The sequence below is a fragment of the Bubalus bubalis genome, chromosome 6, assembly GCF_019923935.1.
Source record: "Bubalus bubalis isolate 160015118507 breed Murrah chromosome 6, NDDB_SH_1, whole genome shotgun sequence".
Taxonomy (NCBI): Eukaryota; Metazoa; Chordata; class Mammalia; order Artiodactyla; family Bovidae; genus Bubalus; species Bubalus bubalis.
This window is the reverse complement of record NC_059162.1, coordinates 118,608,860-118,680,948: the sequence shown is the minus strand read 5'-3', so window position 1 is coordinate 118,680,948 and position 72,089 is coordinate 118,608,860. Positions and strand designations below refer to the sequence as shown.

Genomic DNA, 72,089 nt, shown 5'->3' with positions numbered 1-72,089 from the left:
AATGAGAATGAGACAGTCCTTGCTGCAGCCCCATGTACCCTGGACAGGAATGCTGGCCCCCTGGAAGGCATAGAGGCTGGGCACCGGAGTTTAGGGATTGTGGTGCAATCCCAGGGTGAGAGCCACTGTTGACGATAGAGAGACTGATTGAGGGCATGTGAGGGAGGAGATTGTGGGGGGAAATGCCTGTAGAGGAAGCCAGGCAGCCATGACTGCTGAGTCACGCGAAGTGGGTGGAGCCATCAGCATAGCCTCTCCCTATATGCCACCATGGCAGGTGAACAATAGAGAGGCTGGCCCATCAAACGCCTGAGGCACTGAATTAGAGAGTAGGACCCCACCTAGTTCAGTTCAGTTCAGTCGCTCAGTCATGTCCGAATCTTTGCGACCCCATGAATCGCAGCACGCCAGGCCTCCCTGTCCATCACCAACACCTAGAGTTCAATCAGACTCACGTCCATCGAGTCAGTGATGCCATCCAGCCATCTCATCCTTTGTCATCCCCTTCTCCTCCTGCCCCCAATCCCTCCTAGCATCAGAGTCTTTTCCAATGAGTCAACTCTTCCCATGAGGTGGCCAAAGTATTGGAGTTTCAGCTTTAGCAGCATTTTTTCCAAAGAAATCCCAGGGCTGATCTCCTTTAGAATGAACTGGTTGGTTGTCTTTGCAGTCCAAGGGACTCCCAAGAGTCTTCTCCAACACCACAGTTCAAAAGCATCAATTCTTCTGCGCTCAGCTTTCTTCACAGTCCAACTCTCACATCCATACATGACCACTGGAAAAACCGTAGCCTTGACTAGATGGACCTTTGTTGACAAAGTAATGTCTCTGCTTTTGAATATGCTATTCAGGTTGGTCATAACTTTTCTTCCAAGGAGTAAGCGTCTTTTAATTTCATGGCTGCAGTCACCATCTGCAGTGATTTTGGAGCCCAAAAAAATAAAGTCTGACACTGTTTCCACTGTTTCCCCATCGATTCCCCATGAAGTGATAGGACCAGATGCCATGATCTTCGTTTTCTGAATGTTGAGCTTTAAGCCAACTTTCTCACTCACCACCTTCACCTTCATCAAGAGACTATTTAGTTCCTCTTCACTTTCTGCCACAAAGGTGGTGTCATCAGCATATCTGAGGTTATTGATATTTCTTCTGGCAATCTTAATTTCAGCTTGTGTTTCTTCCAGCCCAGCATTTCTCATGATATACTCGGCATATACGTTAAATAAGCAGGATGACAATATACAGCTTTGACGTACTCCTTTTCCTATTTGGAACCAGTCTGTTGTTCCATGTCAAGTTCTAACTGCTGCTTCCTGACCTGCATATAGGTTTCTCAAGAGGCAGTTCAGGTGGTCTGGTATTCCCATCTCTTTCAGAATTTTCCACAGATTATTGTGATCCCACAGTCAAAGGCTTTGGCATAGTCAATAAAGCAGAAATAGATGTTTTTCTGGAACTCTCTTGCTTTTTCCATGATACAGTGGATGTTGGCAATTTGATCTCTGGTTCATCTGCCTTTTCTAAAACCAGCTTGAACATCTGGAAGTTCACAGTTCACGTATTGCTGAAGCCTGGCTTGGAGAATTTTGAGCACTACTTTACTAGAGTGTGAGATGAGTGCAATTGTGTGGTAGTTTGAGCATTCTTTGGCATTGCCTTTCTTTGAAATTGGAAAGAAAACTGACCTTTTCCAGTCCTGTGGCCACTGCTGAGTTTTCCAAATTTGCTGGCATATTGAGTGCAGCACTTTCACAGCATCATCTTTCAGGATTTGAAATAGTTCAAGTGGAAATCCATCACCTCCACTAGCTTTGCTCGTAGTGATGCTTTCTAAGGCCCACTTGACTTCACATTCCAGGATGTCTGGCTCTAGGTGAGTGATTACACCATCGTGATTATCTTGGTCTTGAAGACCTTTTTTTGTACAGTTCTTCTGTGTACTCTTGCCACCACTTTTTAATATCTTCTGCTTCTGTTAGGTCCATTACCATTTCTGTCCTTTATCAAGCCCATCTTTGCATGAAATGTCCCCTTGGTATCTCTAATTTTCTTGCAGAGATTTCTAGTGTTTCCTATTTTGTTTTTTGCCTCTATTTCTTTGCATTGATCACTGAGGAAGGCTTTCTTATCTCTTCTTGCTATTCTTTGGAACTCTGCATTCAGATGCTTATATCTTTTCTTTTATCCTTTGCTTTTCACTTCTCTTCTTTTCACAGTTATTTGTAAGGCCTCCCCAGATAGCCATTTTGGTTTTTTGCATTTCTTTTCCATGGGAATGGTCTGATCCCTGTCTCTTGTACAATGTTATGAACCTCATTCCATAGTTCATCAGGCACTCTTTTCCCTACTTTCTTCAATTTAAGTCTGAATTTGGTAATAAGGAGTTCATGATCTGAGCCACAGTCAGCTCCTGGTCTTGTTTTTATTGACTGTATAGAGCTTCTCCATCTTTGGCTGCAAAGAATATAATCAATCTGATTTCGGTGTTGACCATCTGGTGATGTCCATGTGTAGAGTCTTCTCTTGTGTTGTTGGAAGAGGGTGTTTGTTCTGACCAGTGCATTTTCTTGGCAAAACTCTATTAGTCTTTGCCCTGCTTCATTCCGTATTCCAAGGCCAAATTTGCCTGTTACTCCAGGTGTTTCTTGACTTCCTACTTTTGGCATTCCAGTTCCCTATAATGAAAAGGACATCTTTTTTGGATGTTAGTTCTAAAAGGTCTTGTAGGTCTTCATAGAACCATTCAACTTCAGCTTCTTCAGTGTTACTAGTTGGGGTATAGACTTGGATTACTCTGATATTGAATGGTTTGCCTTGGAAATGAACAGAGGTCATTCTGTCGTTTTTGAGATTGCATCCAAGTATTGCATTTCAGACTCTTTTGTTGACCATGATGGCTACTCCATTTCTTCTAAGGGATTCCTGCCCACAGTATTAGATATAATGGTCATCTGAGTTAAATTCACCCATTCCAGTCCATTTGAGTTAGCTGCTTCCTAGAATGTCAATGTTTACTCTTGCCATCTCTTGTTTGACCACTTCCAATTTGCCTTGATTCATGGACCTGGCATTCCAGGTTCCTATGCAATATTGCTCTTTACAGCAATATTGCTTCTATCACCAGTCGGACCTTGCTTCTATCACCAGTCACATCCACAACTGGGTATTGTTTTTGCTTTGGCTCCATCCCTACATTCTTTCTGAAATTATTTCTCCACTGATCTCCAGTAGCATATCGGGCACCTACTGACCTGGGGAGTTCCTCTTACAGTATCCTATCAGTTTGCCTTTTCATACTGTTAATGGGGTTCTCAAGGCAAGAGCCCCACCTAGGGTGTCCCTTTAAGTGTCTGATGCGCCATTCTACAGAATAGGACCCCAGCCAGGAGGGGCCCTCTATGTTCCTGATGCGCCAAACAACTGAGAAGGACCCCAGGCAAGGGAGCCATCTAAGTTCCTAAATGGGCGGATCTATAGAAAAAGACTGGCTGAAGAGGCCTCCTGATCACCAGCTACAAGAGGCCAAAACAAGACTCTGATAGGGCCATAACTCCTACACTGGAGGCCGTCTGTGTCCCTGCACACTTGGTGCAGCCAGGGTCCCTGCAAGCCAAGCAGCTAAGCACCTTCATGCCAGCCCTCACTGGGGCAGAGCTGCCACAGGCAAAAAAAAAAAAAAAAAAAGCCTTGTGTCTATGCTTGCAGGGTCGCTTCTGCCATTTCTGGCTCTTTGTTACCCTGTGGACTGTAGCCTGCCAAGCTTCTCTGTCTGAGGAGTTCTTCAGGCTAGAATACTGAAGTGTATAGGCCAATACTCATTGCCATACCCTTGTAGAACACTATATTTCCTGCTGCCCTAGCTGACCACTCCCCTGAGTATCTGGTGCTGCCAGAACCCCTGCAAACCAAGCAGCTGCACCACCTCCACACCTGGCCTTTACTGGGGCAGATCCAAGTCCTCCAGGGCAGCCTCAGGAGCAAATCCAAGTGGATGGACGACCCACATGCAGAGGTGGAAATAAAACCACAATTGAAACTCAGGGGCAGTGTGGTTAAGAAAGAAGACCCAAAACCTTCTCACCAGCTGTACAAGCTGCACATTAAATCTATGTGGTCAACTGGGCAGACTCTGTGTCTATGGAATATATACAAGGACATTGAGATCTCCCACAAAAGAAAACGCACTAGTTCTGATAGCTGTGGACATTGAAGGCAAGAACACAGAAGATTAGCACCAGATTATAATCTGAGCTGCCCTCACAGCAGGTCCAGAGACCAGCACAGTGTTGGAGGACATCCTAGGGAGGTGAGGTGGACTGTGACTCGCAGTGAGGGAAAGGACTCTGACAGCAGTGACTCAAGAAAAACATTTATTTTCTTATGCTTAGACTTGTTCTGTAGATTCGTTGGGGTTTTTTCTCCCCCGCCTTTCCCCCCTCCCCCTTCTGTTGCAGTTGTCAATTTTTTGTCACTATGAAATCTAATTAAGCTTTTGAGCTTTTCATTTTTTTCCTCAGTCATACTTTTTACTATTGTTATAAACCTCTGCATCTACATTGGGCTTTTGCAGTTCTGTGGAGTTTTCCTTTTTCTCTCTCTCTTTTTTTAAAGTTTAATTTTTTTTAATTTATTGTTATTTTTTCTACATTTATTCCTTTGTTTGCTTTTCCTACTATTCTTTTCCCCTTGCAGTTAATCTGTAATGTATATAAATCTTCTTCATCTACCTCTATTTAACTTTGCATATCTATTCAGTTTTTTTTCCCCTTTCCTTTCTTCTCAACATATTTGTTAGTTTTGTTTTCATTGCTTTATTCTCCCCTTGGCACCCTGCATTAGTTTTCCTTCCCAGTTTGTGCTATAGTTAGTTTTGTTCTTAACTGGTAAATATAATTTTTGATTACCTTGGTTTGCTGGGTCAATCTGCTGTACTTTATTTTTGTTGGGCTGTTTTGATTTTGCTTATGGGTGGGTATGTATATGTGTATATTCCATTATTTTAATTATTATTTGCCTGATTTTGTAACTTCCATTTGTCAGGGTTCATCTTTGGATACTCGTTTTGGGGTATTTGTTTTAATCTCACTTAATGCGATAACAGGGCTTCCCTGGTGGCTCAGAGGTTAAAGCATCTGCCTCCCATGCCGGACACCTGGGTTCGATCCCTGGGTCGGGAAGATCCCCTGGAGAAGGAAGTGGTAACCCACTCCAGTATTCTTGCCTGGAGAATCCCATGGACAGAGGAAGCCTGGTAGGCTACAGTCCACGGGGTCACAAAGAGTCGGACATGACTGAGTGACTTCACATTAATGCCATAACAAACTACTTGTGGAATCTGACCAGAGATCAAGCCCAGAGCCGTTGGAGTGGGAGCACTGACTCCAAGACCCTAGAATACCAGAGAACTAACCCCAGGGAATATCAAATAGTGAGAACTCACACAAAGGAAACTGCTTGAATACAAGACCCGGCATCACTCAACCACGAGTAGCACCCTATGCAGGACACCTCATCTAAAAAGCAAACGAAGCAAAATTACAGACCCAATCATCAGCAGATAGGACCACCACCTCACTCAGCCTTGCCCATCAGAGGAAAAACAAACAAAAAACAAAATAAAAAACTCAATATACTAACACATATATATAGAATTTAGAAAGATGGTAATGATAACCCTGTATGTGAGGCAGCAAAAGAGACATAGATGTATAGAATAGTCTTTTGGTGGGATGATTTGGGGGAATGTCATGGAAACATGTATAATATCATATAAGAAATGAATCGCCAGTCCAGGTTCGATACAGGATCCTTGGGGCTGGTGCACTGGGATGACGTGGAGTGATGGTATGGGGAGGGAGGAGGGAGGGGGGTTCAGGATGGGGAACACATGTACGGCCGTGGTGGATTCATGATGATGTGTGGCAGAACCAATACAATATTGTAAAGTAATTAGCCTCCGATTAAAATAAATAAATTTAAATTAAAAAAATAAAATCGTGAGATGTTAAAAGAAAAGAAAAGAAAAAACTCAGCACAAAGCTCACCATATACCAATTTTACACAAACCACTGGACTAATCTTAGGAGGACAGAAACTGAAAGGAAGAAAGAATTCAACCTTAAAGCCTGGGAAAAGGAGACCTCAAACACAATAAGCTTTAAAAAATGATGAAAAGACAGATAAATAATACACAAATGAAAGAACAAACTAGAAATACAGAAGCCCAAATAAATGAAGAGGAAATAGGCAAACTACCTGAAAAGAATTCAGAATAATGATAATAAAGGTAATCAAAAACCTTGAAAACAGAGTGGAGAAAATGCAAGAATCAAGAAAGAGCTAGAAGAATTAAAGAATAAATATACAGAGACAAACAACACAGTTCCTGAAATCAAAAATACTCTAAAAGGAATCAATAGCAGAATATCTGAAGCAGAAGAAAGAATCAGTGAGCTGGAAGATAAAATGGTGGAAATAACTTCTGAAGAGCAAAATAAAGTAAAAAGAGTGAAAAGAACTGAGGATAGTCTCAGAGAACTCTTGGACAATATCAAATGCACCAATATTTGAATTATAAGGGTCCCAGAAGAAGAAGAGAAAAAGAAAGAATATGAGAAAATTTTGGAAGAGATTATAGTTGAAAATTTGCCCAACATGGAAAAGGAAATAGTCAATCAAGTTTAAGAGGTGCAAAGAGTTCCATACAGGATAAACCCAAGCAGAAACACACCAAGACACACACTAATCAAACTAAGACTAAACACAAAGAAAGAATATTAAAAGCAGCAAGGGAAAAGCAACAAGTAACATACAAGGGAAATCCCCTTTGCTTAACAGCTGATTTTTCAGCAGAAAACTCTGCAGGCCAGAAGGCAATGACAGGATATATTTAAAGTACAAAAAGGGGGAAAAAAAAAAGTACAACCAAGATTACTGTACCTGGCAAGGATTTCATTCAAAATTGATGGGGAAATAGAAAGCTTTCCAGGCAAGCAAAAGTTAAGAGAATTCAGTACCACCAAACCAGCTTTACAACAAATGTTAAAGGGACTTGTATAGTCAAGAAATACAAGAGAAGAAAATCTACAAAATCAACCCCAAACAATTAAGAAAATGGCAATAGGAGCATAAATATCAATAATTACTCTAAATGTAAACAGATTAAATGCTCCAACCAAAAGACAAAGACTGGCTGAATGGATGCACAAACAAGACCTATATATAAATGCTGTCTACAAGAAACCCATTTCAGACCTAACAGCACATATAGACTGAAAGTGAGAGGATGGAAAAATATATTCCATGCAAATGGGAAGCAAAAGAAAGCCAGAGCAGCAATCCTCATATCAGACAAAATAGACCTTAAAATAAAGAAGATTACAAGAGATAAGGAAGGACTCTATATAATGATCAAGGGATCAGTCCAAGAGGAAGACATGACAATTGTAAATATCTCTGCACCCAACATAAGAGTGCCTCAATACATAAGACAAACACTAACAGACATAAAAGGAGAAATTGACAGTAACACAATAATAGTAGGAGACTTTAACACACCACTCACACCAATAGACAGATCATCAAAACAGAAAATTAATAAGGAAACACAAGTCTTAAAAGATACATTAGATGAGATGGATCTCATTGATGTCTTCAGGACATTCCATCCAAAGGCAGAAGAATACACCTTCTTCTCAAGTGCCCATAGAAAACTCTCCAGAACAGACCATGTCTTGGGTCACAACTCAGTAAATTTAAGAAAACTGAAATCATATCAAGCATCTTCTCTGTCACAATGCCATGAAACTAGATCTCAATTACAAGAAAAAAAAGATGTAAAAAACACAAATACCACAGTACGTTTCTAAATAATCAACAGGTTACTGAAGAAATCAAAAGGGAAATCAAAAAATTCTAGAAACAAATGACAATGAAAACACGACAACTCCAAACCTATGGGAGGCAGCAAAAGCAGTTCTAAGAGGGATCAGATCAGATCAGATCAGTCACTCAGTCATGTCCAACTCTTTGCGACCCCATGAATCGCAGCATGCCAGGCCTCCCTGTCCAACACCAACTCCCGGAGGTCACTCAGACTCACGTCCATCGAGTCAGTGATGCCATCCAGCCATCTCATCCTCTATCGTCCCCTTCTCCTCTTGCCCCCAATCCCTCCCAGCATCAGAGTCTTTTCCAATGAGTCAACTCTTTGCATGAGGTGGCCAAAGTACTGGAGTTTCAGCTTTAGCATCATTCCTTCCAAAGAAATCCCAGGGCTGATCTCCTTCAGAATGGACTGGTTGTAGCTCCTTGCAGTCCAAGAGACTCTCAAGAGTCTTCTCCAACACCACAGTTCAAAAGCATCAATTCTTCGGTGCTCAGCCTTCTTCACAGTCCAACTCTCACATCCATACATGACCACAGGAAAAACCATAGCCTTGACTAGACAGACCTTTGTTGGCAAAGTAATGTCTCTGCTTTTGAATATGCTATCTAGGTTGGTCATCTTTCCTTCCAAGGAGCAAGCGTCTTTTAATTTCATGGCTGCAGTCACCATCTGCAGTGATTTTGGAGCCCAGAACAATAAAGTCTGACACTGTTTCCAGAGGGAAGTTTATAGCAATTACAGTCCTACCTCAAGAAACAAGAAAAACATCGAGCAGACAACCTAACTTTACACCTAAAGTGACTGGAAAAGAAGAACCAAAAAAACAAAAACAAAAAAACAAACAAACAAACAAAAAAACAAGATTAGTAGAAGGAAAGAAATCATACAGATCAGAGTGGAAATAAATGAAAAAGAAATGAAGGAAACAACAGTAAAGATTAATAAAACTAAAAGTTGATTCTTTGAGAAGATAAAGAAAATTAAGAAACTTTAGCCAGACTCAACAAAAAAAAAGAAAGAAAGAAGAATCAAATCAACAAAATTAGAAATGAAAAAGGAGAGATTACAACAGACAGTGCAGAAATGCAAAGGATTATAAGAGACTATTATGAAGAATTATATGGCAATAAAGTGGATAACCTGGAAGAAATGGACAGATTCTTAGAAAAGTTCAATCTTTTAAGATTGAACCAATTAGAAATAGAAATTATGAACAAACCAATTACAAGGGCTGAAATTGAAGCTGTGATAAAACATATCCCAAAAAAACAAGAGCAAAGGACTGGATGACTTCACAGGGGAATTCTATCAAACATTTAGAGAGGAGCTAATGCCTAGCCATCTAAAACTGTTTCCAAAAAATTGCAGAGGAAGGAACATTTCCAAACTCATTCTATGAGTATCATCACCCTGATACCAAACCAGACAAAGACAACGCAAAAAAAAGAAAACTACAGGTCAATATCAGTGATGAGCATAGATGCAAAAATCCTCAACAAAAATTTAGCAAACAGAATTCAGCAACCCATCAAAAAGCTCATACACCATGGTCAAATTGGTTTTTTTCCAGGGATGCAAGGATTCTTCAGTATAAGAAAATCAAACAATGTGATACACCATATTAACAAATTGAAAGATAAAAGCCAAATGATAATCTCAATAGATGCAGAAAAAGCCTTTGACAAAATTCAGCACCAATATATGATTAAAATTCTTCAAAAACTGGGCATAAAAGGAATCTACCTCAATATAGTGAAGGCCATATATGATAAGCCTACAGCAAACATTATTCTCAATGGTGAAAAGCTGAAAGCATTCCCCCTAAGATCAACAAGACAAGGGTGTCCACTTTTACCACAATTATTCAACATAGTTCTGGGAGTCTTAGCTACAGCAGTCAGAGAAGAAAAAGAAATAAAAGGAATCCAGATTGAAAAGAAGAAGTAAAGCTCTCACCGTTTTTCAGATGACATGATACTATACACAGAAAAGCCTAAGGATAATATCAGAAAATTATTAGAGCTAATCAGTGAATTTAGCAAAGTTGCAGGATGCAAAATCAATACAAAGAACTCACTTGCATCTCTATATACTAACAATACAAAATCAGAAAGAGAAATTAAGGAATCAATCCCATTCACCATTGCAACAAAAAGAATTAAATATCTAGGAATAAACTTACCTAAGGAGACAAAAGAACTGTACACAGAAACTTACAAGACACTAATAAAAGAAATCAAAGATGACATAAACAGATGGGGAGATATTCCCTGCTCCTGGGTAGGAAGAATCAATATTGTGAAAATGACTATACCGACAAATGCAACCTACAGATTCAATGTAATCACTATCAAATTTCCGATGGCATTTTTCACAGAACTAGAACAAAAAATTTCACAATTCATATGGAAACACAAAAGGCCCCGAATAGTCAAAGCAGTTTTGAGAAAGAAGGGAGCTGAAGGAATCAACTTTCCTGGCTTCAGATTATACTACAAAGCTACAGTCATCAAGGCAGTATGGTACTGGCACAAAAACAGAAATATATATCAATGGAACAAGATAGGAAGCCCAGAAATAAACCCACGCACCTATGGGTACCTTATTTTTGACAAAGGAGGCAAGAATATACAACGGGGCAAAAACCGCCTCTTCAGTCAATGGTGCTGGAAAAACTAGACAGCTACATGTAAAAGAATTAAATTAGAACACTTCCTAACACCATACACAAACATAAATTCAAAATGGATTAAAGACCTAAATGTAAGACCAGAAGCTATAAAACTCTTCCAAGGAAAACATAGGCAGAACACTCCATGACATAAATCAAGGCAAGATCCTCTCTGACCCACCTCCTAGAGAAATGGAATTTAAAATGAAAGTAAATAAGTGGGACCTGATTAAACTTAAGAGCTTTTGCACAGCAAAGGAAGCTATAAGCAAGGTGAAAAGACAACCCTTAGAATGGGAGTAAATGATAGCAAATGAAACTGACAATGGATTAATTTCCAAAATATGCAAACGGCTCATACAACTCAATACCAGAAAAACAAACAACCCAATCAAAAAGTGGGAAAAAGAGCTAAAGAGACATTTTTCCAAAGAAGACATACAGATGGCTAACAAGCACATGAGAAGATGCTCAACGTCGCTCATTATTAGAGAAAACCAAATCAAAACTACAATGAGATATCAATCACCTCACACCAGTCAGAATGGCCATCATCAAAAAGTCTACAAGCAATAAATGCTGGAGAGGGTGTGTAGAAAAGGGACTGCTCTTGCACTGTTAGTGGGACTGTAAATTGATACAGCCACTATGGAATACGGTATGGAGATTCCTTTAAAAACTAGGAATAAAACCACCATATGACCCAGCAACCCCACCTAGGCATATACCCTGAGGAAACCAAAATTGAAAAAGACACATGTATCCCATGGTTCATTGCAGCACTAGTTACAGTAGTTAGAACATGGAGGCAACCTAGATGTCCATCCACAGATGAATGGATAAAGAAGTTGTGGTACATATGCACAATGGGATATTACTCAGCCATAAACAGGAATGCATTTAAGTCAGTTCTAATGAGGTGGATGAACCTAGAGCCTATTATACAGAGTGAAGTAAGTCAGAAAGAGAAAGGTAAATATTGTAATATAATACATATATACAGACTCTAGGAAAATGGTGCTGAAAAATTTATTTGCAGGGCAACAATGGAGAAACAGTCATAGAGAATAGACTTATGGACATGGAGAGAGGGGAGGAGAGGGTGAGATGTATGGAAAGAGTAACATGGAAACTTACATTACCATATGTGAAATATATAGCCAATGGGAATTTTCTGTATGGCACAGGAAACTCAAACAGGGGCTCTGTATCAACCTAGAGGGGTGGGATGGGGAGGGACATGGGAGAGAGTTTCAAAAGCGAGGGGATATAGTATACCTATGGCTGACTCATTTTGAGGTTTGACAGAAAACAAAATTCTGTAAAGCAATTATTCTTCAATTTAAAAATAAATTAATTAATAGAAACAAACCAAAGAAAAGTAAAAATAGACACAAGGGACTCCATCAAAGTTGAAAATCTATGCATTAAAGTCTTAACAGTGTGAAAAGACAACCTGTGTAATGGTGGAAAATGTTTGCAAATCGTATGTCTGATATATGGTAGTATCCAGAATATATACATAGAGTTCCTACAACTTAAATTAAACATCAAAGCATTAAAGCACATATACGACATTGTGAGAAAGCAACATACAACGTGGAAGAAAACACTGAAATCCTTTAGAAAATGATCTTACTTATATTTGCTGGCTGTGCTGGGTCTTCGTTGCTGTTCTGGCTTTTCTCTAGTCACAGATGGTGGGAGCTACTCTTCACTCTGGTGTGCAGCTGCTCATTTTGCACACTCTCATTGCTGTGGCACACATTCACTGCCCTGGCTTCTCTTTTGTGGAGCACGGGCTCTGGGGCACGCAGGCGTCAGTAGCTGCAGCTCCCCAGGTCTAGAGCACAGGCTCAGTAGTTGCAGTGTGCAGGCTTTGTTGCTCCACAGCATGTGGGATCTTCCTGGATCGGGATCAAACTCATGTCACCTGCATTGGTAAGCAGATTCTTTGACCACAAAGCCACCTGGGAAGCCTAAAAATGTTGAAAAATCTTATCTCTACTAACAAGATAATATTCAGAATATATAAATAATTTCTACAATTAAACAGACCAATAACCAAATTGAAAGTGTTCATACTACTTGACTATTTCTCTAAAGATGACTTATAAATTGCAAGCAAACATATAAGAAAATGCTCAAAAGCACTAATCATTAGGAAAATGAAAAGAAGAAAAACATAACACTTCACAATCATGATGAGGGATACTGTGAGAAAAAACAAATGTTGACTAGGATGTAAAGAAACTGAAATTGTTTCACACTGCTGGTGGGGATATGAAATGGTACAGCCATGATGAAAAGTGCTATATGGGCTTCACAGGTGGCATTCGTGGTAAAGAACACACCTATTAATGCAGGAGATGTAAGAGACTTGGGTTTGATCCCTGGGAAGATGCCCTGGAAGAGGAAATGGTAACCCACTCCAGTATTCTTGCCTGGAGAATTCCACGGACAGAGGATCCTGGCAGGCTATAGTCCATGGGTTGCAAAGAATGGACTGTTGGTGGGAATATGAAATGATACAGTTCAGTTCAGTCACTCAGTCATGTATGAATCTTTGTGACCCCATGGACTGCAGCACGCCCAGCTTCCCTGACCATTACAAACTCTGGGGGCTTGCTCAAACTCATGTCCATCAAGTCAGTGATGCCATCCAACCATCTCATCCTCTGTCATCCCCTTCTCCTCCTGCCTTCAATCTTTCCTAGCATCAGCGTCTTTTCCAATGAGTCAGTTCTTCACATCAGGTGCAGCCATGATGAAATGTCCTATACAGTTCTCCTCAAAATTAAAAAAAAAAATACCATATGATACAATCAAACATCTGATAATATACTTAAAAAGCAGTCTCTTTGAGATATGTGCATGCCTATTTACACAGCACATTCTTCCTCATAGCTAAAAGGTGGAGGCAACCCAAGTGTCCCTTGATGGATGAAGAAATAAACAAAAGTCCATCATATATGCATGTGATGGAATATTAGTCAGGCTTAAAAAGGATAGAAATCCTGTCATTTGCAACATGGGCACACCTTGAGGACACTGGGCTAAGTGAAACAATCAGATGCAAAAAGACAAATGCTGTATGTTTTACTTATTTGGGGCAGCTGAGGAAGTCACATTGGTAGAGACAGAAAGCAGAATGAGGGCTTCCAGTGGTGGAGATAAGGGGGAAACAGGGAGTTATTGACTAGGGGTATGGAGTTCCAGGCTTTTAAGATGAAAACAGTCTGGAGATCTGATTCACACAAGGTGAGTATGCTAAACACTACTGAACTGTACAAGGAAAATTAGTTACAGCAAAAGTTATATTTTACATTAAAAAGTAGACACTCCTGAAGCTTATTATAAAATCAACATCAAAACTACAATATAGTCTTCCAATGTAATGTATTTATTGTTCACCTAAACACAATAAACAAACTAGAGCTGAATTGTGTATATTTTGGAGTTCAATGACAAATTAACACTGAACTCAAATTATAATCAGACAATAGGTGTGAGTTGAGAACCTACTGTGTACCAGCAGCTTGCAAAGTTATAACATGATAAAAAAATAAAAAAGACAAATAAACCACTTCTAACATTGTACAGTGATCTTTACTACAGTCTGACATGTCGGTTTACATAGAGGTAAAGTAAAAGTGCAGAGTTTAAAAATCATTTTCTTCAAGACTGTTGGAGAATTTCTACTATATCTAATATTGAACCAGCTTTCCAGATTTAGTCAAATTCAGAATTAATGATCTTTTACTAAGATTCATTGATTCCTTAATATCTGTACCATTAAATTTTACTATAATAGATGGTGGCAAATCTACCCTTGCATAGAAAAATACTACATTTTCCATTTTCCTTTAGAAATTTTGATTAAGGTAGTAGAAGGAAACTTATGGAATGAAAAAATACAGTGAGGAAGAGGAAGAAGAGGGAAAGAGAAAACAGTGAAGGGAGGAAGCGGGGAAGGAGGGAAAATGAGGAGCAGTGAGATGAAGAGAGAAATAGAGGAGACAAGGGACAGTGGGAGACAGAGTGATGCAACTTGGAAAGAAAAGATATTTTGGAGAAGAACTGGCAAAGGTGAAAGTAATTATGAAGCCGGATATGAGACAGTGGGAATAAGAATTGAGCAGAGACCTTGAAGGATGTCCCATTTGAGTAGTAGTGAGCAGCAATCTGATGGCCTGGGTGTTACAGTCCCTCCCCAGCCCTCCTGAGCAGGAGAGCAGGGAGATGGAGAGCTGTGATCAGAGAGACAGGGCGCGTCCCCACTGAGGATACAGGGAAGAGAGGACAACCTCCTGGTAGTGACCACAGGAGTGATGACTCTACCAAGGGGAGATACGACAAGGAGGCCACTGACTCTCAGTCCAGGCTGTGTGCTGGGTCCATGAAGCACAAGGATGGATCTCTGAACAGGCAGGTGAAGACCAAGGATCCAGTTCCCCCAGGGAGTGTGAGACAGAGGGCCAGGGAACTGTGCTCACCATCAAGAAAGTGCATCTTCTCTCTCCACCCCCTGCTCTCTGCAGCAGCACCAGGACCTCCACCCTTATTCGGAGATGTCTGTGCGACAAGACACCATTTGTTAGGGTCACAAGTAGTCAGGACACTGTCACCGGTTAGGTAGATGGTAAACCCAATATCTTAGCGGTGAACGGTGCTGCTGGATTCGTGGTCTCTGAAGGAAAAGATTTAACTCCAGGACCAAAGCCAGTCTCAGCCACTCAGAGTTCTGTGTAAATTTTACTTAAAGTTAAAGTGACAGAAAAATCTTCTGTCATATAGAAGACATCATAAGGGGGCATAGACATCAGAAGGGGGCAGAAGAGTACCCACCTCACTAGTTTAAGCAGGGCCTTGTATACTTCTCAACTAGCTGCTGGGAACAGATAAAATATACCTCAAGGCTGTGGGAATTTTGTCCAGACCCTTTCCCAGAACATACATCCTGGGATGACATCAGTATGAGATTAGCCAGAAGGAACAGGTTAACCCAGAGCTCTAGGCTATGAAAGTTTTTACCTGGACTGTCTTCCTTAACATACACCCAAAGCTCAAAAAAAAAAAAAAAAAAAAAGGCATGCCTTTGAACAAGAGATACTGCTGCCTACAAGACCTACTTGTCTAAGGCAAAAGAATGTGAAAAAGAAGGAATGTTTACCTCCTCCTTGAAGGGTGTTATTTAGGCTTGGACTCCTTATCAACCTGCCTAAGTTAACTCTCTCAAAGGGTCAGTGGAACTTTGGGTGTCAGGCATCCATGTTGGATCCCTGGGGATCCCAGCTACTGTCTGAGGGAAGAAACCCAGGGCAGGGAGCACTAGGAGTGTCTGAAGCAGGAGCACAGGTGCTCCCTGCTGCCCTGTTGGGTGGCAGCATCAGTGAACAGAAGGGGGAGGGGAGGAACAGCCCCGCTCAGGATTGAGGGAAGCTTGGTCTTCCTAACTCCTCTGGTTGGTTCTGGGTGACCCCATACCATCTCTAAGGAAGGGCCAAGGCTGAGGGTCCCAAGGCCCCTGCTAGGAAGTCCAGGGAGATTGCTGAATGTAGATTTACAAAGATTCAGCCTTAAAGTAGAGAGAGAGATCTCACAATTTCTTAGTCATGTACCTTCACTGGTAGATTTTGAATTGGGGCCCATATCCTGCTTCAAAGACTCCTTGTTCATGACTCTGCCCACTGTGTGTTACCAAACTTCAAGTTTAGGGTCTTATCTGTGGACCATTAGTCTTTTGGTGGCAAAGATACTTTATCCATCTTTGCATCTCACACTTGTGTACGTGTTTCATGATGTGCTTCCCTGAAAGGTTGAATAAGATGTTTAATGAAAGAATGAATTGGGTCATGAGGAATGAATTTGTCAAACCAAATGCAGTGCCTCCCCAAAGCCCTCTTGTCCTCTCCTCAGGACACATTGCCCCCTCTGGTCACCCTCCTTCATGTGACTGTGTCTTTCTGCCCCAGTCTCCACAGGGCATCCTTCACATCCTTGTTTCTCAGACTGTAGATGAGGGGGTTCAGCATCGGGATGACCAGGGTGTAGAAGACAGAGACCACCTTGCCCTGCTCCATGGACTCCACAGCTCCCGGCTGGGCATACATGACAAAGACAGTCCCATAAAGGAGGGACACGGCTGTCATGTGGGAGCCACAGGTGGATAAGAGCTTGTGTCTCCCTCCTCCTGAGCGCATCCTCAGGATGGTGACTGTGATGTAGCTGTAGGAGACGACAATCACAAGTATGGTGCCCACGATGATGAGGCCACAAATGCCAAACAAGAGCGGCTCGTTGATGGTAGTGTCAGCACAGGCCAGCTTGAGCAGAGGCGGCACATCACAGAAGAAGTGGTCGATGTGGTTGGAGCTGCAGAACGGGAGAGTGAATGTGAAGCTGGTCTGCAGAATGGAGTTGAGGCAGCCCCCAGATTAGCAGCCCAGCATCAGGCGAGCACAGACCGAGGGGCACATGGAGATGGGATAGTGCAGGGGGCTGCATATGGCCACAAAGTGGTCATAGGCCATCACGGCCAGGAGGAATCCCTCAGTGGTGACCAGCAGGGAGAAGAAGAAGAACTGGGCGGCACATCCCTCAAAGTAATGACCTTGGAGGAGGATAGGAAGTTGGCCAAGGCCTTAGGTGCAATGACAGATGAGTAACACAGGTCCACAAGTGAGAGGTTCTTGAGGAAGAAGTACATCGGGGAGTGCAGACGGGCATCCAGGGTGATGACCACCATCATGGTGAGGTTCCCCAGGATGGCCACCACGTACAGGGCCAAGAATAGAGCAAAGAGCAGGGCCTGGGCCTGCAGACCACCCTCAAATCCATCCAGCACAAACTCCTGCAGAGGCATCACTGAGAGGTTTCCATTTCTGTGGGGTGACATGGCCCTGAGCTGATGATACCCAGAGTAGACAGCAGAGAGCAGGCCAGGGCACCAAGAGGGAGCAGGTCAAGGTCACAAAGTCATATCTCTTGCAGACCAGAGAGCCTTCAGTGCCTCACTGCCCACTGACTAAGAGACCACAGCTGCCCATTTCTGATGCACTCAGACCAACCTGAAATGCAAAGATTTCCTCCAATTCATGAATCACAAATATGCAGATTCATTCCCTCTGTGGTAAAGTCGGAGCTGCTATTTACTGGGGCAGGGGCTGGGTGCTTCACTGAGACCTTGCAGTGTGAGCAGCATTGCAGCCCCTTGTCCCTCCTCTCAGAGAAAAGCTTTCCACCCCCAAGGAAATGGCCCCTAATGGTGCCATTTCCACACTTTCTCATGTATCTTATCTTAAATTATCTGTGCCTCAGTAACTAATTCATTAATTTTAGAAATGTGAACTGAGGGCTCCCTACCTACCTGCTCTTGAGTTGGTGATGATTCCATCTCCAGGCAGGGAACAGAGCAGGAACCAGCCCCCATGAGGCAAATGTGTGTGTTTTCTGTCTGTTTCTCCTGCAACCCCTGAGCCCCATCTGAGCTTCACTGTCTGGAGCCTGGATCATGGTGTCATGGTGTCAGCAGAGCGCTGTGTATTCTTGAGGACATCAGGGAGCTTCCTGCCAATGTCCCAATGTCCCAATGTTGGAAACAATGGAGAGGGGACAGCCCATCTCCATGGTCTGAGAAGCAGCAGGACAGGGGGTGTGACACTTTCAGGAAATGGGCATGTCCTTCCCTGCCCTGGCTCCTGGGAACACCCTGTGAGGTGACTGCTTGGAGCCATGGGAGCCTCCAACACAGTCACATTTGCTCAATGTCTGTGTCTCCTGCTGGGTGCTGCTTCCTGTCCGTCACAGCCCAGACCTCCCTTGTCTGCACTGCATGGGGCTGACCACCATACTCACGTGGGACATGGGGACCTGCTGTGTGATGGCCAGAGGAATGGTTGAGGAACGGTTAAGTGGGGAAGAATGGCGGGCACAGAGCCACAGTGCCTTTTGGGGATGGAGGGTGGGGACGGACGGTTTGTGAGAGGGTGAAGGCTGATTTCAAAGAGATTCCATGCTTCTTAGAGGTAAGATCTTCAACATCATGGAGCTAGCTGCCTTTGGAGGGAGAGAGTTCCCCAGAAGTGTGGGTGTGCAGGCAGAAGGTGGTGGTGAGTGGTGCCTGTTGAGGAGTAATGGCCCCCATGTTCCCTCCCAGCCTGAAGTTCTTAGAAGGTGATCCATGAGAGGCAAGACTTTCCAGTAGAAGTGCAAGTGAAAGAGTGGATTGACTAGCATTTCTTTCCTGGGCTATTTGACTCCAAACCTCACATGACAGCAGAGGGGACAGTCAGACCAGGGATGCCCAGAATGGCTCCTCTCAAATCAGGTTTTGAGCTGGGTGTTATGGGTGGAGCTGGGGTCTGCCCAACACACCTTGCTCACCCAGCCTGTACATGGACCCCCTCTGTGCACACCCGAGATGGCCATGCCTTTGTTGTCCGTCTCTGCTCACTCCCTGCTCATGCACACAATACAGCCACTTTGACCAGAGTGACCAGCTCTCTCATCCACCATTCTCAGGCAGGCTGTCTTGTTTCTTTGTCCCCTGGGCTTCCCAGTCTCCTGTTTCTGTTCTGTCTCCCAGGACAATTCATCCACCTCAGAAACCTTGGGTCATCACAACAGTGACCCCTAGGATGCCTGGGGAAGCATACGAGGAGAGGTTGATGTTTTCATCCTGAAAGCCAAGTTGTGGTTTGATTTTTGAAAAACAAACTCACATTCCTTTGGCTTGTTGAAATGACCCAGTAGGGCTGTGGTGGTGGCCTAAGTAAACCTGCCTCTGAGTTGATCCTGAGAAATACTTTCCCAGATGAAGCATAAGAATCAGTGTTGTCTGCAAGACTCAATTGTAGTGACTGCATCCTGGGTCCTTTCATTGTGAATCTAGTAACTCGGGTGTGGTCTGAGGTCCTGCAGAAACAGGACTGTGAGCTATTCTGAAATTCAGAGTCTCAGGCACGGAATTAAAACCTACATTTATACAACATTCCCTGATTAAGCTCATATGCGTTGCCCTAAATGACCCTGCCCAGGGCAGTGGGGAGTGGGGGACCATGTTGTCCAGGATCCAGGCTCCCAGGACTCACCTGTCAGTGATGCTGACCACACCCTGCTGAGTGATGACCACACCGCTCCTGTGATGTCAGGAGGGGCATGGCTCACCCAGGACCCTGTGCTCCCGGGGAGGACAGGACTCCTCACCAGGTCTGTGCTGATGATAATGATGTGGCACTGAGAACCCCCTCCATCGTCCACCTCTGGCTTGCTGTGCAGGGAAGTGAGAGTGAGGAAGTGACAGAGGAGGGCAGCAGGCTCTGGCTGCAGGAACTCCTGGGTCTTGATAGAAGCAGAGCAGGGGATGGACTCAGTCACCTGACTCTCCACATTATCTGTCATCTGGGCAACATGTCAGGTTCCTGTACTTTGGGGCCACTCTGCTGGGAAGATGCTCTCTATTTGCAGGTCTGGGACTTGAGGCCTCAAATGGCCAATTAGGTGAGACCTAGGCTTCTGAGTGCACTGGGACTCACAACCCCCTGGGTCCCACGAGCTGCAATCCTGTGGCCAATTGTCCTTTGATACATCTCAGTCCAGTATAGGGGAGGCAGGAAGACTGAAGTCCATTAGGGAGCCCTGAGTGTGGGTGGGGCAAACAGTAGAGAAACGCAGACAACTTATACAGACTCTATGGACGTCCTTGGAAAGATCTCCCTGGGCAGCAGGTAGGACCTCCTGGCCCCCGGCCCTTTTTCCTCCTCTGCTCCATCCTCATCTGTGGTTGTGAGGAAAAGTGACAGGTGGGGAGTCTGTACACAGGGCAACAGCACAGTCCTTTCTATGACACTTCTTACCCTTATGATCCTTTTTCATGCTAAAATTGTCCTGTTTTGGCTATTTGCATTCTCTTCAAGGCAGCCTTACACTCAATGTGCTCAGTAGCTTCAGATGTGTCCAACTCTTTGCAACCCCATAGACTGTAGCCCACCAGGCTCCTCTGTCCATGGGATTCTCCAGGCAAGAATACTGGAGTGGGTTGCCATTTTGTTCTCTGGGGGATCTTCCCGACCCAGGGATCAAACTCACGTTTCTTATGTCTGCTACATTGGCAAGAGAGGTTTTACCACTAGTATCACCTGGGAAGCACTAAATATATCTAATTAAAAAATGGTAATCCTGGCTGGAAAAGGAAAACCAATATACAAATGTGATAAATGTTTAATATTAAAACACAGAAAATATGCTGGGTAAAGTTGTATTGTAAACAGTCTTTTAAAAAAAAACGTAAGACTGGGTGGCTCAATAATTATTTGAAAAAGTAGATTTCAGGACTAAATGTTCATGTGGTGACATTTCATAATGAGAATGTTTTATCCTGGATAATGTGAGCTTCCAACTGGATAATGTGAAATTTTAAATTTGTGTACAATTAATAGAGATTTAAAATATAAAAACTGATAGAATTAAAGTGAAATGCATACATTCAAATTATAGTTGATATGTTAACATACCTCTCAATAATAATGAAACAAGGGAAAATTGTAGTCATTTGTTAGACTGATTCGAAATATTAATTTAATGGACCCACTTGGCATAGATGAGCGCTGTACTCAGCAATTGCAGAATATAAATTCCCTTGAAGCACACTGAACGTCACTTTAGAAAGGTGAATAGTGTCTCCCTCAAAACTGTCAACCCAGACATTCAGAAGGTGATCTTATTTTAATATAGGGTCTTTCCAAATGAATGAGTTAGGATGAGGTCATGCTGGATTAGGCGCACCCTAAATCCAATTATTGGTGTCCTTATAAGAAAAAAGACTGATACAGAGACACAAGACACATGGACGAAAGGCATGTAAAGACTGGGCAGAGGTTGGAATGATGCAGGAACAGGGGAATGAATGCCAAGGATGCCAGGAGCCTCCAGGAAGAGGCAAGGAAGAATGCTTGTCTAGAGCTTTCAAGGGCAGCAGTCCCTGCTGACAAATTGATTTTGGACATCTTTCTCTGGACCTCAAGAGAGTAAATTCCTGTTGCTATAAGTCACCAGTTTGGGGTTAATTAGTTACAATGGCCCTGGTGACTGACCCAGGAGGGCAGGGAGGGAGTTTGCTTTTACCTGGCATGGCCAGCAATACACCTCTACTCTCCTATCTCAGGGGCGGGCCATCTCTCCAGCTCTATGTAAAATGCAGTCTTCAGAGATCTTGATCACCTTTCTTAATTCTTCCTTATTCTAGTTCACTTATTTCTGTTGTTTAAACATGATAACATACTCTAATTGCTTCTGAAATCTTCTTTAGAGAAACGTTTATATTGCTTCCTTTTTGAATTATTCAATAATGTATATTATGTAATGGACATTTCCCCCAAGTGTATATCTACAAAAGAAATGGATTCCTAAGTAGAAAGATGCATTTTCTCAACCTCATTAAGTTTCATATTAATCTTGCATTATGAAGGTTCCCTTCCTTACATCTTTCTTCATTTTTGTCAACCAATTACTCAGTACTCAGGCTAGAGGCCTTCCCTTTTAATGAAGTTCTGTGAAATTGAAGCAGTCTATAAGGTGTCCTAGTGACACAGTCGGAGAAGGCAATGGCACCCCACTCCAGTACTCTTGCCTGGAAAATCCCATGGATGGAGGAGCCTGGTAGGCTGCAGTCCATGGGGTCGCTAAGAGTTGGACACGACTGAGCGCCTTCGCTTTCACTTTTCACTTTCATGCATTGGAGAAGGAAATGGCAACCCACTCCAGTGTTCTTGCCTGGAGAATCCCAGGGACGGGGGAGCCTGGTGGCTGCTGTCTATGGGGTCGCACAGAGTCGGACACGACTGAAGCGACTTAGCATAGCATAGCATAGTGACACGGTATTGACTGAGCGTCAGCAGAAAGGTTACCCATGCCGATCCATCTCTTCTGTTTTAGTTTCTTCCCTAGTCTCTGTGTGTCTGGACTGTCTACATTCATAACTTCCACAAGGACAGGAGGATGAATTGTTCTTGCTGTAAATCATTCTGGCCATTCAGTGTTCTTGGTGAGCAACTGCAGCATATAAAAGTCCTCCTTTCTCTACTCATCTGGCCAATTTTCTTACAAAACTTTTGTAGCAATGTGACACATCCAGCAGTGTAGGAGCCTCTGTTTGTCCAATCCTTGGTCATATTTATGGGCATATCAAATCTATGCCATTTATGGAAAACCACTTCAGTATTCTTGCCTTGGGAACCCCATAAACAGTATGAAAAAGTAAAAGATAGGACACTGAAAGATGAACTCCCCTGGTAGGTAGGTGCCCAAAATGCTACTGGAGAAGAGTGGAGAAATAAATCTAGAAAGAATGAAGAGATGGAGCCAAAGCAAAAACAACACCCGGTTGTGGATGTGACTGGTGATAGAAGTAAAGTCCTATGCTCTAAAGAGCAATATTGCATAGGAACCTGGAATGTTATGTCCATGAATCAAGGCAAATTGGAAGTGGTCAAACAGGAGATGGCAAGAGTGAACGTTGACATTTTAGGAATCAGTGAACTAAAATGGACTGGAATGGTTAATTTAACTCAGATGACCATTATATCTACTACTGTGGGCAAGAATCCCTTAAAAGAAATGGAGTAGCCATCATGGTCAACAAAAGAGTCCGAAATGCAGTACTTGGATGCAATCTCAAAAACGATAGAATGATCTCTGTTCATTTCCAAGGCAAACCATTCAATAACAAAGTAATCCAAGTCGATGCCCCAACCAGTAGTGCTGAAGAAGCTGAAGTTGAATGGTTCTATGAAGACCTACAAGACCTTCTAGAACTAACACCCAAAAAAGATGTCCTTTTCGTTATAGGGAACTGGAATGCAAAAGTAGGAAGTCAAGAAACACCTGGAGTAACAAACAAATTTGGCTATTGAGTACGGAATGAAGCAGGCAAAGGCTAATAGAGTTTTGCCAAGAGAATGCTGAGGAAGGTGTTCTTATCTCTCCTTGCTATTCTTTGGAACCCTGGATTCAAAAGAGCATATCTTTCCTTTTCTCCTTTTCCTTTCACTTCTGTTCTTGTCAAAGCCATTTGTAAGGCCTCTTCAGACAATCCTTTTTGCTTTTTGCATTTCTTTTTCTTGGGGATGGTCTTGATCCTTGCCTCCTGTACAATGTTACAAACCTCTGTCCATATTTCTTCAGGCACTCTGTCTATCAGATCTAATCCTTGAATCTACGTCTCACTTCCACTGTATAATCGTAAGGGATTTGATTTAGGTCATACCTGAATGGCCAATATGGACACAATAAAGGACAGAAATGGTATGGACCTAGCAGAAGCAGAAGATATTAACAAGGGGTGGCAAGAATACACAGAAGAACTATACAAAAAATATCTCATGACCCAGATAATCATGATGGTGTGATCACTCACCTAGAGCCAGGCATCCTGGAATGCAAAGTCAAGTGGGCCTTAGGAAGCATCACTACGAACAAAGCTAGTGGAGGTGATGGAATTCCAGTTGAGCTATTTCAAATCCTAAAAGATGATGCTGTGAAAGTGCTGCAGTCAATATGCCAGCAAATTTTGAAAACTCAACAATGCCAACAGGACTGGCAAAGATCAGTTTTCATTCCAATCCCAAAGAAAGGCAATGCCAGATCATGGCGTCTGGTCCCATCATTTCATAGCAAATAGGTGGGGAAACAATGGAAACACTGACATACTTTATTTTTGAGGGTTCCAAAATCACTGCAGATGGTGACTGCAGCCATGAAATTCAAAGACATTTACTCCTTGGAAGAAAAGCTGTGACCAACCTAAACAACATACTAAAAAGTAGAGACATTACTTTTCCGGCAAAGATCCGTCTAGTCAAAGCTATGGCTTTTCCAGTAGTCATGTATGGATGTGAGAGTTGGACTATAAAGAAAGCTGAGCACTGAGGAATTGATGCTTTTGAAATGTGGTGTTGGAGAGTCCCTTGAACTGCAAGGAGATCCAACCAGTCTATCCTAAAGGCAGTCAGTCCTGAATATTCATTGGAAGGACTGATGCTGAAGCTGAAACTCCCATACTTTGGCCGCCTGATGGGAAGAAATGACTCGTTTGAAAAGACCCTGATGCTGGGAAAGATTGAGGACATGAAGAGAAGGGGATGACAGAGGATGAGATGGTTGGATGTCATTACCGACTCAATAGACATAAGTTTGAGTAAACTCTGGGAGTTGGTGTTGGAAAGGGGGGGCCTGGCATGCTGCAGTCCTTGGGGTCATAAAGAGCTGGACACGACTGAGTGACTAAACGAACTGATAATCACCAAAAGATATGTACTGAGAACTTACCTATGACAGCAGCTTGCAAAGCATTGTATGGGATCTACAAACAAAATAAACCACTTCTAACATTGTGCAGTGATTTCCACTGATATCTCAAATGTAGATAATGTAAACAAAAAGACAATCTGTAGGATTAAAAAAAAATCTTTTCCTTCAGATTATTGGAGAATTTCTCTTTTTTTTTAATTTTATTTTATTTTTAAACTTTAAATAACTGTATTAGTTTTGCCAAATATCGAAATGAATCTGCCACAGGTATACATGTGTTCCCCATCCTGAACCCTCCTCCCTCCTCCCTCCCCATTCCATCCTTCTGGGTCATCCCAGTGCGCCAGCCCCAAGCATCCAGTATCGTGCATCAAACCTGGACTGGCAACTCGTTTCATACATGATATTTTACATGTTTCAATGCCATTCTCCCAAATCTTCCCACCCTCTCCCTCTCTCACAGAGTCCATAAGACTATTCTATACATAAGTGTCTCTTTTGCTGTCTCATACACAGGGTTATTGTTACCATCTTTCTAAATTCCATATATATGTGTTAGTATACTGTATTGGTGTTTTTCTTTCTGGCTTTCTATTCCATTAATATCTGACCAGCTTTCTTGATTTATTCCAAGGTCTTAATTAATGCTTTTCTAAGAACAATAAGTTGTTGTTGTCCAGTCACTAAGTCATGTCCGACTCTTTGCGTCCCCATGGCCTATTGCCTGGCAGGCTCCTCAGTCCATGGGGTTTTCCAGGCAAAAGTAATGGAGTGGACTGCCATTTCCTTCTCCAGGGGACCTTGCTAGACCAGGTATTGAACCCGCATCTCCTGCATCAGCAGGCAGATTCTTTACCACTGAGCCACCAGGGAAGCCTAAGAACAATGGATACTTCACTGTTTGTACATTAAAATTTTACATGTTGATGATAATTGTACTCATGTAAGAAGAAAAGAAGATTGCACTTGCTTTTTTCCATTCCAAATCTGGTTTAAGATTAGGAGTCCAATGCTTTGGAAAACCCATGGAATGGGAGAACGAGTGAGAGACAGGGAGTGAAACAAGATGGAAGAGAAAAGAGGGAAGAGGAGGAGCAGGGAGAGGGTGGGAAAAAGAGGCTGGGGGTGGAACGACACTATCACTTGAGAAGTTAAGAAACCATGTCACTTGTGGAGCAGAAAATTTGGGGATTTTGTTTTAAAAATTGCATTCTCAGATAAATATAGTCAAGTAGGACAGACATAGAATGAATTTTGGAGATCAGTGGGCAAAAGAGTTCGACAAAGACTGTGTCATATATGTCAGATTGAGTAATCGTGAGCTGCAGTCCAATAACTTAGCTGTCAGCCCCTTCAGGCAGTTCTCCTGGGAAGGGAGAGCAGGGAGATGCAGAGCCGTGATCCGACAGACAGGCCACGTTCCTACTGACCCTACAGAGTACAGACCATCTCCATGTGCAGGGGCCTTGGGAGTGACTGTGAGAGTGGATGATTCTACTAAAAGGAGACATGTTAAGGAGGCCACTGGGCTCTGAGTCCAGGCTGTGTGTTGGGTCCATGGAGCACAAGAATGGAGTGCTGAATGGGCAGGTCAAAATTAAGGGTCCCAGGGAGTCCAGGACAGAGAGCAGGGAGCTGTGCTCACCACCAAGAAAGTGTACCTTCCCTCTCCACTGCTTGCTCTCTGTTTCAGCCACCATGAGCTTCATCCTTATTCAGAGGTGTCTGTGCTGACAAGGTCCCATTTCTTATGGTCACAAGTAGTCAGGACAGTGTCACCTGTCAGGTTGGATGGTGAACTTTGGGTGTCAGGCATCCATGTTGGCTCCCTGGGGCTCCCAGCTGCTGTCTAAGGGGAGAAACTCAGGACAGGGAGCACTAGGAGTGTCTGAAGCAGGACCGCAGGTGCTCCCTGCTGCCTTGTTGGGTGGTGGCATCAGTGAACAGAAGGGGGAGGAGGAGGAACAGCCCCGCTGCAGGATTGAGGGGAAGCACAGTCTTCCTAACCCCCCTAATTGGCTATGGTGACCCAGGTATCACCGAGGAAGGGGCCAGGATGAGTGTCATGATGCCCGCCCCTTCTCTGTGCTCCAGGGGAGATTGCTAAGCACACATTTACATTAGATTCATAGATGAAGTGGAGAGAGAGGCCTAAGACTGTTAGTTTCATACCTCCCCTGGAGGACGTTGAACCTGGAATACACATTTTGTTTCAATACTCTGCTCATTACTCTGCCTGCTATGTTATCCAGACTTTGAGATTAGAATCTTGCCCCATCATGGGCCATTATTTTTCCAGTGGCATTATCTATCTCTGCATCTCAGACTTGCATGTGTGGTCCAACATGTGCTTCCACAAAGCACTGAGTGAAATGGGTGAAAAAATGAATTGCATGAAAGAATATATTCCTCAAACAAAGCCCAGTGCCTCCCGTTAAAACCCTCTTGTTATGTTCTCAGGACACTCTCTCTCTGTCCACCCTCCTTCACGTGGCTGTGTGTCTCTGCCCCAGTCTCCACAGGGCATCCTTCACGTCCTTGTTTCTCAGACTGTAGATGAGGGGGTTGAGCATCGGGATGACCAGGGTGTAGAAGACAGAGACCACCTTGCCCTGCTCCATGGACTCCACAGCTCCCGGCTGGGCATACATGACAAAGACAGTCCCATAAAAGAGGGACACAGCTGTCATGTGGGAGCCACAGGTGGAGAAGAGCTTGTGTCTCCCTCCTCCTGAGCACATCCTCAGGATGGTCACTGTGATGTAGCCATAGGAGACGAGGACCACGAGTGTGGTGCCCACGATGATGAGGCCACAGATTCCAAACAAGAGCAGCTCATTGATGGTAGTGTCAGCACAGGCAATCTGGATCATAGGAGGCACATCACAGAAGAAGTGGTCGATGTGGTTGGAGCTGCAGAACGGGAGAGTGAATGTGAAGCTGGCCTGCAGAATGGAGTTGAGGAAGCCCCCACAGTAGGAGCCCAGCACCAGGCAGGCACAGACCGAGGGGCGCATGGTGATGGGGTAGAGCAGGGGGCTGCAGATGGCCATGAAGCGGTCATAGGCCATCACGGCCAAGAGGAATGCCTCAGTGGTAGCCAGTAAGGAGAAGAAGAACAGCTGTGTGGCACATCCTGCAAAGGTGATGACCTTGGAGGAGGACAGGAAGTTGGCCAGGGCCTTGGGGGCGATGACAGATGAGTAACACAGGTCCACAAAGGAGAGGTTATTGAGGAAGAAGTACATTGGGGAGTGCAGACGGGTATCCAGGGTGATGACCACGATCATGGTGAGGTTCCCCAGGACGGCCACCATGTACAAGACAAGAAACAGAGCAAACAGCAGGGCCTGGGTCTGCGGACCTCCCTCAAAGCCCTCCAGCACAAACTCCTGCAGAGGCATCACTGAGAGGTTTCCATTTTGGGGGGTTGACATGACTCTGAGCTGGGGGACACAGGGCAGAGAGCAGATAGCTGGTGGGAGGCAGGGAGAGGGAGCAGGTCAAGGCCACAGGGTCATACTCTCTTGGAGAATAGGAGCCTTTCAGTGCCTCACTACCCACTGACCAAGGGACCACCAGCTGCCCAGCTCTGCTTTCAAATGAGCTCAGACTGGCCTGAAATGGCAGACATTCCTCTGATTCACATCTTCATATACTTGCTTGGAGCGCTCCCTCCATGAGAAACTGAGTGTTGCTGAGGATCTGAGGGGGCATCACAGGTGTCTATCTGAGCTGAGAGCCTTCGGTGTAAAACAGCAATGTAGCCATGTTTCACTCCTTTCAAGGAAATACTGCTTCACCTCAAGGATGCTCCTAAGCTGTTGCATTTACACATCTCACTTAAGTATGTAATCTTGTGTTTTCTGCACCTTATTTTACTGATTCACTAATTTCAGAAGTATTATTAAGCACTTTCTGTTTCAGGACTGACCTAGTAATTGTTCCACCGCTACACTAAGCTGGCAGCAGAGCAGGGACCAGTCCTCACCAGGCTCATTCAAGTGCTTTCTGTCTCTCTTCCCTGTGGATGCTCAGCCCCAACTCAGCATCTTTTCTTTTCTTTTTTTTTTTTTTTTTTTTGAGCCAGGGCCAGTTGTATGCATCATTGAGGAACTCAGGGTGCTTCTTACCAATGTCCAGATGTTGGACAATTCATAGAAAGGGGACAACCCAACTCTATGGTCTGAGAGGCAGTGGGACAGGGGCTGTGACACATTCAGGACCTGAGCATGTCCTCCCCTCCTTACTTCCATGCCCCTGGCTCTTTGGCACATCCTTGTGGGTGATTGCTTGGAGTTGTGGGAGCCTCCAACACTGTCACATCTGCTCAGTGTCTGGGTCCTCCTGCTGGGTATTGCTTCATGACTCTGTCACAGCCCAGACCTCCATTGTCTGTCCTGAGCAGGGCTGACCACCACACTCACGTGGGACATGGGGCCACGTGATGGCCAGAGGAATGGTCCGAGGAGATTGAGTCTAAGGAGGTAGGAGTGGGGAAGGAAGGTGGGCACAGAGCAACTGTGTCTCCCAGGGAGGGGAAGAGGATCAGTGAGAGGGCAGAGTCTGATTTCAGAGAGATTCCATGTTTTCTAGGGATCAGAGCTGTAGCATCATGGGTCTGGCTTTCTTTGCAGGGAGTGAGCTCCATGTGAGTGGGGGTGTGCAGGCAGAGGCTGGATGGTCAGTGAAGGGGGAAGAAGGGATGATCCTCACGTTCCCTAACATCCTGAAGTTCTCTTGGAAGGTGGTCTGTGAGAGCCATGGCATTCTAACAATACAGGGTGTGGTGAAAGAGTGGGTGGTCCAGCGTTCCTCTCCTGGGCTACTTGATCCACCCTCACAGCAGAGGGGATGCTGGTAGACCCCCTCAAATTCAGGGTTGGACCTGGTGCTCAGGGTGGAGTTGAGGGTCTGCCCTGTACACCTTAGTTGTGTGCCTGGCCAGACCCTATGCCCACACTCACACCTGAGGGGCGACGCCCTTGCCCTCTGCTTTGCCCACCCATGTGTTCACCCACATAACCATGTCAAATGCGACCAGAAGGGCCATCTCCCACCCACCACCCCAGATTGGGTGACCCTGCTTCTGTGTCCCCTGGGGTTTCCGGCTTCATATTTGAGACTATTTCCTAGAACAGTTTGTCCACCTCACGAGCCCTTGGGTCATCACAACAGTGACCCTAGGATGCCTGGGGGAGTACATCAGAAGCAGTTGGCATTTTCATCTGGGAAGCCAAGCTCCTGGCTTGGCTTTTGAAAAAACAAACTCACATTCCTTTGGCTTTTGAGTTGACCCAAGTGGGGCTGTGGTGGTAGGTTCAGTAAACCTGCCTTTGAGTTGAACCTGAGAAGTACTTTCCCAGGCGAAGCAGAAGAATCCATGCCGTCTATGAGTGTCTATTTGTAGTGACTGTGTCCTGAGCCCTTTCCTTGTGAACTCTCATTATTCGTGTGGTCTAAGCTCCTACAGCATCAGCTTGAGAAGCCAAGAGCTTGTCAGAACTGCAGAATCTTGGGCACCAAAGTAAAACCCACATTTACTGTAGAACCCCTGATTATTTCTACTCTCATTAAGCTCAGACCCACTGCCCTAACTGACCCTGCCCAGGGCAGTGAGGAGTGGAGGACCTTATTGTCCAGGATCCACGCTCCTGGGACTCACCTGTCAGTGAGGCTGACCATGCCCTGCTGAGTGATGACCGCACTGCCTCTGTGATGTCAGGAGGGGCATGGCTCACCCAGGACCCTGTGCTCCCTGGGAGGACAGGACTCCTGACCCAGGTCTGTGCTGATGATAATGATGTGGTGTTGAAGGCTTCCTCCCTCGTCCACCTCTGGCCTCCTGTGCAGGGAAGTGAGAGTGAGGAGGGGGACAGAGGAGGGCAGCAGGTTCTGGCTGCAGAAACTTCTGGGTCTTGATAGAAGCAGAGCAGGGCATGAACTCAGCTCACCTGCCCTTCCGCACTGTCCATCACCTGGGAAGCACATTAAGCTGCCTGCACCTTGGGGACACTCTGCTGGGAAGATCTCTCCACGGGCACAGCAGGTCTTTGGGCCTCGAACAGCCAATTAGCTGCAGTTGTTTGTGTTCTGGCCTCTAAAGTGCCCTGGGACTTCCACTTCTACTGTGTCCCCTGTGGCACCCATTTTCTGACCCCCCTCACCTTCAGGGCTGGGAACTGAACCCAGAAATTCCTCTGAACCCCAGAGCAATGAATAGGACGTAAGCACTGAGTCTAACAGCAGAGCCCATGGCCTTCCCTCAGGGGCAAGAGGTGAGAATCCCTGGGCCTAGAGCCCCTCCTCCTAACCAAGCCCTCCTGCTACATTCCCACTATGTTGGTTGAGAAAAAGTGACCTGGTGTGAAAGAGTCCTGCCTTGAGGAACTGGGTCCCTCCCTTCTATCATGGTTCTCCTCCCTCAAGCCCCCTGACCTTGTGCAAATCACTCTGTCCTTATCACATGTATCAGTTAATTTAAGAGCATCCTTTTTTACATTTTTTATTTCTAACATACATATTTAAAATTATCTATTTTAAAAAAATTCAAAATGAACATCTGTTTGCAGAAATCCAAGCAATGAAGACGTGGCAAAGGAAAAAGTGAAACTTTAACCCATGTAAAAACCTCAGTCCTATTTAGAACCAGGTGGATTCCCTACAGACATGTGTGCATGTTGGTGGGTTTTATTTTATTGGTTTTAACTTCTCTAAAATATGGATCACGACATTCATTAATTCTACAAGATGATCTTTTCACTAACTCTATGAATATCTAAGTCAGTTTTTTGCCTTTAATGGGTATATTAACTAAATTTATTTATCCATCATATTAGTGGACCATGAGACTATTTTTTCTGTTATAAACAATATGGGGAAGAATGCTCACTCTGTCCTCCTGGTCACATTGCTGGGGACTGGCAGCTGATCTTTATGCCTATTCCCTACTGACCTCTCAGACCTGGTACAATTTCCGCCTCTGGCATCAGCACACGAAAAATGCACATGGGTCTCCCCTCAGTACTTAACATCTTTCATCTTCTGAATATTTGTGCATCTCACAAGGTGTGACGACTAGTTGTATCAATTTGACCGGGCCAGGGGATGTCCAGATATTTGGTCAAACATGATTCTAGGTATTTGGGTGAGGGTGTTTTTGGATGGATTTTAAATTGGTACACAGGGCAAATCAGATTGCACTCCCTAATGTAGGTGGGCCTCGTCCAATCAGTTGAAAGCTTGAATAGAAGAAGACATTGACCCACCTCTAAATAAGAAGGAATTCCATCTGCCTGACTACCTTTTAAGCTGGGACATCAGGGTTTTCCTGTTCTGGTACTCAAAACTGAAAACAGCAGCTTTTCCTGAATCTTGAGCCTGCCAACCACAGATCTGGGGGCCTGTTGGCATCCATAATAATGTGGGGGTGATTCCCTATACTCACTCTCTTTCTATATATGCCTGTGTTGTTGTTTAGTTGCTAGGTCATATCTGACTCTTTGCTTCCCCATGGACTGTAGCCTGCCAGGCTCTTCTGTCCATGGCATTTCCCAGGCAAGACTCCTGCAGTGGGTTGCCATTTCCTTCTCCAGGGCATCATCCCGACCCAGGGATTGAGCCCATGTCTCCTGCATTGGCAGGCGGGTTCTTTACCACTGAGCCACCAGGGAAGCCCTGTACATGTCTGTGCATGTCCTGCAGGCTCTGGGTCTCTGGGAAACCCCGACTGGTCCACTGTCACTAGTGTCTGCTTTCAACGAGCACCACTGTGAGTGGACAAACATCTTTCCACACAGTTGTTGGCTGTTTGTGCTTCTAATTCTGTTATTTGCTCCTTTACAAGCACATTACTGTAACGCAGTCCTGCCTGGGGGCTGTGATCCAAATTAGACAAGCAGGGGAGGCTGAGCCTGGACTTGCCCACTACTTTGCAGACCACAGCCCCAGGAACACTGGCCTGATAGCCATATCACTGGGCTCAGTGACTCACATACTTGCTGTTCCAGTGTGAGGCAGAGTTCCTCCCATTTATTTCAGTCTTTGGCCTTAAAAACCCTACCCAGCCTCATCCTAGACTAAACTCTGGTCCACTTTCCTCCCGGGAGGAAAACTTCCCACACAACAGTCAATCATTGCTCTCTCAGTCACTACTTTCTATTTTACAACAAAATTTTCATTTTTCTCATGGATTCTGAGCTCTTTCCATATTTAGTTCAGTTCAGTTCAGTCACTCGGTCATGTCTAACTCTTTGCGACCCCAAAGACTGCAGCATGCCAGGCTTCCCTGTCCATCACTAACTCCCAGAGTTTACTCAAACTCATGTCCATTGAGTCGGTGATGCCATCCAACCATCTTACAGGCCTTGTATATCTTACATTTGTTCAATGTGCTGCTGGCTTTTGAGTGGTCTCCTTGGCTCTCATATGACTTTCTCCAGGGATACTCCCATCCTTTCCTCAGCCTCTTCCTGAGAAAATTGGGGTTTCCTAAGGATTGACTACCCTCTTGACTACATATCAAGCTAACAAGTACACCCTCAATGAAGACTCCTTTTTCATGTTCTTCTCATAACCTTGGAGTCTTTACTTTTTCAACAATCACATCCAGAATCTATATTGGTGTGATCTGTGAAGCTGATGCTAATTTTTTCCCAAGCAGAAAAAGTTTACTGAATATTTTGACCTTTCCATAGTTACCGAAATCATTTTGATTTTAATGTTATTTCTTCAAAATATATAAAACTGTCTCTGCTTTCCAAATTTCACTGACAACCGATGTTACAAAACTTATGATTTTTTAAATTTGATAGGTGAAAAATCATATATTATTATTTTGATTTGCATTTTAAAGTTTTGAGTGAAGTTAAAGAAAAGGCAAGAGAGTTCCAGAAAAACATCTATTTCTGCTTTATTGACTATGCCAAAGCCTTTGACTGTGTGGATCACAATAAACTGTGGAAAATTCTGAAAGAGATGGGAATACCAGACCACCTGATCTGCCTCTTTAGAAACCTATATGCAGGTCAGGAAGCAACAGTTAGAACTGGACATGGAACAACAGACTGGTTCCAAATAGGAAAAGGAGTATGTCGAGGCTGTATATTGTCACCCTGCTTATTTAACTTATATGCAGAATACATCATGAGAAACGCTGGGCTGGAAGAAGCACAAGCTGAAATCAAGATTGCTGGGAGAAATATTAATAACCTCAGATATGCATATGATACCACCCTTATGGCATAAAGTGAAGAGGAACTAAAGAGCCTCTTGATGAAAGTGAAAGACGAGAGTGAAAAAGTTGGCTTAAAGCTCAACATTCAGGAAACTAAGATCATGGCATCTGGTCCCACCACTTCATGGGAAATAGATGGGGAAACAGTGGAAACAGTGTCATACTTTATTTTGGGGGGCTCCAAAATCACTGCAGATGGTGACTGCAGCCATGAAATTAAAAGATGCTTACTTCTTGGAAGAAAAGTTATGACCAACCTAGACAGCATATTGAAAAGCAGAGACATTACTTTGCCAACAAAGGTCTGTCTAGCCAAGGCTATGGTTTTTCCAGTGGTCATGTATGGATGTGAGAGTTGGACTGTGAAGAGGGCTGAGTCCCAAAGAATTGATGCTTTTGAACTGTGGTGTTGGAGAAGACTCTTGAGAGTCCCTTGGACTGCAAGGAGATCCATCCCATCCATTCTGAAGGAGATCAGCCCTGGGATTTCTTTGGAAGGAATGATGCTAAAGCTGAAACTCCAGTACTTTGGCCACCTCATGTGAAGAGTTGACTCATTGGAAAAGACTCTGATGCTGGGAGGGATTGGGGGCAGGAGGAGAAGGGGATGACAGAGGATGAGAGGGGTGGATGGCATCACTGACTCGATGGACATGAGTTTGAGTGAACTCCAGGAGTTGGTGATGGACAGGGAGGCCTGGCGTGCTGCGATTCATGGGGTCACAAAGAGTCAGACAAGACTGAGCGACTGAACTGAACTGAACTGAACTGTGGTGTTGGAGAAGACTGTTGAGAGTCCGTTGGACTGCAAGGAGATCAAACCAGTCAATTATAAAGGAAATCAGTCCTGAATATGCATTGGAAGGACTGATTTTCAAATGAAATGGAAGTTCAGATTTCACATGTGCTCTCCCATTATTTTTGTTATTGGGAACCAACATGTAATGGAAAACATGTACAATATCATATAAGAAATGAATCTCCAGTCCAGGTTCGATGCAGGATACAGGAAGCTTGGGGCTGGTGCACTGGGATGACCCAGAGGGATGGTATGGGGAGGGATGTGGGAGGATGTGTTCAGGATGGTAAACACATGTACACCTGTGGCAGATGCATGTTGATGTATGGCAAAACCAATACAATATTGTAAAGTAAATAATAAAAAATAAATAAAAATAGTAAAAAAAAAAAAATCTGCAACTCACCTATACCCAATAGAAAAATATCATGTTCATACAGGTCATCTTGCTAAGCATGTTTAGAGCTACAAAAAAACACAAAATTAGAATGTCAGCTTTCATAACACTGGAGTTGAAACTGTTTATAAAGCAAGTGGACTTTATACAACCAAACAAGATATTTCTGGCACAGGAGACAGTCTTAAGACTTTCTTGATAAGTATAGAGAAAAAAAGAAAAAGAAAAAATGTATTAAAGAGAAGTTAATAAGTATAAAGGACAGATAAGTAAAATTCAATATAAAATTAACTAACGTTGATAGAGAAAAACCAAAAATGAAAGAGAAAATATTTTCAAAAACAGAATAGAAGAGAGTCTTAGAGCACTGAAGAAGGAATCCCATTGGCAATGTGTTTTTTGGAAGGGAGGGTGTTGCAGAGCAATGAACTCCAAGACACATCCTGACTAAGCATCGTGATGTGGATGAGGAGGGGGAGGATGAAATTTTAAATACACAAGAAGATGAGCACATGGTGTAATGAGCCCCAATTACTCAATGCCCAGCTTTAATAGCCATCAACTCTTGGCCAGGCTTGTCCAGCCCCTACCCTACTCCCATAGCCCCTGTATTATTTTGAAGTAAGTATTAAACAAATAGGGTTTCAATTATAAGTATTTCAGCATGCATCTCTAAAAGAAAAGAATATCCACAATAAATAAATTCTTTAATATCATCAAATATCAGCTGTTGCTTGCATATCTATCTCATAAATGTAATAAATGCTTTAAATGGCATTTATTTTAATTGGTATCAAAACAGATGCTCTCTGTGATTGACTCAGTGTCTCTAAGTCCCACCTAAGAGTGGGCTTCCTCTCTGTGTCTCTCCTCTCTGTGTCTCTCCTCTCTCTGTGTCTCTGTCTCAGTTCCTCCCCATCCTCCTCCCCAACTTCTCCAGGCCCTCCCCCCTTTTCCTCCTCCCCACTCTCCTTCTCATCCCCCTCCTCCCCTTCTCCTCCACTCCCTCCCCCCTGGCCCTCTTCATCCTCCTCCTCCTCCTCCTCTTTCTTCTTCTATGACTTCATCTAGACTACCTGTGGCACAGTCTGCCTTTCAGGTTCCCATTTCTACAAAATTGCTCCCATCAGTAAACCACTCAGCCTCAAGAGATTCATGTATCAGCCATGAATGGAAAGGTCTTGTCATGTAGAGTTGAGGTAGAGAATGTAGCCTGTTTCTATGACTCCTACCTATCCTACTTATATGACTCTGGTGTGTTGTGCTCGTCGCCAGTCTTGTCCAACTCTATGTGATCCCATGAATTGTCTCCTCTGTCCATGGAATTCTCCAGGCAAGAATACTGGAGTGGGTTGCCATTCCCTTCTCTAGGGGATCTTCCTGAGCCAAGGGTCCTACCCAGGTCTCCTGCATTACAGGCAGACTCTTTACCATCTGAGCCACCAGCAAAGTAATGACTCTACTGACTATATTACCCCACCTAGCTTCGAGATTAGGGTCTTCATCATCATGAACCATTAATTATCTGATGGCAAAGATTTTGCCACTCACCCTTGAAATGGGCGACCCATGATTTGTTTCCAGGAAGGGTTGAATGAAATGCTGGATGAAAGAATGAATTAGATGAATAAAGAGTGAATTCCTCAAACCAAACCCAGTGCCTCCCCTCAAGTCTTCTTGTCCAGCCCTCAGGACACTGGGTCTCTCTGGTCACCCTCCTTCACTTGGCTGTGTGTTTCTGGCCCAGTCTCCACAGGGCATCCTTCACATCTTTGTTTCTCAGACTGTAGACAAGAGGGTTGAGCATCGGGATGACCAGGGTATAGAAGACAGAGACCACCTTGCCCTGCTCCATGGACTGCACAGCTCCCGGCTGGGCATACATGACAAAAAGGGTCCCATAAAAGAGGGACACGGCTGTCATGTGGGAGCCACAGGTGGAGAAGAGCTTGTGTCTCCCTCCTCCTGAGTGCATCCTCAGGATGGTCACTGTGATGTAGCCATAGGAGATGAGAACCACGAGTGTGGTGCCCATGATGATGAGGCCAGAGAGGCCAAACATGACCAGCTCATTGGTTGTAGTGTCAGCACAGGCAAGCTTGAGCAGAGGCGGCACATCACAGTGGAAGTGGTCGATGTGGTTGGAGCCGCAGAACGGGAGGCTGAATGTTAAGGGGGTCTGCACAATGGAGTTAAAGGAGCCCCCATAGTAGCAGCCCAGCACCAGGCGGGCACAGACCGAGGGGCACATGGAGATGGGATAGCGCAGGGGGCTGCAGATGGCCATGAAGCGGTCATAGGCCATCACGGCCAGGAGGAAACCCTCTGTGGTGACCAGCATGGAGAAGAAGAAGAACTGGGTGGCACATCCTGCAAAGGTGATGACCTTGGAGGAGAACAGGAAGTTGACCAGGGCCTTGGGGTAGATGACAGATGAGTAACACAGGTCCACAAAGGAGAGGTTCTTGAGGAAGAAGTACATCGGGGAGTGCAGACGGGCATCCAGGGTGATGACCACGATCATGGTGAGGTTCCCCAGGACGGCCACCACGTACAGGACCAGGAACAGAGCAAAGAGCAGGGCCTGGGTCTGTGGGTCACCAGCAAATCCATCCAGCACAAACTCCTGCAGAGGCATCGCTGAGAGGTTTCGATTTTGGGGGGTTGACATGGTCCTGAGCTGGGGGACACAGGGCAGAGAGCAGAGAGCTGGTGGGAGGCAGGGAGAAGGGAGCAGGTCAAGGCCACAGGGTCATACTCTCTTGGAGAATAGGAGCCCTTCAGTGTCTCACTGCCCACTGACCAAGAGACAACCAGCTGCCCAGTTCTGCTGCCAGATGAGCTCAGACTGACCTGGAAAGGAACATTTCCTCCAGTTCACTAATTCATAAGTTTGCAAGTTCATTCCCTCTGTCAGAGACTCTGAGCTGCTGTCATTGTGGGGTGGGGGCATATCAGGGGCTTTGCAGAGTTCAGGACCTTCAGTTTGAGGACTGTTGCAGCCCCTGTGCCTCCTTTAATACATGGTTTCCATCCCCAAGGGGATGCTTCTGAATTGTGTCATAACCTGTCCTTCTTCAACATCTAAGCGTGCACTTTCTTGCTTTGTTAACCCATTCACAAATTTTGGAAATGTTTACTGAGTGCTTCCTGCCCACGTGGAAGACCAAGCTGGAAGGAGAGCAGGAATTAGCAATGATTGGGCGAATTTCTGTCATTTTGTCTTGCAGACCCTGAGCCCCATCTCAGCATCACTGTTTGGAACCTGGACTACACTATCATTCTGTCCCCAGAGCACTGTGCATCCTTGAGGATCTCGGGGGACCTCTAGTGTTGGACAAATTTGGGAAGGAAATAACCCAGTTCCACAGTCTGAGAAGCAGTAGGACAGGGGCTGTGACTCATTCAGGAGATGGGCATGTCTTCTCCTGTCCTTACTTCCATGCCCCTGGCTCCTCTGCACACCCTGTGTAGTGATTGCTTGGAGCAGTGGGAGCCTCCAACACAGTCACATCTGCTTAGTGTCAGGGTCCTCCTGCTGGGTGCTGCTTCCTGTCCCTGTCACAGCCCAGACCTCCCTGGTCTGCCCTGAGCGGGGCTGACCACCACACTCTCATGGCACATGGGGACCAGCTCTGTGATGGCCAGAGGAATTATCAGGGGAGATGCAGCCTGAAGGGGGAGGAGTAGTGAAGGATGGAGGGCCCAGAGCTGCAGCATCTCCCACAGTGTAGATGAGGATCAATAAGAAAGTGTATTTCAGAGCAGAGCCCATGTGGTCTAGAGGTCACATCTATAGCATCACGACCTGGCTTACTTTGGAAGGAGGGGGTTGTGCAAGCAGAGGCTGGGTGGTCAGTGGTTCCTCTGGAGGAGCAGTGACCTCCACATTCCTTCTCAGGAACTTCTCTTGAAGTTTTCTTAGAAGGTGCCCTGAAAGATTCTATACTTTCCAACAAAGGAGTGGTTGATGACCATGGAGGTTGTCCAGCTTTCCTCTCCTGGGCTATTTGAGCCCCACCCTCACATGACAGCAGAGCAGGACAGTGTGACCTGGATGTCCAGGCAGATCCCTCTCAAATTCAGGGCTGGAGCTGGTGCTCAGGGTGGAGTTGAGGGTCTGCCCTACACACGTTGGCTGCACACCCTGGTACCCAGCCAGTTCCTGTGCCCCTGTGCTCACAGCTGAGGTGGCCATGACCTAGCTCTCCACCTCTGCTTGGCCAGGTCCTCATGAAGATAATCCTGGCAAATGTGACCAAGGTGACCTTCTTCCACCATTCTCAGGTTGACTGGCCTTGCTCCTATGCCCTTGGGGTTCCTAGCTTCATGTTTGTGAATGTTTTCCAGGAAAATTCGTCTGCATCAAAGGCCTTAGGTCATCACAGCAGTGACCCTAGGATGCCTGGGGGAGCCCCAGAGAAGTGACTGGCTTTTCTTCTAGGAAGCCAAGCTACCAGCTTTGTTATAAAAAACAAACTCACACATTCCTTTGGCTTGTTGAGATGATCCAGTGAGGCTATTTTAGTGGCTTTAGTAAACCTGTGTGAATTGAGCCTGAGAAAGTCTTGCCTAATAAAGCAAAAAAATTCAGTTGTTATCTGCAAGCTTCAATTTGTATTAACTATGGCTGAATCCTTCCTTGTGAGCTGATCTCACATGTGGTCTGAGGGCCTATAGCATCCAGCAGAGCCTGGAGCTTGTCAGAAAAGAGAGCCTCAGGCAATAAACTAAATCCCACACTTATAAGAGACCCACTGATTATTTCTATTCTCTTTAAAGTTCAGACCAGCTGCCCTCAAGGACCCTGTGCAGTGCAGCAGGGGTGGAGGGGGGCCGGCTCCCAGGACTCACCTGTCAGTGATGCTGACCACGCCCTGCTGAGTGATGACCGCGGTGCTCCTGTGATGTCAGGAGGGGCATGGCTCACTCAGGACCCTGTGCTGCCAGGGAGGACGGGACTCCTGACCCAGGTCAGTGCTGATGATAATGACGTGGAGCCCAGGACACTACCCTGTTCAGCTCTGGCTTCCTGTGCAGGGAAATGAGAGTGGAGAGGGGTTAGCAGAGGACTCCTGTGTTCCCAGTGAGGGTCTGTCCAGTGTCCATGTTCTTGCTGTAGGAAGCTCCTGGGTCTTAGAACAAGTAAAGGATAGGAGGATTCAGTTCACTTGCTCCTTTAGATCTGATCCTGTGCTTGGGTGGTATGTCCTGAAACCTGCACTTCAGGGTCTCTCTGCTGGGGAAGATATATCTATCTCAGTTAGCTGGGAATAGAGGCCTCAAATGACCAATTAGGTGAGACTTGTCTCTGAGTGCACTGGGACTCCCAACTCCCTGGGTCCCCGGAAGCTGCCCTCCAGTGGCCCATCTTGCTCTGATTCCCCTCAATTCAAGACAGAGGAGGCAAGAAGCCTGAACCCACTCAGGAAGCACTGGGGGCCAACAGGAGAGAAGGAAGAGAACTTAGAGGGGCCCAGTGGCCCTCCTTGGAGCGGTGTCCTCCGGGCAGCAGGTGTGACATCTTGGTCCGTGGCCCATCCCCACCCCCCCCAGCCCCACCCCCACTAGTTGTTTTGAGGAAAACCGATGGGTAAGAAATCTGGACCTGTGCTCCAAGCACAGCCCTTCCTATGCATCTATTATCATTAGATGCACAGAAATATTGTCCTGTCTTCAGTGTGGCCTGACACTCAATGAAGACTTAAATATATGTGCTGAATCAGCTTAAACATACATGCTAAATCATTGTAATCCTGGTTAGAAATCCAAAGAGAAAATGCAACACTTAGTAGTTCAGTTGTGTCTGATTCTCTGCGACCCCATGGACTGTAGCCCGCCAGGCTCCTCTGTCCATGGGACTGCCCAGGCAAGAATACTGGAGTGGGTTGCCATTCCCTTCTCCAGGGGATCTTCCCAACCCAGGGATTGAACCTGAGTTTCCTGCATTGCAGGCAGATTCTTCACTGTCTGAAGGTGATATGTGATTATTAGAAAAATACAGAAAGTATAATTTAAATTTATATATACATCCAAATAATTGGGAGATTGGGACTGACACATATACACTACTGATACGATGTATAAAATAGACGATTAATGAAAATCTACTATATAGCTCAGGGGACTGGACTCAGTACACTGTGGTGGCCTGAATGGGAAGGAAATCCAAAGGGTGGAATATACGTGTATGTGTAGCTAGTTCACTTTGTTGTTCAGTAGAAATTAATGAAACGTTGTAAAACAACTGCACTCCAATGAAATTAATTTAAAAATGAAATACATACATCCAAATAATAGTGTATATTTTATCATACATCTCCCAGTAATTGATAAAACAAGGGGAAAATTAGAGTAATACGTTAGATTTAAAATATTAACTAATTGAACCTCCTCAGCACCAATAGTCAAAAACACTCAGCAACTGCAGAATTTAAATTCCCTCAAGACACCAGAATATCACTGTAATAAGGTGAAAAGTGTCTCCCTCCAAAAAAAAAAAATAATAATAATAATGTCTACCCAGAACACCAGAGTATGATCTTATTTCCAAACGAATCGGCTAGCATGAGGTCATGCTGGATTAGGTAGGCCCTAAGTCCAATGACTGGGGTCTTTATAGGAAGAGAAAACAACACGGAGACACAAAGGCACAAGGGCAAAGGGCATGTAAAGATGGACTGAGGTTGGAGGGACACAGCACAGGGGGAGGAACGCCCCAGATGCCAGGAGCCTCCAGGAAGAAGCAAGGAAGAATGTTTGTCGAGAGTTTTCAAGGGCAGCGGTCTCTGCTGACAACTTGATTTTGAACATCTATCATTATGACCTACGGAGAAGGCAATGGCACCCCACTCCAGTACTCCTGCCTGGAAAATCCCATGGACGGAGGAGCCTGATGGGCTATAGTCCATGGGGTCGCTAAGAATCGAACATGATTGAGTGACTTCACTTTCACTTTTCACTTTCATGCATTGGAGAAGGAAATGGCAACCCATTCCAGTGTTCTTGCCTGGAGAATCCCAGGGATGGGGGAGCCTGGTGGGCTGCGGTCTATGGGGTTGCACAGAGCTGGACACGACTGAAGTGACTTAGCAGCAGCAGCAGCAGCATTATGACCTAAGAGAGAGTAAAATTCCTTTTGCTATAAGTCACCAAATTTGTGTTAATTAGCTATGGTGGCCCTGGTGACTGAATCAGGAGGGTGGTGAGGGAGTTTGCTTTCACCTGGCAAAATCAGCAATACACTTCACTGCTTTATCTTGTTCTCCAGCTCTATGTCAAAATGCACTCTGCAGGGATCTTCAGCATTTTTCCCAGTTATTCCATATTCTAGTTCAGTTATTTCAATTGTTTTAAACATGATAACATACAACAATTTACTTGTGGAATCTGCTTTGTAGAGACACTTTAGGTTGTTTCTTTATATTCTTATTCAGTAATGAATATTATGCAATGGACATCTTCCCCTCTTAAGTGGATATCTAGATGTGTATTCCTGAGTAGAAAGGCACATTTTTTTCAAGTTCATTAATTTTCATTTTAATCTTACTTTATTAAGGTTCCTTTCCTTCCATCTTCATTTTTGCCATTCAGTTACTCTACTCAACTCTAAAACTTTCCATTTGAAGAAGTCCTGGTTGCATGGGAGAGAAGTAATCTATAGGCTGCTCCAGTGACCACAGTGTTAGATAACTGTGGGCACAGAGGATTGATCAGTTCAGTTCAGTCACTCAGTTGTGTCCAACTCTTTGCGACCCCATGGACTGCAGCACGCCAGGCCTCCCTGTCCATCACCAACTCCTGGAGTCTACTGAAACTCATGTCCATTGAGTCAGTGATGCCATCCAGCCATCTCATCCTCTGTTGTCCCCTTCTCCGCCTGCCTTCAATCTTTCCCAGCCTTAGGGTCTTTTCAAATGAGTCAGCGCTTTGCATCAGATGGCCAAAGTACTGAAGTTTCAGCTTCAGCATGAGTCCTTCCAATGAATATTCAGGACTCATTTCCTTTAGCATGGACTGGTTAGATCTCCTTGCAATCCAAGGGACTCTCAAGAGTCTTCTCCAACACCACAGTTCAAAAGCATCAATTCTTTGGCGCTCAGCTTTCTTCAGAGTCCAATTCTCATATCCATACATGACTCCTGAGAAAACCATAGCTTTGACTAGACGGACCCTTGCTGGAAAAGTAATATCTCTGCTTTTTAATAAGCTCTCGAGGTTGGTCAAAACTTTTCTTCCAAGGAGCAAGCATATTTTAATTTCATGGCTTCAGTCACCATCTGCAGTGATTTTGGGACCCAAAAAAACAAAGTTTCTCACTGTTTCCCCATCTATCTGCCATGAAGTGATGGGACCAGATGCCATGATCTTGGTTTTCTGAATGCTGAGTTTTAAGGCAACTTTTTCACTCTCCTCTTTCACTTCCATCAAGAGGCTCTTTAGTTCTTCTTCACTTTCTTCCATAAGCGTGGTGTCATCTGCATATCTGAGGTTATTGATATTTCTCCTGGCAATCTTGATTCCAGCTTGTGCTTCATCCAGCCCAGCATTTCTCATGATGTACTCTGCAGATAAGTTAAGTAAGCAGGGTGACAATATACAGCCTTGACATACTCCTTTCCTGATTTGGACCCAATCTGTTGTTCCATGTCCAATTCTAACTGTTTCTTCTTGACCTGCATACAGATTCCTCAGGAGGCAGGTCAGGTGGTCTGGTAGTCCCATTTCTTGAAGAATTTTCCACAGTTTATTGTGATCCACACAGTCAAATGGAGAAGGCAATGGCACCCCACTCCAGTACTCTTGCCTGGAAAATCCCATGGATGGAGGAGCCTGGTAGGCTGCAGTCCATGGGGTCGCTAAGAGTAGGACACGACTGAGTGACTTCACTTTCACTTTTCACTTTCCACTTTCATGCATTGGAGAAGGAAATGGAAACCCACTCCAGTGTTCTTGCCTGGAGAATCTCAGGGACGGGGGAGCCTGGTGGGCTGCAGTCCATTGGGTCACACAGAGTCAGACACGACTGAAACAACTTAGCAGCAGCAGCAGCAGCAACACAGTCAAAGGCTTTGGCATAGCAATAAAGCAGAAGCAGATGTTTTTCTGGAACTCTCTTGCTTTTTCTATGATCCAGCGGATGTTGGCAATTTGATCTCTGGCTCCTCTGCCTTTTCTAAATCCAGCTTGAACATCTGGAAGTTCATGATTCACGTACTGTTGAAGCCTGGAGAAGGGAATGGCAAACCATTTCAGTATTCTTGCTCTGAGAACCCCATGAACAGAGGGTTGATAATCCATGACAATTCCTCTCTTCTGTTGTAGTTTTTTCACCAAGTCTCTATGGGTCTGGACCGCCTACATTCATAACTTCCATGAGAAGAGGAGGGTGAATTGTCCTTGCTGTAAATCATTCTGCCCCTTCAGCACTCTTCATGAGCAAATGCATCACATACTATTTATCCACTTATCTGCCTAAGTATTTCTTGAAATGATTTTACCAATGAAACAAACTGAGCTGTAGGGTTCTTTGTTTCCCCATTTACCCTTACTTTCATAAGGTGCTAAATCTCTACCTTCTGTTTTCATTCGTGTTTCCTGCTGCCAATGAATTCTCCTAAGATTTCAAAGTACTTTCAGGCATTGGCATCTTCTCATTTTTATACTAGATATGTGACAACGCTGCAGTTTCCGCTGGAATAGCACTTAGAGGAAGTGAGTTTTTTAAAGACATTTTCCTCCTGCTTCTTCTTTTCCTTAATTCCTTTGGATCCTTTGACATGGTGCATTCTGTGTTTAATCAATTTGTTCATTGTGTAGGAACTCTATCAAGGGTGAATAGCATCAATTTATAAAATCATGAAATCTTTAACTTTGGAGGACAACAATTTTGAGCAGGCAAAATTTTAGTGGCATTTAGGCAAATTTCATTCTCTTTAGCTGATGATGGTGAATTCCATGAGTAAACATGACTTCATGATTTTTTCTCTAAATGTGTATAATATAAAAATAAATCATTTTTTCATATCCTAGACCAGAAAGGTGAATGCCATGACTGGACTTCTGGGCAACATCTCCAGTGCCAGTGTCCTCCATGCCCTTGGGATGATGGAGCAGGAGCCCAAGGGAGCTTCTGCCCCAAATGGAACCAAAATTTTGCCTCAGACCCCTGACCTCTCTCCTGTGTGAGAGGCACTCAGCCAAAATTATTCCTACTGGCATCAAGTTCACTTTAGGGAATACTTTGGCCATGTATTTAAATTATCATTCTTGTTGTTATTTGAAACAGGGTCATGGATATTTGGTTTGGGTGAAGTATAAAAGAAAGGTTAAATATTTGGTTTCTCTTTGGAATCATCACCCATTAGTGCACAATTAAAATTTATCCACCAATCATATCTTTTGTACCAGTCACTGCTTGAGGTGTTTTATTCATGTACATTATCTCAGATGAGCCTGGCCATGCAAATATATTTTTAATTGCAGTATGTATGTGAGTCTGTATGTATTATAGTTGATATTTAATCATATGTTAGTTTCTGGTGTACAGCATAGTGATTTGACATTTACATATATTATGAAATGATCACTTAAACAAGTCTAGTAACCATCTGTCCCCACACAAAGTTTTTACAACACTTTTGACTACATCCGTTATGCTGCATATGACAGCCTAGTGATTTATTGTTTGTATATTCCCTTCACCTATTTATCCCCTTTAGTGCCCTCCCTTCCGGCAACCACTCATTTATTCTCTGTATCTGTGAGTCTATTTCTGTTCTGTTTGCTTATTTGTTTTCAGATTCAAAATGTAAGTGGAGTCATATGCATTTTCTTTTCCTGTCTGACTTGTTTCACTTAGGTTAATCCCCTCTAATTCCCCCTACAAAGATGAACTTCCTCCTCTGCTCTGCGATTCCTCTGGGCTTCAGTTCATGTAGGAGAAGCAGCGCACTTGTTCTTTCTTTATCAGGAGCACTTCAAAAACACTGAACTGATTCGTTAGCATTCTCCAGTGGTGACTAAGTTTTTTGTATTATTATGAATTCATATTGAATGGATTTGATGTATTTGAATGTATTGTAATTACTATCCTTAATAACATCAAACTGTCTCATTTTTAGCCAGTGGGCAGCTCTTCTATTTGGTCCAAATCTAGACCTGACCTACCAGCCTTTGATCACCTTTTTGTTCCTGAAATAGCACGCTGTTCTGACTTGGGCACTCCTCTAAGAATCCAGGTACCTATTGGTGGGCTATGAGTCCTTTGAAGCCACACTGTCACAGCTGATTGACCTGTTTAACTTGGCTCACCAGCTGTTTCCTCCTAGCTTCCTTATGATCTTCCGCTTGCTGACTTCTGATTGCGACAGTGCCCAGGACTCGGGGGTCTGAGTCCTCCTTGCTGTCACTGGCTGAATGACATCATCTAGCTTCATAGCCTTATCTCATCTTACAGTTCCACAATCTTTCCCAGCTCAGAATCCTTTCCAATGAGTTGACTCTTCGCACAAGATGGTCAGCTGGAGCTTCAGCTTCAGCATCAGTCCTTCCAGTGAATATTCAGGGTTGATTTCCTTTAGGATTGACTAGTTTGATCTCCTTGTTATCCGAGGACTCTCAAGAGTCTTCTCCAGCACCACAGTTCAAAAGCATCAATTCTTCATCACTCAGTCTTCTTTATGGTCCAATTCTCATATCTGTACATGACTACTGGAAAAACCATAGCTTTGACTATATAGAACTTTGTTGGCAAAGTTAAGTCTCTGCTTTTTAATATGTTTTCTATGTTTGTCATAGCTTTTCCTCCAAGGAGCAAGTGTCTTTTAATTTTGTGGCTGCGGTCACTGTCCTCAGCAATTTTGGAACCCAAGAAAATAAAATCTGCCACTGTTCCCACCTTTTCCCCAACTATTGAAGTGATGGGACCAGATACCATGATCTTAGTTTTTAAATGTTGATTTTTAAGCCAGGTTTTTCACTCTCCTCTTTCACCCTCATCAAGAGGCTCTTTAATTTCTCTTCACTTTCTGCCATTAGGGTGGTATCATCTGTATATCTGAAGTTGTTGGTATTTCTCCTGGTAATCTTGATTCCAGCTTGTGATTCATCCAGCCCAGCATTTCACATGATGTACTCTACATATAAGTTAAAAAAACAGGGTGGCCATATACAGCTGTGACATACTCCTTTCCCAATTTGGAACCAGTCCATTGTCCCATGCCTGGTTCTAACTGTTGCTTCTTGACCTACATACAGGTTTCTCAGGAGACAGGAAAGGTGGTCTGGTATTCCCATCTCTTTAAGAATTTTCCATAGCTTGTTGTGGCCTCTTTAATATTTCTCGAGCATGCTGGCCACACTTCCTCTGGGGTCAAAATAGCACCTGCTTTTCTTTTGGCTTCCTGGGATACTTGCTTGGCTAGTTCTTGACCTTCCCTGTGAGGACTACCTTCATGTCTGTGCATGACAACTGTGTTGAAAGCTGCAGTGACGATGGGAGGTAACCCTAGGAAAGTACAAGGAGCCGATTTCTTGCATCTTGTAATATAAAATACCATGTCCTTGCAGCCTAAGCTGCTGCTAGGTATTGTACCTGTAGCCAAATGTCTTCTGCCCACATTCACCACATTTCTGTACGTGCCCAGGTTCATCGCTAGGTTCTCTAGACTTGGGTCACTCTTTTAAAGATGATTAAGTTTCAATTTCTGAATGTACATAGTTTTTAATTTCTTTCTATATACACAAATATATAATTTCTTTAAATGAATAAACATTTTTATATACACCAGATTTTTAAGCTGTTTTTATGATTGTTGGCAGAGTCATTTTTCCCTTTCCTTTAAAAAATTGGATCAGTTTCCTTCCTAACATATGAGCATATAACCCAAGCTTATATGTGACCTTAGGTGCATGCTTGCTCAATAGCTAAGTCATGTCTGACTCTTTGCAACCTCATGGACTGTAGCCGGCAGGCTGCTCTGTCCATGGGATTGCCTGGCAAGAATACTGGAATGGGTTGTCATTTCTTCCTCCAGGGGATCTTCCCAATCCAGAGATCAAACCTGAATCTCCTGAATCTCCAGCATTGCAGGTAGTTTTTTTTTGTTTTGTTTTTTGTTTGTTTTACTGCTGAGCCACTTAGAAAGCCCATATATGACCTTGTGTGAAAAGTGTGAAAGTGTTAGTCACTCAGTTGTGTCTGACTCTTTGCAACCCCATGGACTGTAGCCCTCAAGGCTCCTCTGTCCATGAAGTTCCCCAGGAAAGAATACTAGAGTGGGTACCATCCCTTCTCTGGAGGATCTTCCCAAACCAGGGATAGAACCCAGGTCTCCCACATTGCAGGCAGATTTTTTACCACCCGAGCCATCAGGAAAGCCATGTATGATGTGTGTGTGTGTTACTCAGTCAGCTGTGTCCAATTCTTTGTGACCCCATGCACTGTAGCGCACCTGGCTCCTTTGTCCATGGAATTCTCCAGGCAAGAATAGGGGAGTGGATTGCCATTCCTTTCTCCAGTATATGACCTTAGATAATCTATATTAACAATCCAGCTTACATGATTCCATATAATGTCTGTACATGGTTGCACAATCATTTTGAAAAAAATTATATTTATAAACTATGCTATACAAATGTAAGTTATCCAAGAATATGGTTGTAATTTTGTCAGTCTGTTTAGCTTTTTACTTGTTATCAGGATGGAGTGGCAATTTTTAAGAGTTTTACACATGGAACTGGGAATCAGAGGTCCCCTTTGGCCTTTTTTATAATTCAGGTATCTTTTTAATTCAGATATCTTATTATGGAGTTTTAAGAGTTCTTAATATACTCTAAGTATGTCTTTTATCAAATACATGTTTTGCAAATATTTTTTCATGTCTGTTTCTTTTACTGTTTCAATGTGTCTCTGTAAACTAAATATTTTTAACTTCTATAAAGTTCTAATTATCAAATGTTTCCCTCTGTAGCTTACACAGCTTGTGTCCTATCAAAGAAATGCTTGCTTAACCCAAAGTTTTAAATATGGTCTCCTGCATTTTCTTCCACAGGTTTTAAATTTTTATACTTAGGAATCTTGTCTATTTTGAGTTAATCAGTATTAGGGTTGATGTGTGTCTTTTTGCATATGGATGTTCAATTGTTTCAGAACAACTTGTTGAAAACACTCTTTCTCCATTGAATTAGCCTGCCAGTTATATCAAAAATAAATTGACCTTATATACATAAATTTAGTCTGTATTCTTGATTCTGTTTCAGTATGCCCAAATTACACTGTTGTGATTTCTCTGGTTTTTATAGTAAATCCTGAAATCCAGTTGTTTAAGTCCTTCAACAATTTTATTCTATTAAAATTAATTTTGCCTACTTTTTTAAGTACACAAAAATTCAAGAGAACAGAGTTTTAGGATATTAGTTCCTTGACCAAGGATCAAACCCATGCCTCCTCTCTGGCCACCCTCCTTCACGTGGCTGTGTGTTTCTGGCCCAGGCTCCACAGGGCATCCTTCACATCCTTGTTTCTCAGACTGTAGATGAGAGGGTTCAGCATTGGGATAACCAGGGTATAGAAGACAGAGACCGCCTTGCCCTGCTCCATGGACTCCACAGCTCCCGGCTGGGCATACATGACAAAGACAGTCCCAATAAGGACAGTCACTGCAGTCCTGTGGGAGCCGCAGGTGGGGAAGATTTTGTGGCTCCCAGCTGCTGAGCGCATCCTCAGGATGGCCACTATGTGTAGCCATAGGAGATGAAGACCACAATTGTCACCCCCACAATGATGACCCCACAGATGCCAAACAAGAGCATCTCATTGAGGGCTGTGTCGCCGCAGGCCACCCGGAGCAGGGGGGCACATCACAGAAGTGGTCGATGTGGTTGGAGCTGCAGAACGGGAGAGTGAATGTGAAGCTGGTCTGCAGGATGGAGTTGAGGGAGCCCCCACAGTAGCAGCCCAGCACCAGGCGGGCACACACTGAGGGGCACATAGTGATGGGGTAGCGCAGGGGGCTGCCGATAGCCACGAAGCGGTCATAGGCCATCACAGCCAAGAGGAACCCCTGGGTGGTGCACATCAGGGAGAAGAAGAACAGTTGAGTGGCACAGCCAGCAAAAGGGATGACCTTGGAGGAGGACAGGAAGTTGACCAGGGCCTTGGGGGCGATGGCAGATGAGTAGCACAGGTCCAGGAAGGAGAGGTTCTTGAGGAAGAAGTACATCGGGGAGTGCAGACGGGCATCCAGGGTGATGATCACGATCATGATGAGGTTCCCCAGGACGGCCACCACGTACAGGGCCAGGAACAGAGCAAAGAGCAGGGCCTGGGTCTGAAGACCACCCTCAAATCCCTCCAGCAAGAACTCCTGAAAAGTCATCACTGAGAGGTTTCCATTTCCATGGGGTGACATGACCTCAGTCCTCAGACCAGGAGAATTACACCTCCAGTGATGGTGAACTAGCTAACCCAAACTAAACTCCTGCTGAAGACTATTAGAAAAGATCAGCAATAAAAATGAAATTTGATGGAACATCTAGGAGAGTTAGTTAATGACTTAGTGAAGAATTGCTAACGAAGTTCAAGATAAACACAGAGGACCAGGGATTCCAATGCTGAGAGTTCTTTGCCCTGGAGACATAAACCAGTTTTGAAAAGAAAGTCCAAGAGGCCCAGTGCCCGGGCAGTGACGTTTTGCTCTGTTGCTTGTTTTGTGGAACTACTGGTGACAATAGAAAAAAAAAAAAATTGCAAAACATGTATATGATACTCGGAACCACCAAGGATGCATCCACAGAAGTAAGTTACTAAAAAAGGAGACAGAGAGACAGGCTGAATCTGAATTGGAAGAGATGATGGCCAAGTGTTTTATCAAACCAATGGAAAATATTAGTCTGCAGATTCACGAGGCCTATTAAATTAAAGCAGAGTTAATGCAAAGAACAGCACATTCATGTATATCAGAGTAAAAATATTTAAAACTGAAACAGAGGGAGAAGTCATAAATGCAGCCTGAGGACAAACAGACTGTCCCTTCAAAGAATCTCCTGCAGGAGTAAGACTTCAGTTGGTTTCCATCCATTTGTAGCCAGCTGATTTTCAACAGGCTGCCAAGAGCAATTAATAGGAGAAGAATAAAATCTTCAACAAACAGTGATGGGACAACTGGAAATCCACATGCAAAAAAAGGAATTAAAAGGTCTACCTCACACTACTTACAAAAATTGACTCAAAACAGGAAAAGCCTTAAAAGTAAGCACTGAAATTATTAGAATAGAAGAAAAGGTCAGTGTAAATTGTCATGACCTGGGATTAGTCGGCATTTTCCTAAATATAACTCAAAAACACAAGCAACAATAGTAAGAAAATGATTGGATTTCATCGAAATTAAAATACTTTATGTCTCAAAGGACATTATCAAGAAAATGAAAATAAAAACCATGAGATAAAATGTCTGCAGATTATATATCTTATAAGGACCTCATCTCCATAAACCATAAAGAACTCTTACAACTCAGCAACAAAAAGACAATCAATTTTTTAAATGGGCAAAGGACTTGAATAAGCATTTCTCCAAAGAAGATCCACAAATGGCCATTAAGTACAGGAGAAGATGTTCAACATCATTAGTCGTTAGAGGAATCAGGGCTGAAGCCCAGTATGAGATCCACTCAACCCACTAGAATGTCCATAGTGAAAAAACAGAGAAGAGCACCTGTCAGTGAGGATGCGGAGGAACTGGAACCACCATGCAACATTAATATAGATATAAAAGTGGTGCAGCTGCTTCAGAAAACAGTAACAACCCCCTCTTAGGTATGTAACCCAAGAGAATTGAAAACATAAAGTCACTTAAAAGCTTGTACACAAATATTTATAATAGCAGTATTCATAATAGCCAGAAAGTGGATGTGAGCCAAATGTCCATCAAATGAGAAATAGACAAAATTTGATATAGCTGTAGAATGGAATAATATTTAGCCATAAAGGGAATAAAGTTCTAATACAAGACACAATATGGAGAAGCCTTGAAAACAATGCTAAGTAAACAAAACCAGATATGAAAGGGCACAAATTTTATGATTCCGTGGAAATGTCCAGAAAAGGCAAACTCAGAGACAAAAAGTACATTAGCAGTAGCCAGGGGCTGGGAGAGCAGGAGGGTGGAGGGTATTCCGACACCAGCTAGTGTTGATGGCAGAAGAGCACCGTGGATGTACTCAAACGAAAAGGAAGACACTCCTGCTTACACTCTTTAAAACTGTGAAATTGTAAGTTTTTGTCATATAAGAATTGTTTCTCAATTTAAACAAAAACGAAAGGAGGAGGGTGATATAAAAAGATTTACCAGCAAGATAAAACTGAGAGAGTTTGTCACTAACAGACACAAACTATGGGAAATACTGAAAGATGATCTTCAGGTAAAAGGAAATTGATCCCAGATGGAAACTCAGAGATGGCCGAAACAATGAAATCAAGGAAAAGGGCAAAAATACTGAGATATCTAAATAAATATGGATTTTATAAAATGCTTGAAGGTTAAAACAGAGAGAGATTAAAATAGAAAACACCAAATGTATGCAATTCAGGAGGGGGTAATTAGGGTACAAATAGTCTAAGGCTTTTTGCCTTGTTCAGAAAGTAAATAAAAATGCTACTGTGAGTTGTATTAATTCAAAAATACAAGTTTAATTTTTTTGTAACAACTGAGAGAAAAAGTGAAGGAATGTGAAACATCCACAGTAATATAAAGAAGAAATGGAATAATAACAGTTTTCAGTGAATGCAAAGGAATGGAAGGAAATAAAGAACGCAGGCAAGCTACACTGTTGGTAGAAATGTACATTGGTGCAGCCCCTGTGGAGAACGGGAGGCAGGTTCCTCGAAAAACTAAAACTACAGCTACCATGTGATTCAGCGATCCCCCTCCTAGGCGCGTATCTGGAGAAAACCGTGGTCTGAAAGGATGCCTGCTCCCCGCTGTTCTCTGCAGCACTGTGCACAGCAGCCAGGACATGGAAGCAACCTGAATGCCCATCAGCGGGGGAGGGGGTAAGGAAGACGCGGAAATACGTTATGGGAGTATTGTGCGTGTGTGTGCTCAGCTGCTCAGTCGCGTCCGACTCTGCAACTACATGCACTGTAGCCCACCAGACTCCTCTGTCCAAGGAATTGTCTGGGCAAGAATACTGGAGGGGGTTTCCATTTCCTTCTCCAGGGAATCTTCCTGACCCAGGGATCAATCTGGCATCTCCTGCATTGGCATGTGGGTTCTTCACTAGTACCCACCTGGGGCTCAGCCATTAAAAAGAATGAAAAATGCCATTTGCAGCAACATGGGTGGACCTAGAGATTGTCATACTGAATGACGTCAGGCAAAGAGAAATATTGCACGATATTGCATATATGCCCAATCTAGAAAGAAATGACAAAAGTATTTACAAAATAGAAACGGACTCACAGACTTAGGGAACAAACTTATGGTCACCGGGGAGGAAGACTGGGGGAAGGGATAGCTAGGGAGTTTGGGATGCACATGCACACACAGCAATATTTAAAATGGATCGCCAACAAGGACCTACTGTATAGCACAGGGACTCTGCTCAATGCTATGTGACAAAGTAAACGGGAAAAGAATTTGAAAAGGAGTGAATACATGTGCATTAGCCGAATAACTCTGCTGTACACTTGAAGTTATCACAACATTGTTGATCAAGTATATTCCAACATAAAATAAAAAGTTAAAGTTTGAAAAGAAACACCATGATTACCTTAAATGTCAGGACGGTGCCTACGTTACCAGGGATCAATGGAAGCTGGGGCTCCTGAACAGCCAGGGCACACAGGGCACGTGAACTGCTGAGCTGAGACTAGGGGTAGAGCGTGTCTTGGCCTGCATGCTTCCTGGGCGGGGGTCTGCTTTGCTATCATGCCTGGACACCGAGTGTGACTCTGTGCACACCTCTGCATGTGTTGTAGTGAAGGTGGAAGGCTGGAGCACTTGTCCGCGTCCTGAAGCCATGGCACTGGAGAGGGGTCCACAGGAGACCTGCCCTTGCTGACCTGGGAAGCAGCCGCCACCACCTCCTTTGAAGGAGCTCAAGCCAGACTGAAAGGGAACACATACAGCACTTAATTTACTGCACAGATGCCACTTCCTTACGGATCAGACAGACACCAGGATGAGTTAGAAGTAACCTTGCCTCAAGTCACGTGACATGAACAAGCAGCTTTTTGCCCTCTGCTTCCTCCCTCTCTAGACTTTTTCCTTTCAGGCTTGGTGACCCCAGTCTTTGCTTGTCCCCCCCAGGTTCTCTGACCACTTCCTTCATTTCTTTCAGTTCAGTGTGGTTCAGTTGCTCAGTCATGTCCGACTCTTTGTGACCCCATGGACTGCAGCACACCAGGCCTCCCTGTCCATCACCAACTCCCGGAGTTTACCCAAACTCATGTCCACTGAGTCGGTGATGCCGTCCAACCATCTCATCGTCTGTCGTCCCCTTCTCCTCCTGCCTTCAATCTTTCCCAGCATCAGGGTCTTTTCCAATGAGTCAGGTCTTCGTATTAGGTGGCTAAAGTGTTGGAGTTTCAGCATCAGTCCCTCCAATGAATATTCAGGACTGATCTCCTTTAGGATGGACTGGTTGGCTCTCCTTGCTGTCCAAGGGACTTTCAAGAGTCTTCTCCAACACCACAGTTCAAAAGCATCAATTCTTCAGCACTCACCTTTCTTTATAGTCCAACTCTCACATACATGACCACTGGAAAAACCATAGCTTTTACTAGATGGACCTTTGTTGGCAAAATAATTTCTCTGCTTTTTAATATGCTGTCTAGGTTGGCCATAACTTTCCTTCCAAGGAGTAAGCGTCTTTTAATATCATGGCTGCAGTCACCATCTGCGGTGATTGTGGAGCCCAAAAAAGTAAAGTCTTCCACTGTTTCCACTGGTTCCCCATCTCTTTGCCACAAAGAGATGGAACTGGATGCCATGATCTCAGTTTTCTGAATGTTGAGTTTTAAGGCAACTTTGTCACTCTCCTCTTTCACTTTCATCAAGAGGCTCTTTAGTTCTTCTTCCTTTTCTGCCATAAGGGTGGTGTCATATGCATATCTGAGGTTACTGATATTTCTCTCGGCAATCTTGATTCCAGCTTGTGCGTCTTCCAGCCCAGCGTTTCTCATGATGTACTCTGCGTGTAAGTTAAATAAGCAGGGTGACAATATACAGCCTTGACGTACTCCCTTCCCAATTTGGATCCAGTCTGTTGTCCCATGTCCAGTTCTAACTGTTGCTTCCTGACGTGCATACAGGTTTCTCAGGAGGCGGGACGGGCTTCCCCATTGTCTCACTCTGTCTGAAATGTGTGCCCTGTCCACCGCGCGGGTGTCGCTAGCTCTCTCGTCTCGCCAGGGACCCTGCATGGCCCGCTCTGCCGTGACTGTTCGTCCTGTGTGCTGTCAGCAGCCTGACCATGCCGCCTCTTGCTGTGCTGCTCATGTCACACTGCAGGCGTTTGATTCCATGTCTGTGGTCCGAGGCTGGCCTTGGTCTGTTATTTTGCACCCCCAGCATGGGGTCTGTACCTTAGCAGCGTGCGCTCAGGCTCTGGTGGTACTGATCTGACCCTGAGCAATGCATTGAAAGTGAAGTAGACAGTGGTGCTCTCTGTTTATAATGAAAACCGTCCCTTTAGTCTAAATGGCTCTGCATCCCACAGGCAGGGCTGGTCAGGCGGGAGGGTGCCCCCACTTCCCCTGCTGAGAGCAGACCTGAGTGCTTACTGTACACACGGCCCTGCTGCCCCTTACACACATGGTCTCCTCCCACTCTTGCAGCCCTGCTGGGTGGCTGCCCTGACCTTACCCTGTCCCACCCACGCAGAATCTGCTCGCCCAGGTCTCCTGAGCTCCTGACCCAGATCTGTGCTGCGTCTGAGGTGGCATCAAGGACCCCCACGCCTCCCCATTCACCTCTGGCTTCCCATGCCATGAAGCGCCAATGGGGAGTGGGTAGGGGAGGACGCTGGGGTGTCAGCGAGCATCAGGCCTGTGCTCCGGGTTCTGGAGTGGGAAGGCCCTGGGTGTTGTTGGAAGCAGGGGAGTCTATCAGCTCACCTGCCCACCCAGATCCTGTTGCATCACCCAGGCAGCAGGTCAGGCCCCTACCCTGGGGTCACTGCTGGGGAGATCTCTCTACCTGGCATGGTGAAACTTGCTGCCTCCAGTGGCTAATTAGGTGAGCTGCTTTGCGTCCCAGCCTCTGCAGTGAACTGGGACTCTGTGTGCTCCTGGGTCCCCAGTCACCTGCCCTTGTCTCATCCTGCTTCACCTCAAGGTCCAGTGAGCAAAGCCCAGAAGTCCCTCAGCTTCCAGAGGGGCAAACAGGAGACAAGCCCAGATTCAAAGAACCGGCCCTGTGACCCTCAGTGGACATGTCCCCCTGGGGTGGCAGGGGTGGACCCCTGGGTCCAAAGCTGTTCCATCGCCACTCCCCACCTCCACCCAAAGTGTGCTGTTCTCTGTGTCTTAAATGACTGGTGAAGAGCAAAATCCTCCTCTGGACCCCTCTGGGCTCCTCCCGCCAGTGGATCCTGACCTTGTGCAAGTCACTCCCCATGAGAGAGAGAAGACCACCCTAAATATATTTCTTTTCCGGGAGAGGATGGAGGAAATTGAAGCATGATAATTGAACAATCTTGATTCTCAAAACCATAAAAGTGTCTGACAAAGTCAGGCAAATAGAAGGTGTTTGGAGCCAGCTGTGAGGATGCCCCTGTGTCTTTGCCAATCGCTGACCTAACCTTGGCCAGCAGTTTGATGTCTTCACTTCTGAAACCATGAGGGGAGGAGGTGGCATCAGCGGGCATGTGCATTTTGTAGAATTTGATTTTTCCTTACAAAAATATGGTCACACTACACATCAGGCCTGTGATTTTTTAACCAAACACTGTAATCTTTGTCCTTCTAAGCCAGGCTTTCAATGTCTCCAATGTATGGGAAGGTCACAGTTTGTTGACTGAACTCCACGAAAATGAATATTTAGGATATCACATTATTTTTTGTTGTTGTTGTTATGTAAAGAACACTTAGAGATCTACCGCTTAACAAAATTTAAAGTGTTGGCTGTGGGTACAATATTGTACAGCAGAACTCTAGAGCTTATTCATCTTGTTTGGATGAAAATTTATGCCTCCTAAATAATAGCTCTGCCCAGTTGCACTGCAACCACCTGCTTACTATTTGATTCTATGAATTTGAGTATTTTAGGTACCTCAAATGCCTCAAATGGGTGGAATAATACAATTTTGTGATTGGCTTATTTTACTTAGCATAATAAACTCCAGGTTTACCCATGTTTTTGCACAGTGCAAAATTTCCCTTTGTAAAAAATGTTTGATTTTTTAAGTTATGGAAGTATGAGAACACATTTACAGGAGACTTGGAAAACACAGAGCAGGTTACATATAGTTCCACTATATATTATAATTATTTTTAAGTAGATAAGATTTTTAGTTGGAGTTTCAATATTAATAGAAAAAATTAATTATTAATTATTTTCTCAAAAATTAATAGAATAAATAGACAAAAAGTAGAAGGATATAGTAGACCTGAAAAGCACTATATACCAAATCAATATAGTTAAGATTTATACAATTTTCACACAACAGCAGGATACAAATTCTATTCAAGTTCCCATAGACTATAAACGAGGAGACACTGGAAAAATCCAGGGACATAAAACAAGGTGCAGAAATTTCATGGTGTAAAGGCATTGAAATCCTACAGAGGCTGCTCTCTTATTACTGTGGAATTATGTTAGAAGTAAATATCAAAAATATTTGAAAATAGCCCACATATTTTCAATTGCAATGTGACGTTTTCCAAGAGAGCTCTTTGAGTTAGCCATTGAAAACCTTGATAAAATTAAAAGAATGGAAAAGCACAGAGGGTGATTGTAGAGAAGGAAGTATTTAAATGAGTAATTAATATCAAAATGATAAATTGATCTCAAAGATTTATTTAAAAACCCTATTTTTGGAAATTAAATGTCCACTTTTAAATGATGGGTGTGTCTTTTAAATGATGGGTATGTCTAAGATGCCATAACAAGGAAAATTTGAAGACATTTGTAACAATAAAAATGAAAAGAGAACCTGTCAGAATTTGTTGCATGTGCTGAGGCTGCTCAATGCAACTAAAAACAACGTGGAGTCTTGAATAAGGTGTGCAAAGCGAACAATGGACACTAGCATAAAAGTTTGTGAGCAAAGCTTCCCTTTTCTGAAAGGGTAGACAGTGTGCCATTGTGCGTAGGGACAACAGTTTCTCTGCTGGCTCACTTGTGATGGACAGCTGGGTGGTTCCACGCCTCGGCAGCTGTGAGCGCTGCCGCAGTGAGCACAGGAGCTAAATCTCTTCCAGATGCTGATTTCAACTCTTCTGGAAAAATACTCAGGAAAGGGACTGCTCATTCATGTGTAGTTCCAGTTTTCATTTTTTGAGAAACGTTTATACTTTTCACATAGGCGTGCATCACTCTGCGTTCTCATCCACACTGTACAATTTCTCCACATCCTTGCCAAAATCCATCGCCTTGTATTTTCAGTTTTGAAAATAGCCATCCTGACAAGTATTAGATGATATTTCACTTTGCTTTTGATTTGAATTTCCCTGACAATTAGTGATGTTGAGCATTTTTCAGTGTGTCTGTTGAATATGTCTTCTTCGGAGAACTGTCTACTTAAGTCTTTAGCCTATTTATGTTTTTGTCCCTATGTTGTATCCGACTTTTTGAGACGGCATGAACTTGCAGCACGCCAGGCTTCCCTGTCCTTCACTATCCCTCAGAGTTTGCTCAAATTCATGTCCATTGAGATGGTGATGCCATCCAACCATCTCATCCTCTGTGTCCCCTTCTCCTCTCGCCCTCAATCTTTCCCAGCATCAGGATCTTTTCCAATGAGTCAGCTCTTCACATCAGGTGGCCAAAGTATCTGAGCTTCAGCTTTAGCATCAATCCTTCCAATGAATATTCAGGGTTGATTTTCTTTAGGACTGACTGGTTTGATCTCCTTGCAGTCTAAGAGACTTTCAAGAGTCTTCTCCAACAACACAGTTCGAAAGCATAAATTCTCCAGCACTCAGCCTTCTTTATGGTCCAACTCTCACATCTATATATGACTACTGGAAAAACTATAGCTTTGACTATACAGACCTTTGTCAGGAAAGCGATATTTCTGATTTTTAATACACTGTCTAAATTTGTCATAGCTTTTCTTCCAAGTTTTTCTTCCACCCTTATGGCAGAAAGAGAAGAAAAACTAAAGAGCCTCTTGAAGATGTGAAAGAGGAGAGTGAAAAAGCTGGTTTAAAACTCAACATTTGAAAAACTAAGATCATGGCATCTGGTCCCATCACTTCATGGCAAAGAGATGGGGAAACAGTGGAACAGACTTTATTTTGGGGGGCTCCAAAATCACTGCAGATGGTGACTTGCAGCCATGAAACTCCAAGACGCTTGCTCCTTGGAAGAAAAGCTATGACCAACCTAGACAGCATATTAAAAAGTAGAGAAATTACTTTGCCAACAAAGGTCCATCTAGTTAAGGTTATGATTTTTCCAGTAGTCAGGTATGGATGTGAGAGTTGGGCTATAAAGAAAGCTGAGTTCCGAAGAATTGATGCTTTTGAAATGTGGTGTTGGAGAAGACTCTTGAGAGTCCCTTGGACAGCAAGGAGATCTAACCAGTCCATCCTAAAGGAGATCAGTCCTGAATATTCATTGGAAGGATTGATGCTGAAGCTGAAACACCAATACTTTGGCCACCTGATTCAAAGAACTGATTCACTGAAAAAGATCCTGATGCTGGGAAAGATTGAAGGCGGGAGTAGAAGGGGATGACAGAGGATGAGATGGTTGGATCCATCACTGCCGCAATGGACATGAGTTTGAGTAAACTCTTGGAGTTGGTGAGGGACAGGGAAGCCTGGCATGCTGCAGTCCATGGGGTCACAAAGAATTGGACATGATTCAACTGAACTGAACTTTCTTCCAAGGAGCAAGTGTCTTTTAATTTCATGGCTGCAGTCACCATCTGCAGTGATTCTGGAGCCCAAGAAAATGAAATCCAACACTGTTTCCACTTTTCCCCCATCTGTTTGCCATGAAGTGGTGGGAGTGGATGCTCTGATCTTAGTTTTCTGAATGCTGATATTTAAGCCAGCTTTTTCACTCCCTCTTTCTCCCACATCAAGAGGTTCTTTAGTTCCTCTTCAGTTTCTACCATTAGAGTGGAATCATCTGCCTATGTAAGGTTGTTGATATTTCTCCTGGAAATCTTGATTCCAGCTTGTGATTCATCCAGCCTTGTATTTCACATGATGTACTCTGCATATAAGTTAAGTTAAGCAGGGTTAATATACAGCCTTGACATATTCCTTTCCCAATTTGAACCAGCCTGTTGTTCCATGTCTAGTTATAACTGTTACTTCTTGACCTGCAAACAAGTTTCTCTGGAGACAGGTAAGATAGTCTGGTATTCCCATCTCTTTAAGAACTTTCCACAATTTGTTGTGACCCACACAGTCAAAGTCTTTACTGTAGTCAATGAAACAGAAGTAGATGCTTTTCTGGATTTCCCTTGCTTTTTCTCTGATTCAGCAAATGTTGGCAATTTGACCTCTGGTTCCTCTGCCTTTTCTAAATTCAGCTTGTTTGAACTGTAGGAATTCCTTAAGTATTTGGAGATTAACCTCCTATCAGATATATGTGCTGTGCTTTTGCTCAGCCATGTCCCTCTTTGTGACCCCATGAACTGTAACCTGCAAGGCTCCTTTGTCCATGGGATTCTCCAGGCAAGGATACTGGAGTGGGCTGCCATGCCCTCTTCCAGGGGCTCTTCCTGACCCAGGGATTGAACCTAGGTCTCCTGCATTGCAGGCAGATTCTTTACCATCTGAGCCAGCAGAGACGCCCTATCAGATAGTTTGAAATATTTTCTCTCATATCCATTTTACTTTGTTGAGTGTTTCCTTTGTTGTGCAGCTTTTTAGTTTGATATAATCCTATTCATCTGTTTTATTTATAAATTAATTTTTACTGGAGTATATTGTGGGTGGGGTGAATTTGGAGATAGGGATTGACATACATACACTATTGATACTGCGTAAACGAAGATCATGGCATCTGGTCCCATCACTTCATGGGAAATAGATGGGGAAACAGTGGAAACAGTGTCAGACTTTAGTTTTTTGGGCTCCAAAATTACTGCAGATGGTGATTGCAGCCATGAAATTAAAAGATGCTTACTCCTTGGAAGGAAAGTTATGACCAATCTAGATAGCATATTCAAACGCAGAGACATTACTTTGCCAACAAAGGTCTGTCTAGCCAAGGCTATGGTTTTTCCTGTGGTCATGTATGGATGTGAGAGTTGGACTGTGAAGAAGGCTGAGTGCCAAAGAATTGATGTTTTTGAACTGTGGTGTTGGAGAAGACTCTTGAGAGTCCCTTGGACTGCAAGGAGGTCCAACCAGTCCATTCTGAAGGAGATCAGCCCTGGGATTTCTTTGGAAGGAATGATGCTAAAGCTGAAACTCCAGTACTTTGGCCACCTCATGCGAAGAGTTGACTCATTGGAAAAGACTCTGATGCTGGGAGGGATTGGGGGCAGGAGGAGAAGGGGACGACAGAGGATGAGATGGCTGGATGGCATCACTGACTCGATGGACGTGAGTCTCAGTGAACTCCAGGAGTTGGTGATGGACAGGGAGGCCTGGCGTGCTGCAATTCATGTGGTCGCAAAGAGACATGACTGAGCGACTGAACTGAACTGATAGAATAGATAACAAATGAGAACCTATTGTATAATGCTACTCCATGTTCTGTGGTGACCTAAATGGGAAGGAAATCCAAAAAAGAGGAGCTGTATGTATAGGTATAGCTGATTTACTTACGTATCCTGTATACATATACTGTAAAGCAAAGATAATCAGGTCTACGTACACATATAGCTCCTCTTATAGCTACATACGGCTCCTCTTTTTTGGATTTCCTTCCCATTTAGGTCACCACAGAACATGGGGTAGAGTTACACAATAGTTGTTCATTTGTTATCTGATCTATACACAGTATCAGTAGTGTATGTATGTCAACCCCCATCTCCCAGTTCACCCCCCCACCCCCCTTCCCCTACTTGGTGCCCATATATTTGTTCTCTACATTTGTCTCTATTTCTGTTTTGCAAATAAGATTATCTATACAGTTTTTCTAGATTCCACAAGCATGTGTTAATATACAATATTTGTTTTTCTCTGTCGATTTTCTTCACTTAGTATGATAATCACGTCAATTCACGTTTCTGCAAATGGCATGGTTTTGTTCTTTTTAATGACTGATTAATATTCTATCACATGTATGTACCACATTGCCTTTATCCATTACTCGGTTGATGGACATTTAGGTTGATTCCTCATCCTGGCTATGCTGCAATCATGCTGCAATGAACAGTGGGGTGCATGTGTCTTTCTGAATTATGGTTTATCCTCGGTATATGCCCAGTAGTGGATTGCTGGGTCATGTGGTAATTCTATTTTTAATTTTTTAAGGAACAGTTCTCCATAGCGACTGTATCAATTTACATTCTTGCCACCAGTGCAAGAGTGTTCCTTTTTTCCCACACCCTCTCTAGCATTTATTGTTTGTAGATTTTTTAATAATGGCCATTCTGACAGGTGTGAGATGATACCTCATTATAGCTTTGATTTGCACTTCTCTAATAGTTAATGATATTTAGCATTTTCCCATGTGTTTGTTAATCATCTGTATATCTTCTTTGGAAAAAGGTCTATTTAAGTCTTCCACCCATCTTTTTATTGGATTGTTTGTTTTTTGATATTGAGCTGCATGAGCTGTTTGCATATTTTGGAGATTAACTTGTCACTTGCTTCATTTACAAATGTTTCCTCCCATTCTGAGGGTTGTCTTTTCATCTTGTTTATAGGTTCCTTTGTTATGCAGAAGCTTTTAAGTTTAATTAGGTCCCATTTGCTAATTTTCATTTATATTTTCATTGCTCTAGGAGGTAGGTAGAAAAAGAGATACTACAATGTATGTCAGAATGCTCTGCCTATGTTTTCTTCTAAGAGTTTTACAGTGTCTGACCTTACATTAAGGTCTTTAATCCATTTTGAGTTTATTTTTGTGTATGGCTTTAGTGAATGTTCTAATTTCATTGTTTTATAAGTAGCTGTCTAGTTTTTCCAGCACTGCTGATTGAAGAACCTGTCTTTTCTTCATTGTATCTTCTTGCTTCCTGTTTCATAGATTAAGTGATAATATGTGCATGGGTTTATCTCTGGGTTTTCTATCCTGTGGTTTATATTTCCATTTTTGTGCCAGTACCATGCTGTGCTGTGCTTACTCACTCGTTGTGTCCAACTCTTTGCAACCCCATGGACTGTAGCCCACCAGGCACCTCTGTTCATGGGGATTCTCCAGGCCAGAATACTGGAGTGGGTTGCCATTTCCTCCTCCAGGGAATCTTCCTGACCCAGGTATCGAACCCAGGTCTCCTGCATTGCAGGTGATTCTTTACCATCTGAGCCACGAGGGAAGCCCAAGAATACTGAGGTGGGTTGCCATGCCCTCCTCCGGGGGACCTTCCTGACCCAGGTATTGAACCCAGGTCCCCTTCATTGCAGGTGGATTCATTACCAGCTGAGTTAACAGGGAAGCCCATACTGTTTTTTTACTGTAGTTTGTAGTATAGTCTGAAGTCAGGGAGCTTGATTACTCTAGCTCTGCTTTTCTTCCTCGAGATTGCTTTGGCTATTTAGTCTTTTGTGTTTCCATACAAATTATAAAAATTTTTGTTTTAGTTGTAAATATCATTGGTGATTTGATAGTTCCACTTGTTTAGTTTTCTTTATGTTGTCTGTACCAAGATGAATATCTTGAAGATTTTCTCTTATATTTTCATCTATGAGTTTTACCATTTCAGTTTTCATGTTTAAGCCTTTAATCTATTTCAAGTTAATGTTTGTGTGTGGTGTAAGATAAGGATCCAATTTCATTCTTTTGCATTTGATATACAATTTTCCTAACACTATTTGTTGAAGAAACTATGCTTTCCCACTTATGTATTTTTGGCACCCATGTCAAAGATCCGTTGATCATATATGCATTGATTTCTTTCTGGGTTGTCTATCCTGTTCCACTGATCTGTAAATCTGTCTGTATGCCAGTATCCTGCTCTTTTGAATATTGTAGTTTTGTAATATATTTTAGAACTAGGACATGTAATACTTTCAACTTTGTTCTTCTTTCTTAAGAATGATTTGCATATTCATAGTCCTTTGTGATTCCATATGAATCCAGAAAAAAATTTTCTATTTCTTTAAAAAGTGTCATTGAGATTTTGATAGAAATCGTGTTTAATCTGTAGATCATTTTAGGTAGTATGGGCATTTTAAGAATATTAAATCTTTAAACAGTGCTTGGAATGACTTTGAAGGTGGAGGAATAGGCTACAAGCCAAGGAATGGAAGCAGGCTCCAGGAGCTGGAAAAGGCAAGGAAACTGATTTTCCTCTAGAGCTTGCAGGAGGAACACAGTTCAAGAGACAATTTCATTTTGACCCATTGAAACTGACTTGGGCTTCTGCCTTCCAGAACTGTAAGAGGATAAACTCATGCTGTATTTTTTTTTTTCAATGTTAAATCTTTAACAGTCTCATGCTCTACTGACTGAGCTAGCTGGGCAGCACAAAAAAAATATTATATCTTTGGAGAAAAACACATTAATGTTTTACTACTGTCTACTGTATGATTCTAATAGATACATTTTATCAAGTGAAAACATTGCCATGAAGTTTCATATAAATACTACTTTAGCTGGATCACCTAAGTTTTGATATGCAGAGTTTTCAGTATCATTTAGTTTTACCTACTTACCTTTTCACTATCTCTTCTTTGACTTGAGAGTTACTTAAAAGAATGTGTCTTAAAGTTCCCAATATTTAAATTTTATTTCTTATTGACATCTACTTAAATACATTTAATTAGGCTATTCTTGACCAGCTGAACCAACAGGGAAGGCCAAGAATACTGGAGTGGGCAGCCTATCACTCCTCCAGGGGATCTTGCTGACCAGGGAATCAAACCAGGGTCTCCTGCATTGCAGGCAGGTTCTTTACCACCTGAGCTACCAGGGAAGCCCTAAAAGCAATGTATGCATGTGTTCTTAGTCACTCCAGTCACGTCTGACTCTTTGCGACCCTGTGGACTGCAGCCACCTGGAGTGGGTTGCCTTGCCCTCCTCCAGGGGATCTTCCCAACCCAGGGATCGAACCCAGATCTCCCACACTGCAGGAAGACTCTTTACTGTCTGAGCCACCAGGGAAGCCCATATGCACCCAACGTAGGTGCACCTAAATATATAAAGTAAGAATTAACAGGCATGAAGGAAGAAACAGACAATACAACAATAGCAGGAAATTTCAGTGGCCCCCTTATAGCAATGTGTAAATTATCCAGACAGAAAATCAAGAAGGAGACATCAGACTTTAACACTAGAGCAGATGGACTTAACATTTACCAAACATTCCATCCCACAGCAACAGAACACACACTCTTCTCAGTCACACATGAAGTATTCTCCAGGACAGACCAAATGTTAGGTCACAAAAAAATGTTTTAATACATTTAAGGAGACTGAAATCAGGTTAAGTATTTATTCTTACCACAAATGTATGAATCTAGAAATTAAATACAAGAAGAAAACTAGATAGTTCACAGTTATATGGGGCTTAAACATTGTACCACTGAAAAACCAACATATCAAAGATGAAATCAAGAGAGAAATAAAAAAATCTGAGACAAGTGAAAATACAGCATATCAAAACTTGTGAGATGCAGTAAAAACAATTCTAAGAAGGAAGTTAATATATACCTACATTCAGAAATAGGAAAGAGCTCAAACAACATAACCATAGAATTCAAGGAACTAGCAAAAGCAAAAAAAAAAAAAAACAAACAAAAAAAACAAGCTCAAAGCTAGTAGAAGAATTTCTTACTTTATTACTTTTCAATTAATTTATGATTTCCCTTTTTATTTTCCCTTTCACTCAAGGCACATTTAGAAACATGTTTCTAAGTCTCCAAAAGTTAAGATTTTCCCCCTTTGAATAAATATTTTAAATTTTATTGTATATGACCAAATGAATTTTTTAAAATATTTATTTATTTTTAATTGATTGATGATTGGCTTACAATATGGGCTTCCCTGATGGCTCAGCTGGTAAAGAATCAGCCTGCAATGTGGGAGACCTGGGTTCAATCCCTGGGTTGGGAAGAGAAGGGAAAGGCTACCCACTTCAGTATTCTGGCCTGGAGAATTCCATGGACTGTATAGTCCATGGGGTAGCAAAGAGTTGGACATGACTGAGCGACTTTCACTTTCACTTTACAATATTGGTTTGATTTCTGCTGTACATCAGCATGAATTAGCCACTTAAACTTATGAAGATTTCAATCTATGTCAAAGCAAAGATGTAATTTTGGAATATTCTATAAATAAACAAACAAAATAAACCCAATATATGCTTTTTAAACTGAAATATATTCAGTGTGCAATTATGTTATAGATGTACAATATAGTGATTCACAATTTCTAAATGTTTTACTTAATTTATGTTTAGAATAAAATATTGGCTATATTCCCTATGCTGTGCAATACATTCCTGTGGATTATATAGGTAATAATTTATACCTCCTAACCCCTTCCCCTATATAACCCCTACTCCCTTCCCTCTCCCCACTGGTAACCAGTAGTTTGTTCTCTATATCTGTGAGTCTGTTTCTTTTTTCTTATATTCACTAATTTGCAGAGTTTTATAGATTCCACATATAAGTGATAATAATACAGTATTTGTCTTTGTCTGATTTATTTTACTTAGCATAATGTCCTCCAAATTCAACCATGTTTTGCATATGGCAAAATTTCATTCTTTTTATTTTATTCTTCTTGTGGACTACGATCTAGACCATAAATAAGGCTGAGTGTCAGAATTGATGCTTTAGAACTGTGGTGCTGGAGAAGACTCTAGAGAGTCCCTTGGACTGCAAGGGGATCAACCAGACAATCCTAAAGGAAATCAGTCCTGAATATTCATTGGAAAAACTGAGGCTAAAACTGAAGACCCAATACTTTGGCCACCTGAGGTGAAGAGCCAACCCATTGGAACAGACCCTGATGCTGGGAAAGATTGAGGGCAAAAGGAGAAGGGAGCAGCAGAGGATGAGATGGTTGGATAGCATCAGTGACCCAATAAACATGAATTTGAGCAAACTCCGGGAGATAGTAGAGGACAGAGAAGCCTGATGTGCTGCAGTCCGTGGGGTCACAAAGAGTTGGACACAACTTAGTGACTGAAAATCGACTATATATATACAAATAGCACATTTCTTAAGTCATTCACCTGTTGATGAACACTTAATTTGCTTCCTTTACTGACATTTGTAGATTGCTATGAACATTGGGATTCACATATCTTTTCAAATTAGTATCTTTTTTTTTCTTTTTTAGTATATTCAGTTCAGTTCAGTCGCTCAGTCATGTCCAGCTCTTTGCGACCCTATGAATCACAGCACGCCAGGCCTCCCTGTCCATCATCAAATCCCGGAGTCCACCCAAAACCATGTCCATTGAGTCGGTGATGCCATCCAACCATCTCATCCTCTGTCGTCCCCTTCTCCTCCTGCCCTATATCTTTCCCAGCATCAGGGTCTTTTTCAAGGAGTCAGCTCTTCACATCAGGTGGCCAAAGTACTGGAGTTTCAGCTTCAACATCAGTCCTTCCAATGAACACCCAGGACTGAACTCCTTTAGGATAGACTGGTTGGATGTCCTTGCAGTCCAGGGGACTCTCAAGAGTCTTCTCCAACACCACAGTTTAAAAGCATCAATTCTTCAGTGCTCAGCTTTCTTTATAGTCCAACTGTCACATCCATACATGACTGCTGGAAAAACTATAGACTTGACTAGACGGACCTTTGTTGGCAAAGTAATGTCTCTACTTTTTAATATGCTATCTAGGTTCATCATAACTTTCCTTCCAAAAAGTAAGTGTCTTTCAATTTCATGGCTGCAATCACCATCTGCAGTGATTTTGGAGCCCAGAAAAATAAAGTCAGCCACTGTTCCCACTGTTTCCCCAACTATTTGCCATGAAGTGATGGGACCGGATACCAGAATCTTAGTTTTCTAAATGTTGAGCTTTAAGCCAACTTTTTTACTCTCCACTTTCACTTTCATCAAGAGACTCTTTAGTTCTTCTTCACTTTCTGCCATAAGGGTGGTGTCATATGCATATCTGAGGTTATTGATATTTCTCCTGGCAATCTTGATTCCAGCTTGTGCTTCCTCCAGCCCAGCATTTCTCATGATGTACTCTGCATATAAGTTAAATAAGCAGGGTAACAATATACAGCCTTGACACACTCCTTTCCCAATTTGGAACCAATCTGTTGTTCCATGTCCAGTTCTAACTGTTGTTTCCTGACCTGCATACAGGTTACTCAAGAGGCAGGTCAGGTGGTCTGGTATTCCCATCTCTTTCAGAATTTTCCAGTTTATTGTGATCCACACAATCAAAGGCTTTGGCATAGTCAATAAAGCAGGAATAGACCTTTTCCTGGGTCATGTGGTGGTTCTATTTTCAGTTTTTTGAGAACCATCTATACTGTTTTCCACAGTGGCTGTACCAATATGCATTTCTACCAATAGCGTACAAGGGTTCCCTTTTCTCCACACCCTTACCAACATTTGTTGCTTGTGTTCATTTTGATGATAGCCATTCTGACAAGTATGGGGTGATATCTTATTGCGGTTTTGATTTGCATTTCCCTGATAGTTAGTGATGTGAAACATCCTTTCACAGCCTGTTGGCCATCTAGATTTCCTCTTTGGAAAAATGTCTTTTCAGGTCTTCTGCCCATTTTTAAATAGGATTGTTTCTTTATTTTTTTGATGTTGAGTTGTGTGAGCTGTTTATTTACCCTAGATATTAACCCCTTGTCAGTCACATCATTTGCAAATATTTTCTTCCATTCAGGATTTCTTCTTTGACCCTTCCATGCCATTTTGTTTTAGATGTAGTTTATAAAGTATCAAAAAATGTAGTTTTTTTTTTTTAATCTTACTAAGAGCAATTACTTTGTCAACAAAGGTCTGTCTAGTCAAGGCTATGGTTTTTCCAGTAGTCATGTATGGATGTGAGAGTTGGACTGTGAGGAAAGCTGAGCACTGAAGAATTGATGCTTTTGAACTGTGGTGTTGGAGAAGACTCTTGAGAGTCCCTTGGACTGCAAAAAGATCCAACCAGTCCATCCTAAAGGATATCAGTCCTGGGTGTTCATTGGAACGACTGATGAAGAAGCTGAAACTCCAGTACTTTGGCCACCTGATGTGAAGAGCTGACTCATTTGAAAAGACCCTAATGCTGGGAAAGATTGAGGGAGGAGAAGGGGACGACAGAGGATGAGATGGTTGGATGGCATCACCGACTCAATGGACATGGGTTTGGGTAAGCTCCAGGAGTTGGTGATGGACAGGGAGGCCTGGCGTGCTGCAGTTCATGAGGTGGCAAAGAGTCGGACACGACTGAGCAATTGAACTGAACTGAAGAGCAATTCTCCCTGAAAAGTTTAATTTATTACATTTTTCTTCATTGAAATTTTTGATATATTTTGATTTGTAACTCATGTATTTATTATGTTATTTGGTATTTAAAATCTGGTCATTTTCCTTACCTTTTATCAATGAATTGTATAATTGATTTTTCTTCCACTTTTTACTCAGTATTTTGGAAATTTCACATTTATAGATATTCTTTTATAGTTTCTCTTGCATTTTTAACACATGTTAAACATATTTTGTATTGACTCAGAATCTGCTTCAAGAAACCTAGAACATTAGCATGCTCTTCCCCCAAACCAACTACTCTAAAATTAACATTATTTAGCACTTTAGAACCAGATTCTATTTAAAAAAAAAAAAAAAAAACAAAAACACTGTATTACATTCTATATAAAAAGTCATGGGCTTAAAAATATGTTTTACATTTTTGTTTTTCACCCTGACTTCTTTTATCCCCTGTCTCTCTCATTTTTGAACCATTTATTTTACTGGAGTGTTTCTTTTATCCCCTGTCTCTCTCATTTTTGAACCATTTATTTTACTGGAGTGTATCACATACAATTATCTCCTTTACTTGGTAAACATGATGTACCAGAATCTTACCTTTTTGGATCTGTGGTTACCTATATAGGACCACACTTCTCTGGCTCTAATTTCAACAAATAGTTGAACTGTGAACAAATGCACCCTAAGAAAACTGGGGAAGAACTGGTTCATACAGACTTGTTCAAGTAGCTCCCCAGTTAATCACCTGGCAAAACCCTGGAGTGGTTTCTGCCTCTTGCATCTGTTAATAGAACACCGATCATGCTTATCTTCATAGACATCTTCCCTGCGTATTTGGGGGTTTCATCTGCACTGTCTCCATAACGTCACAGGTCTTTTCCTTTCTGAAGTAATCTATAAAATATCTGCTAACTGATGACATTATTTCTGACTTTCCTAATTATTAATGCAGTTTTACATTTCAGAAATGATCTTTTCTGTCATTTAATGAAATCTGGAGTGGACACAAAAACCAAACGTGTTTATTCAGCCATTTGTCCAATACAGTTTCAATTTGCATAACAATACAATAAGTGACACCTATTATTTGGATTTTTAATCTGAATTTTTACTAACTTCCAAATTAATTAATGAGATTAAAAAAGATTCAGAGGGTTAAAATGCATTTTAAAATTTCTAAGCACACGAGTACTAACATATCACTTTAATAGATCTATCCATGGAATTCTCCAGGGAAGAATACTGGCGTGGGTAGCCATTTCATTCTCCAGGGGAATCTTCCCAACTCAAGGACTGAACCCGGGTCACCTGCATTGCAGGCAGATTCTTTACCATCTGAGCCACCAGGGGAGCCTGATACATATTTGAGTGTATTTAAATGACACGCTAGTACTTAAGTGATTAGATGCTATATTCAAATACATCTTTCAAAATAATAATCTTAATCAACCTATTCTATACTATGCTATACAGCTAAAATGCATTAACATGCTTATTTAAATATATTCTAACACCACTGTGAATCGAGTAGTAACAGTACCTGATAATTGGCTCTTTTCAGAGAGCCTACTCCTAGCGATTGAACTGGGACTCAGGGACAAGCTTAGCATTGATTCTGCACAAAAGCTGCTCTTTTCTATTGCCTTCTAACCTCGCCTTATCAGAAATGAGTTAACTATGGCCTCGGACTGTTTACCAATAATACCAGAGCCTGTTTTTCCCCAACCATGAGATAATATACTCCCTTGGGCTCTGTCTTTAAGCTAACTCTGCTGCTAACCATCCTGAAACTCTTGCCTCATTAAAGAGTTTCTAATGAGGTAATCAAACATGGATAGAGTGCAGCCAAGGAAAGGTCCTCGGAGGATGCGGCTTCTGAGACAAGGAGGGTTGAGATTTGAACCCCTGGAGAACTCAGCCTTGAAGCTTTGGGGGTTCTAATGAGCAAGGTTGGCGCACAAACAGCTTCCAATGAGCACGCTGGATCAAAGTGCGTGTGGTAATGAGCACGAGGTCTCCACCCCAGCTGCCAGGGCACCACCTTGGTGAACCACCATGCTGACAGACCAACAGCTGCAAAGCTGAG

The 72,089-nt window shown here is 43.2% G+C and overlaps 2 protein-coding genes and 2 pseudogenes across 2 annotated transcripts; all 4 read right to left on the bottom strand.

Moving 5' to 3' along the window:
• Positions 1 to 16,507: 16,507 nt before the first annotated feature.
• On the bottom strand, positions 16,508 to 17,457 carry LOC112585489 (annotated as a pseudogene).
• Positions 17,458 to 27,352: 9,895 nt separating this feature from the next.
• On the bottom strand, positions 27,353 to 28,303 carry LOC102415291 (olfactory receptor 12-like). The gene has a single exon (XM_045165975.1). The coding sequence runs from the start codon at positions 28,301 to 28,303 to the stop codon at positions 27,353 to 27,355; it is 951 nt and encodes a 316-aa protein (XP_045021910.1).
• An 8,714-nt stretch (positions 28,304 to 37,017) lies between these two features.
• LOC102414948 (olfactory receptor 12-like) lies at positions 37,018 to 37,968 on the bottom strand. The gene has a single exon (XM_006066785.4). It carries the CDS (start codon positions 37,966 to 37,968, stop codon positions 37,018 to 37,020), a length of 951 nt encoding a protein of 316 aa, XP_006066847.4.
• An 11,796-nt stretch (positions 37,969 to 49,764) lies between these two features.
• On the bottom strand, positions 49,765 to 50,710 carry LOC102414613 (annotated as a pseudogene).
• Positions 50,711 to 72,089: the final 21,379 nt, after the last annotated feature.

What these genes read in the sequence shown, in the direction of transcription:
- LOC102415291 (XM_045165975.1), bottom strand. Translation starts at nt 28,303, where the DNA reads ATGTCAACCCCCCAAAATGGAAACCTCTCAGTGATGCCTCTGCAGGAG.
- LOC102414948 (XM_006066785.4), bottom strand. Translation starts at nt 37,968, where the DNA reads ATGTCAACCCCCCAAAATCGAAACCTCTCAGCGATGCCTCTGCAGGAG.